Below are 72,089 nucleotides of genomic sequence, written 5' to 3' on the forward strand. Positions count from 1 at the left end.
AGTGCTTTATTGTAGTGTCAAATTTTGCAAGAAATATAAATTGACAATAAATGCCATTGTAACCACAACATATTGGTAAACGGAATTTATTTCAATTAAACGATAAGTGTCAGTTCCTGTCAAATGACAGTGCCAATGCCTGTATTGTTTGTGTATATTGTAAATAACCTTATGCTTTATATGTGTCCATAACGTTTGTGTGTTTGTTTGTTTTTGTTTTTTGTTGTTATTTTATATGTCTATACTTTGTATTGTATTGCATATATTGTTGTATGTGTATATAAACTATACTTCTTTTCACATTTAGAGGATAAACAGAATAAACTAAACTAAACTTTAATAATACAATGTAAATCTCCGAAATAAGCCCAGTAGGAAACTGTTTGATAAAAAATCAAGTTTAAAGGCTAATGAGCAAATGAGACTGAAAGATAGACAGAACACGATCGAAGACAGCACACATATAATTTTGCGTTGAGATAACAGAACAGTTAATGTTGGGGTAACCGCGTTGTAGCAGTCAGTGAAACACGGGTTCACATGGTGCCCGAACAACCACGCAGTTGCCTCTATATCTATCAAAATGCAACCTTTTTCACACCGTTACGCTCTTAATACCGAACGCCAGGCAAGTGAATTTATTTTGTTATTAGTATTACGATGTTATCATTGTAGCATTAAGTGGTCAATTCTAATATTATCTGACTATAAGCTTACTGATCGCTATTCACGTTACGCTCTTTCAGGCAAATCGTTCATTAGTTTCTCTCCATGTGTCATCACTACCACCTACGTGAATGACAGCTTAAGCATTTTACGCCTTATTGACTTGAACCAATCAACTAAGATCAATTTTGCGTTTTCATTTGTTGTAGTAGGTCATAAATGAGATTTGTTTAGTTTTAAAGAACAACAATATATCTACTTAGCAATAAAACACTTGAACAGCTTACTAAAAACATGGAAAACACGACTGAGGGGAAAGAAATAATAATTGTATGTGGTAGTAAGATAGAGGGAGTTAAATAAACAAGATTTTTTACTCAACTGGTCACAATTACTCTCATCGCACTGAGAAACACACAATTTGTTTTGACGTGAATGCAGTTTTCATCTTGTTCAAAGGTCCACGTTGGTGAAAATCTGTTTTGATATTGATGGTTATTTATCCTTCATTACAACTTGCATTACGTGTTTTAAAACAGTCGAAAGCAGACCTTTGATTATTATTTTGGACGATAATTCACACAGTCTTATTAAAGCCTTTGCTCCCTGATGTTAGAAATAGAAAAAACAAAACTTTTTCAATAAATTTTAAAGACGACAAAAGAAGAAGAAGAATGTATCACAAGATATTTCAAACTTAATGTTATACTTGTATGTATATACAAAACGTCATTGGGTAAGCAAAGAGTACGTAAGTTTCACCATAAGTACGCCGTTATTTGTGTTTATCATTATCTAAGAATACCGTTCATCTTAGTATTTTGGTTGCTATACACATGAAACTTCGTAGAAATGTTGGTCACCATACATTATTTCTTTATTTTGATATATATTCACAAAAAGAATACTGCTTAGGTAAAGGCTATGTGTGCTTTACCCAGTATAGCACTTTTCATACAATGGCCCTGACAATGGTAGTCAAAAAAAAGTCTTAATCCGACCCCGTGTCCATTCGAAGTCCACGGCAATGGTAGACAATAAACAGTCTCAGTCAACTCTCGCTTCCATTCAAGACATTGACTATGACAGTCAATAAATAGTATCAGCCAGACGACGTTTACATTAAATGTAATTGACAATTGCAGTCAATGCAGCAATAAACCGTCCCAGTCAATCCTCGTTTCCATTCAAGACATTGAATCTGACAGTCAATAAATAGTCTCAGCCAGGCTTCGTTTACATTGCATGTCATTGACAATTGAGGTCAATGCAGGCAATACTTAGTTTCAGTCAATCTTCGTTTTTTCATTCAATGACATTGATAATGGCAGTCAATAAATAGCCACGCTATGTTAAATCTCTTAATTACAATGTACGTAATGTGTCTGAAACTCCCTGTTGTTAATATGTCATAAACTCCCTATAATTATCCATTTATATAAAAACAACGATGTTATAATCAATGTACGTTGTACAAGTTTTAATAAAATTGTTATGCTCTTTTCTACCTCATAAACATCACGCGATCACAAGTTGGCCTGGAATTGAGCTTTAGCGTGACCATTATACATATACAATATATTGTTTCAAAGAACAATCTTCACTAAATTATTTGTCGATAAGCTATGTATCTACGTCATAAAAGATAGGCGGCTTTTTTACTATTTCTGAAAAAATACTTACGCTTGTTGCTTAATGAGGCACTGAAACAAGTTGATATCAGTAACGAACTATTGATAAAGCAGCTTTTAAAATTAATTTATTCCATGGTATTGAAAATGGTGAAGAACAATTTTAATAATTCGAATAATTTCTGGTTAAGAAGGTCGTAGAGATTACACCCGATGCCCTTTAGCTAACCAATTGGATTGGACTAGCCTATGTACGACATCGATAAGTTCCGGAAGTGCGGCACCAAATTATTATATAATCTTTCAATTGAAACCTAACAAAAATCCTTTAACAAGATTAGTATTTAATTTAAACAGGGTTGCTTTATATCATTGGGCAGTGAATAAATTAATAAAAGATGCATTTTTTTACAATATGTTGTATATGCTATTCGTCCCATTTAAAAAGCTTCTAGAAGAAATTATAAATGTGAATACACATTAAGTTTCTCTATGAAAACTCGGATTGTAATGAAATATGTGTACAGTCTGGGGCTTATATGTATTTATAATTGTGTGATTGGTCCATTTCATGTAACCAATGAAGTGTTGTTTCGCATGTATGTCAAAAATGGTTTGTACATGGTTATATTATAACTAGAACAAGATACGACTTTTAGGCAAACTTGTTGACAGTAAAAAATGAATAGTCTCAAAACGTTGCCATACTTTTGACAGAAAATGCATTTGTATAAAGATAGATTCAAACTCTTAATATATGGCATTTCCTTTTAAGTTGGTTATACATATCTTGAAAGCACTTATCAAGGAATTGTCCCGGACGTAGTTTACCTCAAACATAACGCAATAAATTAAACACACTTAAATAACAATTTTAAACATGTGGGCGCAATGTTTCGTTTGAACTAAATGATTGGAAGCTTTGCTCCGACATAAATTATGTATGTGTAATTTATTGAAACAACAATGCATTAAATAATACGTTGACATATACCTCCTGTTTTTGTTTTCCCTTTAATACTGTTTTAACAATCATTATGTTTGTCTTGAAAATTAATCTTAATTATGTATTAGTGATATGTACTGTCTTTCAATCAACATTGTTGTTAATATACTCTCCTTTTCCTGGAACTGTTGTGTGTGTTTTTTTCTAGGTACTTGCTAATGTCTTTGTCATTTACGCCTTAATAATAGGGTTCGTTATCATAGATTAGTTCCAGCACTCGATTCCAGTGCAAAACAATAAATTACCTGTCACATGTTTTTCACGAATACATAGCGCCGTTTTATTGAACGACTTAATCAGCACAGATAGTAGAGTAAGCTGATTTCTAATTTCATCAATACCTAAGATATCATGACAGGGGGTCGCACATAGGCAATGTAATAATGACATTTATTCGCATAATATACTAAAAAAAACGGTAAATACTTATACTTAGCCATTTCTAAATAAGTTTCCACTAAATTATGTAGCTCTTCTATGTCGACTCTTAAAGAGCTGAAACATTAAAGCTACTTTAAAGAACATATTATGCTCCCTCCTCAAGACAGTTATACATTGAGGTATTTTTTTCTGAATATTTGCTCAATGAATCCCGATCGACGTTCACATTTATCATTATATAAACTAACTTTATTTCCTTTTCAACGATTATGAAATAATTAATTGGTACTTTTGTTGGTACGCGGTAAGGCGAGAGTGTGATCTTGTATTTCTTGTGTGGTCCGTTGTGTTGTTTTGTGCGTTGAGTGCCTGTAGTTAAATGGCTCAGGCCGAAGCCTTTTGCCTTACAACATGTTTACTGTTACATGTTTAGCTCCTGAGCTTGCCCCTGATATTTCCATAGTATTAATAAAAGAAACTAACAAAGAATTCGGCCACAGTCGTACCCATTCATTAACTTTCTTATAAAATAAAGAAACACTGTTAGCTTTCTATAACGCAGTATTTCTAAACTAAAGTGTCGCGACGTTTTGCGAGTTGTTTCATGTCGAGAAGAACACGAAATGACATATAGACATTGAGGTAAGCGTCTATGAGCGCAAATCGACTTACATGTGTGGTACAACTTTTAGACGAGGATCAGAAATTGTTTCTTTAAGTTCACTAGGGATGTCGAACGTTGCGACTAAAGACGTCAAATTTCAAAACTGTTTTGACATACTGATATTCTCTATGCACACGTCGCAACTCGACCGTGGCAATGCCCTCGTGGATAACACATAAACATTTCTTTCAAACTTCTAATCATTTTGTATCTATTTATACATCTTAAGAGTGGTTTTATAAATAATCATGTCAATTCTTAAACGACGAAAGGTTTTGCGTGTCTTCTCGGTCTTTTAAACGAGTGCTGTGTTGTTAGCAGGCTAACTTACAATTACAAGCAGCTGTTTGTATGGCGCAGCTTTTTAAATTTATATATGGAAAAGTGTACTATAAAAAATCTTTAAAATGCTCATTTTACCATAAGAAAGAACTGACAGAATAACGTACTCTATCACTGTGAAGCCAGATAATGTTCAACAAAAATATAATTTGAATAACTTTGGTTCTACTGCATGTAGAATACTCGGCAGAGTGCAGTATTGCGAGTATAATGACCGTCTATATAATTTTATAGGCCATGCTGGACAGTGTTTTCTTTGTATTATTTTTATGTTAAATACCATGCTATTGGAGCGGTAACACGTATATAGAGCTTATTCGTGCAATAAACATCATGCGGATACATTACAATGCTATCCACTTATACGAACGCTGGTCATGGAACAACACGATACAAAACAGACATTTCTCCAACTACCATTCTGAACTAAAGCGTTCATATATAATTTTGATGCCTAGGGGTTTGGATGAAGTATCTTTTACATAAACAATTAATAGATTACATTGTTCCACGAGTAATTATAACAAGACAACATGATACAACACATATAGCATTGATTCTACCGATGTATGTGATTTGATAATTTTAAGATACGATTTCAATTAGACATATTCATACCCACTGCACGTATGCAGTTGTTGTATTGACATTCTTCGAGATCTGAGCTTGTATCCGTACATAACTCTAAATCCTTCTGCGAATCTTCATAACTTGTATATGAAAAAGAACTGTATGAAAATAAATAAATAAATAAATGTAAACTGTACGAACAACAGGGCAATATAAGGTACAAGGACGTATTTTTGTAATAACTCTCGACCTAGAGATCGACATAGGAACCGAATCGATCGAATCGGATAGCTCGACTGGCCAACACTGCAGTCCAAATAACTAGACAGTGAAGTGCATATTATATTGTTACAAACCTGATCTCCCCTTGAAATGAAATAATTAGAATAATTATAATAATTAGAATAATTATTAACGGAAAATACTTTTCATACATTAAAATCAATACTAAGTGTTATATTTACCTGTGTAGAATACATACCCAGTTTAAATTGCCTTATAGAAGTCTGGAACAATATAACAGTGGTATGGAATAAGAGAGCCAAACTTGTTAGACTGATATCCATCCTTTCAGAAGCATGAATCCGCTTTTAGACAGTAAGCCTATCGAAGAGCAAGCACATAACAATTCCCCAACTAATCGTGATTTACAAACATGCTCAGCACTTCATAGCGAATAACAGCTCTAAATGGTTTATTCGGCTTTGAATAACTTTAAAGAATGCTAATTTGGTATTAGGTCAGCACCCCTCCATCTCCAGTGCCAGTTTTGTATCGAACACCATTTTGGTTTCATTAACCACTTACCTTGTACCAATCCCGTGCAAATACCATATTGGTATTACTCTCTAAAGACGAAACCAACTGACTGACATTTATTTAAGTGTTAAAACCAAATCTGGTAACTACCACATACTTCTTGTAGACAAAGTTCCCAAACCAAATCTGGTAAATACCATTCTAACAGTGTTTAATTGTTATGACTAAATTTGGTAAATATAAAACCTACTGTGTTTAAGTATTATAACCAAATCTGGTAACTTCCACATACATCGTCGAGACAAAGTAAAGTTACCAGATCTAGCAAATACCATACTTACAGTGCTAAAGTGTAATGGCCAAATCTGGTAAATGTCATACCAACAGTGTGTTATAACCAAATCTGGTAAATATTATACCTACAATGTTTGAGTGTTATAACCAAATCTGATGAATATCATACCTACAGTGTTTAAGTGTTATAACCAAACTGGTGAATATCATACCTACAGTTTTCAAGTGTTATAACCAAATCTGGTGAATATCATACCTACAATGTTCAATCTACAGTGTTTAAGTGTTATAACCAAATCTGGTGAATATCATACCTACAATGTTTAAGTGTAATGACAACATCTGGTAATTTCAACATACTTCGTGTAGACAAAGAACCCATACAAAAACTGGTAATTGCCATACTACCATTGTTTAAGTGTAATGATCAATTCTGGTAACTTCCACATACCTAGTGTAGACTATGTACCCATACCAAATCTGGTTAATAATGTAAAAATGTAATAACCAAATCGTGTAAATTCCAAACACATCGTGGAGTACTTAAACAATGACAGTGTTTTTCAACGTTATAAGTGCCTGTACAAAACCCGGCAAATGACAACTAAGCCTTATTACCTACAACATAATATTTTGAATTAGTTGCCAACCACCTGTTTTTCCAGATCTGCAGTCTACCACCCTCACTAGATCTGGTGTATTTAAATCATCTATCGTATTTTAACTGCTCTGATATACCACTCCCCAACCGGCCCAATCTACCTTTACTTACCATTGGACAATCAAGGAACAACATACGACAACATCAGCCGGTTAGGCCAGGACGGGTTCTGTTACTACCTATTAAGTCAACCATACGTTGGGCTTACCGACGCAACTTCCCGGACTAAATCGCTTACAAAGACGTTAAATACTTATGAAATATATCTGTTCGTTACAGTTGTATAAAGATGTTATATATGTTTGACTCTTTATCTGAGTCACCGATAATTTATCGAAAGCCAGGTCCAAACGGACCCTGTTACACTAGAAAAACCCCAAACGTCATAACCTGGGTCGTAACAATATAAACATAGACAGTACAAGTGTATATTTATGAAACAACAATATTTTTTCAATATTGTTTTAACATTTTATCATCGTTATTTTTATTTTTTATTTATTTTTATCTTCATTTTTTTTAATAACACCAGTTTTAAAACCTAGTGCCAGTTAGCAGATACATGCACGTGTTTGAAACAAACCATCATGGCCTACATCGATAAACACATCTCAAAACCTTCATAAAAGCTTGTCGAAATTCTTTACTCGTATAGGCGTATATAAACGGATTCAGGGTCGAATTTAGGTATGTCATCCAAAAAAAGAACGTGTACAAATCTCCCGGAACCAACTCTGATGCCCATGCGTACGTATCAAAGACGATGTAAAACGGGAACCAACATATTAGATAGCTACTCATCACGTAAGTCAGAGTTATGAAAATCCTTCGCTCTCGAACATTCCCACCATTCTCCTTCCTGAATGGATTCCTCCGGGAGTCGTAGGTTTTATATGTTTTTGTCAATCTTCCTTTCGAGCCAAATCCAGTTTGGCTTGTAGAGGCTCCGTCCGCAGTACTTCTACCGACACTCAAATACTTGTTTGGGGTTTTATCAGTCATCGTACGATCTCCTCTTGATTCACTATTTTGCAACACGTTAGCCCTGGCAAGATTGACATCAGTTCTTACCGTAGACACGCTACTTCGGGTTTGAAGGCTAATCCCTGTGTTTGCCGCGATTTTTAATGCTTGGCATCGCATAACGTAGAGCACTTTCAAATAAGAGAACACCATCACCAGGCAGGGAATGTAATGCCCCATTATAGCCACAAATATGACAAACTCGCGGTTGTTCGACGGCTCCCAGATACAGAAATGATCCTCATTATGTTGCAGTCGGTCGGCGATAAAGGGTGGTGTCCATACTGCAACTACACAGAACCTGCAAATAATGATCGAAAAAAAGCGTATAAGACAAGTAAAGACTTTGTTTATATATATATATTTGAAACACACCCACTAATTCTGATGCTATGAGGCGTTGACAGAATTAATTTTACCCTTATGTTGCTGTCAATTTTGCAGCCTCATTCAAACCCTGACGATTGTCTTCATATATTCACATATAAGATGTATTTTCCGCTTTCGAGGGATCCCTCTTCCGGAACTAATTACATTTATATCATTTTCATCTGTATTGCACGTTCGCTTTAGTCAATATTTCTGCGCAAAGAACCCCCCCCCCCCCTTGATATTATACGAAATGTAATAAAATGAAATAATATTAAGTAAAGCTTCATACTGGCTTAATTGATCATACAAGTAAATGCATGAGGTGACTACAACGAATCCCTGAAAGCTTCCTAGAAGAAGAGTCTTAAATACCTTATGCAAATATCACCATTAGACTTATAACTTTAATATCATCACGCAAACATTCCAAAGGCGTGTCTTATTACACTTGGCATATTAAATACGTTCTATAAGCATACGTTTGAATAAAATGACAAGGTAATTTGCTGCCAAGGCAACAGTTTCTACCTGCGTATTAAAACAACCCTCTTAGTTTAAAATGAAACTTGATGTTAACTGATTTTTTACACCTTTAATGTACGATATGTTTTTTCAAATAATTGCAATTAAAAGAAATGAATAATTTTGATCTGAAACCAAGTTGCAGCTTATAGAAATCAGGATGTTTTATTAATTATTTGCATGTATATTGTTGCCTTACAAATGATTGCAGCGTCGTTCTTCTTTAACGTTGTATTCAAATCATTCGACCTAAAGATATTAACAGTATGATATCAAAATTATTTCCATGAAATAAGTATAATTATCTTGTTTATTTTGCTAAACAGACACCAATCATTAAACTGGTCGTATTATTTTGATACTTGTACCAACGTTTTTCTTAGCTTAACTTTTACTTAGATCCGGATTAATAGGATATAATTAAAAAAAAAATCCAATGCGTTTCGCTTAATGAAACATTTCTCATCGAAGAATATCCATAGCTAAAACGTAAGGCATTCGATTTAGTTATTTAAAGACCTTTTCTATTTTATTGTTTTTCGTGTCAAAAGATAATCGTTCACTTCCGAGCAGATAAAACGCTCACCTGTAAATGAGGATGTCAAGTGTTATCGCTTGACAGATGGGAAATTATAGCATTCATTAACACCGGCTTGGATGATATCTTCAAGAATAGAAGGAGTCCGAGAATTAAAATGAAATATTCGGAAAATATTCATGGACGTTCAAGTTTGTAAAAACATACGCCAGAAACGAAAATTGCAGTCGGCGTTCATGGCTTTATCATTTGAATATCTTCCCATAGTGACACAAATAATTCATCTGGTAGGAGAATACCATACATTACGTTTACCATTAAACCAATTTCAAACAATATTAAGCTTGACATTTTTATATGAAAACCTTTCGGAAGCAGAATCTTTATCCAACATATGGACTGTGTGAAACATTTCATTTACAGTAATGATATATTTCAACGCTGTTTACTTTACATCGGCTAAAGCGCTTCCTGTTCCTAGGAATCATCAAAAATATGAAATGATATCTGTGACAAACAATCTAAAAAGGAATAGTTATTCCACCGACTCATGTCAGTTGTTCTTGAAGTGTTTCTTGGAATAATTTGCCGCTTTAACTTTTTCCTTTGGCTTCCTGCAACTTGCAATATCAATATTGATTGTAACTCTGAATTATCCAAGTATCAATGAAAGCTTCTGTAATCACTCACAGAGAAGCGGATTATGGCAATTAAATGATATATAATTACAAGGACCTTTTTAAAGCATGACATTATGTGATTCATGCATAAACGACCAGTAATGTTAATGATGGGGTTACTTCACACTCGAAGTATCATTCATGTGTATGTTATGAATATTGAGCACACATGTTTAACCACTCGAAAGAATATCAAAGACTACCAGAACATATATGAATCAATAACACTAATTTTGAAATACACCAATTTATTTATATATGTGCCAATATGTTTAAGGTAGACGTTAAAATTATGGTTAAGTTTACCTATAAAGCTTAAGGAAAGCTATAATGTGTTTCTGGTTAGGTTGTAACCGAATGTCTCTTCAGCGTGAGTCGGATACATCTTCCATTCACTATATACGTCTTGGACGGGAGTGGTCAGTTCTGTCATTAGTCTATATACGTATTTGGCAAAAGGCAGGACACATGTTCCGTTAGTCAATAAACCTCAATGTAGCAGTTTTTAAGGAGTGTTTATTTAAAATAAAGTACTTTTCAAACCGATGCTGAAAAATTACAGTGACAGTTTCTATTTTTTTTATCTCACTGCAAGAGTTTGATGTATACATAAACATATTGAAACTATTACTATGATGTGTTACTCTGAACAAATCAAAACCAATATCGCTACAAACACGATAGCAATACGTGAATACGAACAGATTGACGAATGTATAATGTCATTTTACAATTGACGTATAAGTGTTTGGATATAAAAAGCTAATATAAAGTACGAAATAAAAATATAGGTGGTAACAAGGTGGTAACAAGATTCAATACACTTTCAAAAGCAATCAAATACAAGTATATAAAGGATATTGCATTGATCACTCAGAAACGGGATGTATTAAACGACGTTAACATGATAAAAAATAGCCTTGGTCGTTTTTTAATCACAATCTAGTAAACGAATATACAGAATAGCGTATTGAAAACAAGAAATGTTACAGTATTTTTAAATCTTATGTATATATTTTAATATGTGCTGCACTGAATGCATAAAATGTTGTTATCAACGCGAAAAAATTAAATTGCTACTCATATCATATTACCTATTAGTATATACTATATTGTTGACATGTAGAATTATGTATAAATTGTTTTTTGTTTTATTTTAGGAAAGTTGGAGATAATTTCCTTACCATATAAACATGAGTATCATTACAGTTCGGCAACGGTTGTTATATTTTTTGTAATTGATAGCCCATGTGACGCACCAGAAGCGGTCTACGGAGATAGCGACTAACGTAAACACAGACGCAAATGTCATCGCAAAGTCAAAGTAGATCCACACACCGCACATGATGCGTCCGAACGGCCAGTATCCAAGCAGCGTATCCAACGTATGAAAGGTCATTGCCGTTATGGCAACGAAGAAGTCCCTTACTGCTAGGATTAGTATGTAGAGGTTAAATGGGTGTAATAAACGTCTCTCAATTGCGAACGATAGGAGTACAAGCAGATTTCCAAATATTGTCACTAGGTCCATTAGAGTCTACACCACGGCAAGGATAATGTTTTTAGCCGTAACTTGAAAATCTGGAGGCACAAACTCAGTATTATTGTTTCCAGTATTAACTACTGTGGTGTTTTCAAAATGTGTAGTATTATTAGCAATTCCCGTCATTGTAGAAATGAATTAACTTCTTAAATTACTATTCAGTTCTAATGTATGATATATTATCTTTAAAATCCAGTGACATACATGCAACGTATGAAATATTGTTTAAAGCACTTCACTAGCTGACATGAAGCTCCCAGGAGTATTTCCACTGAAAACCTGGGAAAAACTTATATACAGTGTTAGAAAGTAAAATCGATTAAGCGGCCCAGGTCTAACTTCAGAATGGATAAAGTTATTATATTTTATTTAAGAAAATAATGTGTAGCCTTTCATCCCTATTCTGTAAATTGTTCGACAAGGCCTTTTTTGCGATATTGTCTAAACATATCCAAAGATGTTGCGTTGATCGGAAAATATCCGCAGGAAAATTCTGCATTAAAAGAATGGATTTCATAGTGTAAACATGTACGTTTAGTAAAAATACCCATAACAATTATGTTTACATACTAGCCTTATATTTATAGTACAAGTATTGATATACGTTAGTTTGAGTTTTCCTTAACTTGATTAGGCCACTAATGAATTTATTTGTATTGAGCCTTTCAATGCTGTACCTAAAAATTTACACATCTCTTGCAAAAATGTAAATAGGTCGGTCTCATATTTGTGAAGTGGTCTTTCACAGATCTGTATCAGATTGCGTACTAAACTTACTCTCCTAGTGAGATGTCATTGACGATAACCGAACACTAAAGATAACAAAATGTTGATGTGGTGTATGTATGAGCTGTGTTGATTTTTCGTTGTCCATCATTCGTAAAGTGTCGGTTAAGCCTAAACATTGTGCATCTTAGCAAGGTCTTCGTTGAATCTTCTGGACTTTGACAGAATAACTTCCTTCTGCAGCAGGTATTGACCAACAGTGTTTAGCTAGTCGTTTACATTTCAAAGAAAAAATAACAAATTATCGTCATAGCCGTGGTGATGATGAAGTTGTCGTGATCGTCAACCGCTTCGTTGCAAACAAAGCTTCAATCATAACAAAAAAAAATGACCAGACATAACCAGACAGATATTTTAAAATCCATGTGCGAAAATGAACTCATATTGATAAAAGGCCTTTAAGTTTTGAATATTTAGAAGTTTTCAGGAGAAAAATCTCGCAGAGAAAAATACACAATGAAATAAAATATGCCACTTTCGAAGAACTTGATACAGACTAAGTAAAATTATAACCAATGTGTTTCTCTTTCAAAATTCATACAAAATACTCCATGTTTTGAAATTTCGCAATTGGAAACTTGAGTACATGAATAGAAAAGTTTAATATTTCTTTTTTTTTATAGCCACGATTAACATTTAAATATGAGCAATGCTTTAATGTGTTATATAAAACACCTGTGTTATAAAACATTAAAACATTTACTTTATTTATTTGTTTACATTCAGGGGGCTGGCATCATTTGTTACGCAGAATCTCAAAACGGTTTTATAGGATTTACCACACTGGAGTTTGATCACAATGAATACGTATTCGGTAAGAAATGAGGTGTGGATTACACTCCTATCGGTGAGATCATTGCATTTGAGGAAGTAAAATTTTGACAATGAAAGTTTGTCTAGAAGAAAATAAGGAAGAAAAACACCGCACTTGAGCAAAACATACACTGTTATTTATTCTGTCCGATTTGTGACATAGACACACATTTAAAATTGCATTAATTTTGAGAATGGAGACTAATAAAAGACATGTTTGAAAAATATCCAAAGATATCCAAACAGCTTGATAATTGTACATGGAAAAATACATAAAGTATATCGAGGGACAGTACTCTAATTCATAAGTTGTATCAATATTTTAAGCATTTTACATGCTGCAATCGGTAATTCAATGAAATGCTCATTTAATCACACCATTACAATTTTAGAAGTACAATTATATGTTGTATTGCAAGACAACAGCTCTTTTGATTAATAACTTATAATTATTGTATACTCTATTCACGTACAAATCACTTAAAAGTGTGAATTCAACATCTTTTGCATTTTCAAACACTAGTTTCTGTTTCGTTTTAATTTGAAACTCAAGGTAGAAATGCGTAAATGAAAGAAGTTGTCGTATAGTAATTGGTAAAATTAAGTTTAATCATATTTTAAGATGAATTAAAGAATTACATATTTTGTTTAACGTCGTGATGTTTCAGTTTAATGCAAATTCAAGTAAACACATTCTAAAACAAGCACATTTTTCTTATTCAATTCTAACAATTAAATATATAACATCACAATCAAATTTTGAATCTCAATACACACGAGACAATATCATTAATGAAGAAATTACAACAGATGCTGGGCACCAAATGGGCTGATAATGTATTTAACAAAGAGTATGGGTACATCTGTTTTCAGCATGTTTTATGGATCTAATTATTGAGTCAAACCCCGCAGAAAAAGCTAGTTCACTGACGGCTACAATGTTTTATGTTCAAATTTTATGTCTGGTAACCGAAATCAATTTTGGTATCATTTTGAATATATCAATTTCCAGTTTACTAATATGTAAACTAGATAACCAAAAGTACATCATACAGTTATTACAGTTTATATATTTGCTCTTATTTTCAACTGCTGAACTGGACGCATTTTCCTTTCGTGGATACAAATCATTTTCTAATGATATTTAAACACTACGATGTCACAAGGTATCCAAATTTCACATATGTGTGTCAAAAACCTAAACATGTTGTTTCAGAATACGTGCATTTTTATGCTGCTTGTTCTTTATAATTAATTCTTGTTTGACACCTCTTGCTCTTCAATTGAGTTCCAGAGGATTTTGTTCCGAATCACACAGTATAAAAAGGATGTGCCTCATCCTCAGAGCTATCACTGTCCGCCTCTTCAAAATATCCCAAATACGTTTTTACAGTATGCGTAAGCTCCTTTCCATAGTGTCCAGCAATGTTATGTCTCTGCTTATCTTTGCAAATTCGTTTGAATATTTGTGGAATTGCGCAAATTAATAAAGCCGTTCCAACATGCATAATTATATGAAGTTCCTTGAAACTGTCCGTCTTAATAAGCAGATTGATACACACCAAAAGAATCCCAAGAACAATGACAGTTTTAAGGAATGTAAGAAATACAAGCTTTCGCCTCGGGCATATGGTTTCTACGACAAGTTCAAACAAAGATTCCCGAACTGCTTTTCTACCTTTATACTTACAAATCATCCTCCTTTGCAAACAAGTGTTCCCCCTTTCCAGTGAACTTGCTATTTTAACGATATCACTAAGTAGTTGACGATATTTCATGGAATACTCACTTATACTCTCCGAAATGTAATAAAATACGGTGATTACAAAAATCATGTACCCATATGATGATTTAGGATAGACAACTAACCCAGTAAAGGTAAATATAGCAACACGCGATATAAATAATGTTGCGTCGAGGAAAATATTTCCAAACATGAACAGAAAATATAAAACTGCGAGCACGAGAACTGCTGTCCAAATATAATTTCCAATTAAACCGTTTAAGTACAGGAAAGCGTGTCTTCGAAGAGGTCTACAGTATGCTTTGACGATAATTATTCCGAATGAAATAATCGGAAGGCCATATATAAGCAGCGATAATAGCAGCTCTACTATGCACAGTGCCAAATAAAATGGTAAAAATGGAACATATCCAACTTTCCTTTTAATTTTCCTCCAGCGTAGTAATTGAATTGCGATGGCATGCTTCCAAAACTTAATATTCAAGAGCATGAAAAACTGTGCAATGAAAAGAGTGTATATTTTGTAATACCCGTTTGCCACAGACACATTTTTAGAACCCAATATGCCGATCCTTTTTACTGTGAGTAAAATTGGAGATGATTCAAACTCGGACCTTGATGTTCGATTCACCAATACAGCTTCAGATAGAAGGTTCATCGGTGATGCAGGCATCACAACAAGTAGTTCAGTAATAAGCAAATAGCAGGCTAGAGCAACATAAGGACCACCGATATACGGCAAGAAGTTCTCTTTGCTCTTTGAATAACCTGTTACCATGGAGCGAAACCCAAGGAGTACCCCACTATCGGCGGAGTCGATGACAAAGTCATATAAAAATATGTAATCCAGTAAAAGTTGAAGTCCAATTATGATGAAACTTAGGAATGGAAAAAATAATCGTGCACATCGCCCGAAATAACAACTCACACAATTGCTTTGATCACCGTCATTTCCGTCATGACATTCTTTCATTGGTATAAACAAAGTGTTGACCAAGGTAACATGATTGGTATCTTCAAATATGAATGTGTCCTTGTTTTGAAATCGATGACTGTACTCTACGTCCACATTTGAAAGTCGACGTGGATTACGTCTTCTTTCAATTTCAGATAACTTAATGGTACTCTTTTGCTGCGAAAAACATCTGTACAGTGTGTACATGATGAAAATAGGAGAATATATGAACAGAGTGACAGACACAATGCTAGGAAGAGCCCACCAGATGGTGTCATATTTCAAAGTTTGCTCTCTACACGTCGTCTCCCTTTTTGGAACAAAAGTATTATTGTAGAAGTAATTGCAACATTTGTGTTTCACAGCTTCTATTGGGCATACAATGTGTTTGCAAAGAACGTAAGGTTCTATGTACATTCGCTTCTTGTAACAGACGAAGCTGGGTCCGTACATATCCGCATCGATTGTCATCATTTCATCTACCAAACTCTTTAACGCCTTCGCAATTTTCTTATCATCGTCTTTGTTGCCAACAGTTATGTTAAGGCAGTTACCTGATTTTCGTTGTAGAGGTATATTCAAAGGCTTTCTTATCACCTTTGCATACAGCAATGTCATTGACCAAATGCCGAATTCAGCAGGCCATTTGAGGAATTCAAAAGCACCTTTCTGTCCCCAAAATGTCCATATCCAAATGTTATCTCCAATTATAAGTACGGGATGCTTAAAAACAATACCTGAGTCATGGGCTGGTGTTAGATTTAAGAAAACAAAGTTGCTTTCTGAGCTTGTAACTGCATGCCGAAACCTATTGATTGATCGTGAGTCAATTTTTAAAGTGCATATTTCATTTTCAGCATCAGTTTTACGAATTTTACTTTCTGACGTATTGATCACTGATCGATTTTCGACACTACCTAGACTTTGCTGGTCATGTTGTTTTTCTGGTATCAAATAGCCATTTCCTTTTGTAACCGGCGAAAAGTCACCCCTTTGTACAGGTGTATTTAAACATCCATTCACAAAATATATAATTGTAATTGTAAATAGAACTACTGGTCGTGTGGTTAAGTACATCGTTCTGAAATTAAAACAAAAAAGATTGAGTAATATCATATATTTTTGTGCAAATCATAGGCACTTTTAGTAAATTGAGTAAATTAAAATATTTAGTTTGAATTTGAAAACGATAAAGTATATCTCTATGAAGTGAAGTACATAAGCTGTAGTGAAGTTTCCAAATTTGGCTGTGAAACAATTTATTGAACTGATTTTCTTCCTTAATTTTACACTGCTTGCTTTCTATTTAGCGATTTACAATATGTTTCTTTTAAAGCCAATTATTAAAGGCAAGGTTTGGTAAATCAATCTTCGTGGTTAAACATAAGAGTATTCTGTGGTGTTTGTTCATGTGGCGCTTTCGGTCAACATCGTGTGAGCCTATAGATTCTGCCTTTAAACAGCGTTTTATTTCAATTCATCACTAAAATATAACTTAAAATGAATACATATTTGTGTTACACATGGAAGCTGCCGGACATTTGTGTTTTGCGTCGTTATTTTGTTCATTTGATTGCCGTAAATGGCTCATGCTTAATTGTGATGAATAAAAGTTTGATTTGCGCACGCGTACCCAAATCTGGGAGATGTAGATAACACATTGTCCATTTGATCTGAATGTCGGCTGGATTATTTAAACTTAGTTCTGTATTATTGTAAAATTATTTTGAAGTTGATTTGTTTGAATTCGTATCGTTTAATTTATTGCGAACATGATATTAAACACTAGTAATTGCAAATCAAGACAAGGGGCTTACATGTTTGAAATAATGTTGTCAATGCCAAAGCGAATAGCATGTGTAAAATATGGCATAGAACAAACTGGAGTTACACAACAATACTGGTATAGGTTCTACTAAGACTCCTAATGTGAAGAAATCTTGAGACTTGGCCTACCTGAATATCATTAACTTAAAGGCGGTTTATGGTAACACATTGGTTTAGAAATAAATATATGAAAAAGTTTAAATCATTTATAACGTATTGAAAAATACGTATCGCTTTCATAATATTAAAAAATAATCAAAGAGCCCGCTTTCTTTGCAACATATATTCAATTTCATTATTACTTTGAATATCGTCTGTGCAGAGATATCAATAATACGTATGCATCACGTTACTTTGTAAATCTCTAAAGCTCTTACAAATCAGAACAACAAATGTGTTGCAAACCAAACCTGTTGAATCTCTTCCTTTTGTGTAAAACAGTTTTAATTTACTCATAATCCATGTAGCATTTACAAATGTATACACTGTCTAACACCGTTCTTTCATCTGTTCATACTTGTTCATCTTGAATACTTGTGTTTGTGTATTGCTGCACGTGTTGTTCAGTTCAAGTCACATGCTCTTATAGAGCCTTGATATTAAAATAAATTTTGAAGAACTTCAAACTTAAACAATATTCCACACGAACTCGAACACGAGCAGGAAGAAGGCGTTTCACAACTTCGCAAGTATTGCGATTACTTGAAATTTGAAACAAAAGGTTACCTGAACTCGAACGAAGAAGGAAGTATTTTGAAACTTCTCAAATATTGCATAAGCTACGTACATCATAGGGAAACTATGAATGAACTTCAAGTCATAAATTAGGGAAATAATAGCATTTATGTCATACCTGTTATTTCCGTGTATAAAACTGAATGATTTAAACATAAAATCAAATAGGTACGGGATATCACTTAAGACTAAAAGAAAACTAATGACCTTTTTATTGATTTTACATGTTATAACAAAAGTAAAAGAAACGTTGTTTCGGTCAGACATCTTTAAATACTATCCGTGTATAGCACACGACTTTATTTGTACCAGGTACATATTGACACTCCGGTTTAACAAGCCAAGTAAAAGAAAATTGATCAGTTTTAAACATCATTTTAAGGCGTTACGAGCATATATGCAGACTATAACTATACATATATTCTTGAAGTACTACCCCGAAAATACGTTTCAGCCAATAAAATAACTACTCTAAATGATAAATCAAGCAAAAGTAGATACCCAAGGTATCAAAGTTTCAGGAATGATGACATGTTTTTCTATTTGAATTGAATTGAGCATGTGTAGAGCACACGTGTTGTTAAAAAGGGAAATCAATCAATACACAGTATTAAACCATATTCTTGTAGTTATTTCCCTTATATCGTTCAATTGACTAATGCTCAAAATGCTTTTAAGTAATGTTATTTCTCTTTCAATATAAGATCAGACGCCAAATCATAGTTAATATAGAAAAATATGTACTAGTAATACATAGAAACTTATTATTTCATATTTAAACTTATTCGTTCCACATTTTGACAAATCTTTGACTAATTATTTAAATGAAAATGAAATCCTGTAGCACTAGTAAGAGGAATTGTACAAATGGGACTAAAAAGTACCAATTATAAACGGTTAGCAAGCATTTGAAGCGAGAATGAAAGACGCTTGATACCTTGCTACGAATCGCCAGATGAAAAACACCCTAATAAATGGCTTGTATGCAAACGGAAAAGGAAAGTAAGTTTTGCATAAAATCTTGATCATATGCACAATTGATATATCAGGAACATGCTCTATAACAGAACATAATATCAGTTTTATTCCAAAATATTGTAAGTAGAAACTTCGGTGGAACTGTTTAAGATAAGGTACGATATTTATAAAGGACGCAACTTGCCGTGATACAGATCTGCATGCAGAAATGCTTCCTTTCATAATTTTCCTTTAAATCATTTCAATCTGTTGTACATAACGAACTTCACTGTTGGCTTTCTTCGTGTGGAATCCTCTGCTAGTAGATCAAGATCAGCGTAAATGAGTGCTCCATCCTCGGTCTAAATGGTGAAAAATATGTTGAAAGGTATCAATCACATGTTAAAGAGCAACTGCTACGAATGTTTGTTTAACTCATTATTCAAAGATGGACAAAGAAATGGACATAAGCATGAAACAAACTGATCGAGTGACTAAAAACCAGCATAATAATAATAATTATCGATACTGACCAATCATATTTCGTAGTTGGTCATCAATTCCATACGTTTTGTGATATATAATTTAATATTTTATTAATATTTCAGGGAATTTAGGAGATACAAACTGGGGTGACTAAAGCATTTTCAAAATAGGGAGTAGAAGATATATTATATACAGGGTGTTTTAGCCATATTCACAAAGCGTTAAAGACACATTAACGACACTGATGGAGTTTAAGTCATATTCACGACAAGTCGATTAAAACAAATCAACAAGAAGCAATTTATGACATATTGAGAACAGGGAGTTTTAGCAAACATATTCATAAAATGGAGTTGAAGACATATTCACTACAGGTAGGTTAGGACATATTCACTACAGGGAGGTTAGGACATATTCACTACAGGGAGGTTAGGACATATTCATTACAGGGAGGTTAGGACATATTCACTACAGGGAGGTTAGGACATATTCACTACAGGGAGGTTAGGACATATTCATTACAGGGAGGTTAGGACATATTCACTACAGGGAGGTTAGGACATATTCACTACAGGTAGGTTAGGACATATTCACTACAGGGAGGTCAGGACATATTCACTACAGGGAGGCTAGGAAATATTCACTACGGGGAGGTTAGGACATATTCACTACAGGGAGGTTAGGACATATTCACTACGGGGAGGTTAGAAAATATTCACTACGGGGAGGTTAGGACATATTCACTACAGGTAGGTTAGGACATATTCACTACAGGTAGGTTAGGACATATTTATTGCAAGGAGGTTAGGACATATTCACTACAGGTAGGTTAGGACATATTCACTACAGGTAGGTTAGGACATATTCACTTCAGAGAGGTTAGGACATATTCACTACAGCTAGGTTAGGACATATTCACTACAGGGAGGTTAGGACATATTCACTACAGGTAGGTTCGGACATATTCATTGCAAGAAGGTTAGGACATATTCACTTCAGAGATTCTAGGACATATTCACTACATTGAGGTTAGGACATATTCACTACATTGAGGTTAGAAAATATTCACTACAGGGAGGTCAGGACATATTCACTACAGGTAGGTTAGGACATATTCACTACAGGAAGGTAAGGACATATTCACTACAGGGAGGTAAGGGCATATTCACTACAGGGGGTCAGGATATATTCACTACAGGGAGGTTAGGACATATTCACTTCAGGGAGTTAAGGACATATTCACTTCAGGGATGTTAGAACATATTCACTACGGAGAAGTTAGGACATATTTATTACAGGAGGTGTAAGACATATTCACTACAGGGAGGTTTGGACATATTCACAACAGGGATGTTAGGACATATTCACTACAGGGAGGTTAGGACATATTCACTACAGGGAGGTTAGGACATATTCACTACATAGATGTTAGGACATATTCACTTCAGGGATGTTAGGACATATTTACTACAGGGAGGTTAGGATATATGAACTACAGGGGGGGGGGGGGTTTAGGAGGTGTTTAATATAGGAAAATTAAGACATAACCACTGCAGGAAAACAATTTTACTTCAAGAATATAAGACATATTCACTGATGAGAGTGTAAAACAAATTATCTGCAGTGAGTGTATATAAAATTATCTACAAAAAGTTTTAGCCATTGTCACTATAGTGCTTTTCAAGACTTATCAACATTCGTACCTGAGGTTTGGGAGCCTGTCTCACTGCCCTTTAAACAACACAGGAGTGCTCAACCGGTTCAACAATAGCTTCAGTAGGAGCATCACCGTGATTGGAACCAGCGGGATCGTTGTGATCAGGATCTTGTCAAAAATATGAATATTTACTTCAGTACTTTCTGAATCCATTACTTAATTCATTGGCATTTTAGTTAACTGTTTTGCTTCATAAATTGACACTGAGTGTTTTTTATCAAACCAATACTGTTGTCAGAAATAATACAATTCATTCCAGTAACTTAGTACCTGCAACAGCTATCCCTTTTTGGTAACATGTTACCGAAAAGAAAAAGTTATTAATCAACAAAGCATCATTGACATTACCATCAGATGCAATGCTTATGTTCTTTTCGTACACAAGTTGTTAAATTGTAAAGAAAGCATTCCGAAAGAATGAAGAATGAAAGGTCACATTGGAGAGGCAACAGTTTGCATGCTATTATCTAGCGGATGAAAACTCCTGCAAAAAACATGAAGGTATAAATGATTAGATTTGTGATTAAACAATCATTGTGTCATTATCAAAAACAGTGTTAGTCCCTGACATTAACTGTGTACATTCCTTTATCAGTGAATACATCGTTTGATCCGCGGAAATTTCAGTCATTGATAGTCTTAAGGGTCTCACATACAGAACTGGTGGATGTTTAAACTATGTTGGAATTAAGTAAATATTTATGAAGAGACACAAAACAGCAACTGGCAGATACCACATATTTTAACAGATTTTTTTAAATCGAAGCCGAAAACCATCTAAAGTGTGAGGTTTCCAATAACAGTGAAGAAATTGTTCAAATTTAAAGCTTCTTTTGACGGACAATAATGATGCTGTAATATGCTATCTTTATACATTTCAAAAAATATCAATTTCTTTAATAAATGACACTATAAACGTGATTGGGTAATTTTAAATTGAGAAGAACGTACAGTTTTCGCTCCTGTATATGCATATTATCAGAACGTTCTCTCGTCGAAGTTTCCTTACGTGTTTTCCATACAATCACGCAAATGAATGCTATTATAACGATAAGTACAATCGCCAGACACCCGCAAATAATTCTGATCAGCATGGAGGAAGAGATGACTTTACCAGTGGATCGTGACGTAGGCATTGGAATCGGTTTTGTTGGTTCAGAAGTTTTATCTACAATAAATGAAATTTAATACATGTGTCCTTTATATTGCAACCATAATCTCCAAAAAGCTATCAAGATAATGAAAACATACATAGCAAAAATGATAAAAAGCGTGGACATTACTCATTTTGCAGCTTAATACGGGCGTTTTCATTGAAGTTGCAGAGTTTGTTTTCGGTCTTTTTATAGCCGCTGCTATTAACCCAAACGCCAATCCTACTGTTATTTTACATTAGAATTCCCGAAGAATCTTTGAAATTAATTGGTAAAGAAATGATTTTATTTTTACGCGAATCGTGAAAAAAAACATAAAATCATATCACTCACGTTATAATTTGAAGTTTTGTAAACAGTAAGTATTTGTTTTAGGTTTTAAACTTTTAAAGTTTTCTTTCTTTTTTCGGTTCTATAGCGAAGCACTTAACGAGATTAATTACCGCCTCCAAGTTAACATTCCAGCAGAGTTTCATTAACTTGTAAATACCTTTGACCAAGATGAACACAACACTTTCCTCCAAACCAATCGAGTTACTCGCAATGCACGTGAAGTTATGGCGACCAGTGGATTGAAATTGCATGTTAAGTTCTAGGCTGACATCAGTTCTTTTACCTGAATAAGCAAGTGTTAGGTATACATATATAATATGATGGCATATTTTCATTCAGACTAAATTTCTATCTTTTGACAAGCGAATGGCCATACTGCTTTGTACCTGTATATTATGTTATGCTTTAAAGCAAACAAATCAGACTTAAACAAGTACCTATGTTATTCGGAGAAGTGTTTGACCATTCGATCTTAGCTGCTGGGTTTGCGTCACATTGACATAAAACGCTTATACTGTCACCCACATTGTTCGTTATTGAGGAACTGGGAGAAAAACTAATGAACGGCTTGTCTGAAAGATAACATATTAAACATATGTCTCAAATCTTGATAAACACACTTCACATGTATATCAATTAAACGCCATGTTTAAATAAATTGGTATATTTTTTTATAAATATCAGTGCTTAGTGTATGGCACTAGGTGAATGTGGTCGTGTTCCACTTTGCGTGATATATTATTTCAAATGTATTAACTATTGGTGTAAACTTTTGCATATACAAACCCATCGCAACCCAAAACATTGTTACGTTATGTTAAAACGTCAAACGATATTAAAAGAAATAATTGGGTAACAAACGTTAGAGAAATATTAGTTCAGTATGGCTTTGGTTACAGTTAGATAATGGTTTTGTTTTTAGACAAGTGGTAATACTTATTTTTTATTGTTACAAATTGCTGATTGATTTTAAAATTTGTCTAAAAGTTGTATTAAGCAATGACACCACTGTATTGTAACTTATGACGTATATAAAATTGTATGTCTTTTGTACTGAATATTTACATTCGTACTTTTCTGAACGATAAAACTTGTGTTCATTTTGCATGAACCGGTCGACATTTCCTGACCTTTGTAGGTTTGGGTTTGCAAGAAAGCAACGCTTTGATTGGGCGCTGGTGAATCACCGTACGTAGAGATATCTTACTATGATCTCCTTTTTGCTAAATATAGCACGGATCATGTATACAAACAACTGATAATATGGCACTGTAAATGTGTCGGGTTTTTTTTCTAAAAGTTTTGACACGTAAAATGTCGAATAGCATTTCTTCATCATGATAATGATATAATGGTATTCCTCATATTAAAGAAGAAAATTACAAAAAAAATCATAATAAATTATCAAACAACATTTAAATACGTGAAATGATTGGAACCTGTCAAATTGTCATGTATTTTTTAAGTAAGAACAATCGTCTTAAAGTGTCCACTCGGGACGACTTGCACATCATTAAACTATTAAACTTTATGATGTAAACATTCTCTTTATGGTTTTCACTGCTCATTATTAGTATTTTATTGATACATGATAAACACGCATTGCTCTCTGTTTTGAACATGGGTGAATCAATATTACTATGTATATGTAGTTTTGATCAAACTTGCCATTTAAATATATTTAAAATGAAGAACTTATCTAACTGAAATATACTTACATAAAACATTAATTGTAGAAGTCGAGCATTTCGTTTTCATTTTCCTTGTGTTTTTGTAATACTCTTTAAACTCAACGCAACAATATATACTCAAAGTGTTGTCATATCGGCTGAAAGGTTTTTCTAGGATTGTTTCAGCATTAACTGTTTTTATCGCCTTCAGATTTTGAAAAGCTGTTGCTTGTATTGTAAGATGTTGAATTGTACATGAAGTAGAGTCTTGGCTCTGGTCTGGCATTGAAGGTTTGATATAAAATAGTTGCATTTTTCCCTTCTTTAATTGAGTCCGGCAATGTTATTGTAGGAATCGATGGTTTTCCTATAAGTAAAGATATGCTTGTAAATTTATGTTCGTATTAGTGTGACAATTGCGCTTTTTATCAGTTTTCTCATCTCATAATATTGCATTACCATTTTTGATTTACTGGTATGTCTTTTCAAGTTGTAATAAATACTGTTGATATCGAAATATGCCTCGGTCTTAATCGGTCAAAGGAATCATTTAAACAATTATGACTCTCTACATAATTATAATAACGTCGTATCAAGAAATTTGCCTAAAAGCAGTCTGCCAAGATTCACCGTCACGATTAATTGAAAAATAATATTACAAATGACAATGTCGCCAAATAGTTTTGTCTTTTGAGTAGAAACACTTACTTAAAACTAATGCATTTTGTGATGTTTGTTTGTTTAAAAACTCGTGGCCTTATACCTTTGCTTTCTCTTTTCGATATGAGTTTAAACATCGCTACATTACACTGTTTCTGTTTCTTTGTTTTCCTTATCATATACTGTAACAGTATTTTCTTGTTTTACAATATGATTGATTTAAAACCACTTTCGCAGAACGATAAGAGTGATTGATACTGTTTCAGGGTGTTGGCCATCTCTAGTAGCCTCGCAAGTAACTGTATGATCTGTCTCTTCTTCACTCGGCATGTAGTCATAAACTGCTCGATACCATGGAGAGCCGTCCATGTTACCATTGGGTACCTTTCGACCATTTTGCTTGAGTATCAATTCCATGTCCTTCAACACATTATTATTTAACTCTAATACAGTTTATGGTATCACCAAAAATTCGCAAAGTATTAGTATGGTTCCTTAGGTTTAAATAAATTTTGGTAGAATCGTCTTAACGTATAAACATCAAAATTGTGTTCGCGAATTGCATTCAACTGAAAAAATACACTTATTTATTCAGTGCCATGCGATGGTAACCCTCTATTTATCATGAAGATCGGTTCAGTCTTCTTCATTATATGCAAATTATGCAGATGAAATATATAAATATATATATATATATATATATATTTATTTTCCTAATTTTGCGTTTACTGTTATGGATTTTTGTTTGCAATTCCTTTCAACGATAGTGGCATATCTTTAAAATGCTTTTGAATTAATATAAAAAACGAAAATTGTGTACCGTGTCTTTCTTGCTGATTCCAAACACAAAACATTCCACTTTCATGTAGACGCCAACCGTTCCGACCAGGCATTTTTCACAACCCAACTCTGGGATTGAAACGTTGTCAGGAAATTGGGGAATTGCTGAAAGGACATTTGGCTCTTAAATGTAAAAAAGCGATTACACAATGAATAAATCACAACTTACATTTCAAATAAGTGCATAATTGTTATGTCGCTACACCTTTATCATATCTTGGTCAGAAAGGAAAATTAAAAAAAAAACACATCAAAGTTCTGTTCAGTCAAAAGCAAACATCTTCGCACAGATTCATCCTTTGGGAAAAAAACCCTGTGAAGCTTCATTTTCATTTTCAGATTTGCTCTTTCAAAAAATGAGCAATAACAATGAAAATGTATGATGTAACACATAATGAATTATATCAATTGTAGCTATTTCAGTTCAGTGTCAAACTATCAGATATGGTATTCTTTTCCTTTTCATTATTCTTTAACAATGAAACTTATATTTGCGTTATTAATTTGGAAACTCGCAATGTGTATAGGTTATTTCTTATCTTGAGATATATATGGTAGTTAAACGTTCAAGCCTAGCGTTAATGACACTGTATATAATGGTTGAAAGCATTGTCTTTACTGACAAGGCAAAACCCCATTCAACCGAAAATATTTCGCCCCTACCGCTGTTTGATGCACACGTAAGAACTTGACACAATTGACTACATTTAGTTATTTTTGGCCTTTGTTTGGACACATTGTTTCCGTCTCTGTTTATATTAGTTAAATAAATTGCCGCTGATGTTATTGATAAGTATTAACTCAACCGCAATTAAGAATATGTTGTTAGTCGCTTGTTTTTCAAAGAACTCTTACAAAGGTGTAGTCTCTGATAACTGACAACCACGGTAGTGTTGTAGAATCCATAAAAATGATGTTGAACGTCAATTAAAAACAGTTTCAGACAAGTCACATAACTGAAAAATAATCTTAAGACTAACAATATAAAGTCAATTGTTTTATGATAAGTTGTCAGGCAAAAATAAATGTTGATTTGTTCTTCTTGACTAAGAACGAGTGTTCATGCAAAGCCCTTGCTTTTTTGTGTTTTTGTTGTGACTAATGCATCATCAGTCTAACTCCAAACGACATTAAAACAAACGTGTGATCCAAGGCCACCCGAAAATACATCTGACCCTACCGTGTGTATATTAAATTGTATTTTTTTTTGAAGAATACTGAAAAGAAAATGTAGTTTAAAACCGTTACGGTTTCACGCCAAGATGGAATTTTAAAATCAAATATCAGCTTATATGTTTGTTAAAAACATTTATTAAGTCGTAAAATCGACAGGTTAAACTAAACAATGTATACAAACGACTTACTTTCTTGTTTTAGTAGTTGATAAACAAGGATAAGGTCGCTTAAACAAGTTCATTGATAGCTTGTGTCAATTAGTTAGAAGCATAAAAGAGATACCAAGTCATATATCTAGCTCGTTTCCATGCATTATTTTGAAAGCAAAGTAAAACAGATTCGTTAAAATCCCGCACATTGAATGTCGTATATTTGCCGATTTTATGGAAGCCATAACAAAACAATACTTATACGTTTAGGTAAAGACTTATATTATATATATTTAAGCAAATTTGTGCAGCAAAAGGATTTTTTTAGAGTAAATAACAAACCAACATGAATAAATTTTGAACGAGTTATTTTTTTCCTTTCTGAATTTAACTCTTAAAAATACATTACAAATTTCTCTGAGAACCTGCACTTTGCAAACGTAAAGTGGGTTAACCAAATATAATAATTATTAATTATAATTGCAGTTTCGTTTTGAGGATGATTAAAGTTTGGATTCGAATTACCTTTCACTGAAACTAAAATCATCGGTGGTGAACACTGTATGCTTACTAAAACCGCAGTGTATTCACCGCTATCATCAGTTGTGACGTTATGTATTGTCAATGTGACAGTGGCTTGTTGAACATCAATGTGAAAACGCTTCAAGCTGGTATTGATGCGAATCGGCGTGGTTTTGAGATATTTCCACCAACTGACTAAACTTGTATCATTCATTATATATTTGCTTGACAACTCCAGTCTCACATCGTCTCCTCGATTGATTTGTTCAGTATTCAAGAGCAGCAATGTCCCACATACTTCAAAGCAAATAGACTGAATTTACAAATGCAATAAATATCTTTCAATATGCAATATCATTTACACTTTTAACACGAGCAATGATTACACAGTTAATGTCTAATCAACTGCTTGACTTTAATAAACATTAAACACTAAGCGATGTATCTAAGTTCTTAACAGCGACCTTTGTCTCTGTCTTTAAATAAGCGACGGTATTTTCCCAGGACAAATATACCCCCGTCTACAATACTTGATAAAGACAACGTATATAACAATTCATACATTTGAATGCATGTGTACCCTGTGTGAAATGTTTTAAACCAAGTGTGGCTACCAAAAACATATTTATTTATACCAGTATTTAAAGCAATATGCAGAAATGGATCGTTTTATACCTCGTTTTATACCCCTTTTTGACATTTTTAGTTTAAAGCATCATGCCAAGTGTAAGATAATATTTGACCTTGTGCATTTTACACTGAGATGAGGGCCGCCATTATGTGCTCTTCTTTACATGTCACAATATGCCATTATATTTGTAGTCGATGCAAAGTACTAAGTCATATTTCCCTCTCAGGGCATATAAACGATAATATCCATTCCTGCTTGTTACGTTTCTCATGATTATGATTTCTACAGTTTGATATAAATACAATATGCCGTCGTCAAATATGTCATTTCAAGAACCAAATGATAAATGACGATATAAAATAAACAATCTATTTCCACATTTTATGTTTTTCTTATCATAGAATAAAATGTTTGTCTTACCTTCACAATTAAGACTAGGTAGCAATAATAAAATGTAAACAGTTTCATAAATGGAAAACGTATATCCCATACTTTTAGCTTCGGAATTGACTGAAATAACAATGAAGATACACGAACGCTGGAATCAAGTTGTACAGCCAATAAGAGATTAACCAGGAAGGCCTGATATTTCCTGCTACTTACGACACTTGATATGAAGAGCATGAACGTATATTCGTAATATGAGTTTAACTAATCGAAATATTAATATAAAATTACCGGCTTTGAAATGTTCCCTTTTTTTCTAAGCATGAACCAATGAGCAACAGTTTAATGCACCCTCTTGAAAGCTTTTCATTTCCGTATTCCCTTACAAAAATATATCAACAAATCTGATAGTTTTGTTCTCAAGTATGTTGATTTCAACCAACACAACCCAAACAAACATTCAAATATTGACTTTTTTTTCGATGTTGACAAATTCTTAAAAAATTGAAACTTTTGATTTTGATGTTATAAATACTCACCCAGAGCATCTGTCTATAATGTATTGTATATTGTGCCCGACCTCATACCTGTCTGCGAAATAAATGTTTTTACTTTCATTTATTTATTGTTTTTATTATTTTATTTATAAAAAAATAGTTTTTTGTCTGACCAAATCAACTTCAAATGTAAAACAACATTTTCAGGAAATCATATCAGAACAAAAGCTAACGACGTGCCTTGAATAGTTATATTGTGTACTTTTATTTTTCCTCGCCGCTTAACCGGTAGTTATGGTAGTTATGGAACAACTGTTCAAACTTTAAGCATGGAAATGTAAAGATACTTAACCTTGGTGATGATTCTTGTAAAACAATTTATACTATGATAAATGCTACCCGCCAGAAGAAGCGTTTCTTATAGTACAGCACAACTGAATTCAAGTTATCTAAATTTGACTTCATGTAGCTATATCACGATTGACATGAATGATAACTGCGTTGCAGGTGTTTTTGTTATACAAGAATGATAACTGCAGAGTTTAACTGCAGAGCTTCTGTTCTTTACACCAATATGATAACTGAGGCGCTTGTTATTTGTATACAATAATAATAATTGAGGCGCTCGTGCCTTTTAAAACAAGAATGATAACTGCAGTGCTTGTGTATTTTAAACAAAAACGATTACTGCGTTGCAGGTGTTTTTATACAAAATTGATAACTGCAGTGCTTGTGATTTTATACAAGAATAATAACTGTGCGCTTGTGCTTTTTATACAAGAAAGCTAACTGAGGCGCTTGTACCTTTTATACCAGACTAATAACTGCGTGTTTGTATTTTAATACAATAATGAAAACTGCAGTGTTTGTGATTCTTATACAAGAATGAAAACTGCGTGTGTGTGATTTTTATCAAAGAATAATAGCTGTAGGGCATGTGTTCTTTTATACAAGAATGATAATTGCAGTGCTTGTGTATTTTAAACAAAACTGATAAATGCGTTGCTTATGGGGGTTTTTTTTATACAAAAATGGTTACTGCGTTGCAGGTGTTTTTATACAAAATTGATAACTGCAGTGCTTGTGATTTTATACAAGAATAATAACTGTGCGCTTGTGCTTTTTATACAAGAAAGCTAACTGAGGCGCTTGTACCTTTTATCCAGACTAATAACTGCGTGTTTGTATTTTAATACAATAATGAAAACTGCAGTGCTTGTGATTCTTATACAAGAATGAAAACTGCGTGTGTGTGATTTTTATCAAAGAATAATAGCTGTAGGGCATGTGTTCTTTTATACAAGAATGATAATTGCAGTACTTGTGTATTTTAAACAAAACTGATAACTGCGTTGCTTATGGGTTTTTTTTATACAAGAATGATTACTGCGTTGCAGGTGTTTTTAATACGATAATGATCACTGTGGTGTTTGTGCCTTTTTACAAGAGTAATAACTGCAGTGAGTGTGCTTTTCAACAAGAAAGACTACAGCAGTGCCGTTGATTTTAATACACAATAAACTACAGTGCGTGTTAGGCCAAAACAAGCAAGTAATAATTCGAGCCCTAGATATATTGTTTACACGTCCTCTCAAGATGAAAACCAGGCATGCATGTACAGTTTGCGGCGTAGCGGCCTGGCGGCGTAAAGTAAGCGGCGTAGCGGCGTGAAGTTAGCGGCCTAGCGGCGTGAAGTTAGTGGCTTATAGGTGATCTCTATTTCAAACCAATTGTGCATGCGTGTTCTTGGAAAACAATGATAAATAAATGTGGTTGTGTTTTTTTTATAAATAAACATTCTGAAGCGATCAACAAGTTAGTGACCAAAATTGTTTTCTATTTCGAGGCATAATTATACGCGTGTTCGTCAAAACGCAATAATAATTAATAATTATTATGCACAAATAATCACTTGCAAGCGAGTATCAACAATTTCAAAAAAGTCGATTAAGCAGTCCAACGGCCAGTAAAATGAACAACAAAGCACCTTTTACATCAATAACTCTACAAATTAACTATTTAAGGTATCTACCAAACCTTTTAACGCCTTTGAAAATTTCTTATGATCGTCTTTGTTGCCAACAGTTATGTTAAGGCAGTTACCTGATTTTCGTTGTAGAGGTATATTCAAAGGCTTTCTTATCACCTTTGCATAAAGCAATGCCATTGAACAAATGCAGAACTCAGCAGGCCATTTGAGGAATTCAAAAGCACCTTTCTGTCCCCAAAATGTCCATATCCAAATGGTGTCTTCAATTATAAGTACGGAATGCTTACAAACAATACCTGAGTCATGGTCTGGTGTTAGATTTAAGAAAACAAAGTTGCCTTCTGAGCTGGTAACTGCATGCCGAAACCGATTGATTGATCGTAAGTCAATTTTAAAGTGAATATTTCGTTTTCAGCATCAGTGTTACGAATTTTACTTTCTGACGTTTTGATCCCTGATCGATTGTCGGCACTCCCTAGACTTTGCTGGTCAGCAATGTTTAAGTCTAAACGAAGTGACAATTGCTTGTCCTCAGGTTGTTTTCCTGGTATTAAATAGTCATTTTCTTTTGTAACCGGCAAAAGTCACCCTTTTGTACATTGTATTTAAACATCTATTCACAAAATATATAATTGTAATTGCAAATAGAACTACTGGTCGTGTGGTTTTGTTCATCGTTCTGAAATTAAAAAGAATATTTTTTGAGTATCATAATATATTTTGGTGCAAATCATAGGTGCTTTTAACAAACTGAGTATATAAAAATTACAGTTCAAATTTAAAAACGATATTGAGACGTTTCCTGTGAATTAAACATGAAGTCTATCTCTATGAAGAGGATGTCTAATTACAAAAGCTGTAGTAAAGATTCCAAATTTGTTTGTGAAACAATTTGAACTCATTTACTTTCAAAGCTTTACACTGCTTGCTTTGATTTGTTTTAATTTTTATTGTTTAATTAATTGCGAACATGATGTTAAACACTTGTAATTGCACATCAAGACAAGGGGTTTACATGATTGAAATAAGTTTGTAGCGGCTTGACCTATTAGAATATCATTAACCTAAAGCCGATATATGGTAACACATTGGTTTAGAAATAAATATATTTTCACTTTCTGCATTATTGGATTAGTTTAAGTTTAATTTCGAGAATGTACTAAAAGGAATATGGTTGAAAAATTTGTAACATTTGGATATATAAGCTAATGTGTTGTGTAAATAAAGAAGTTTAAATCATAAATAATGTATTGAAAAATACGTATCGCTTTGTGATTCAATAATATTGAAATATATCGAAGAGCCCTTTTTTGTAATGCATATTCAATTGATGTTTCATTTTTACTTTGAATGTCATATGTGTAGAGATATCATAATTAAATATGCATCACGTTACTTTGTTAATCGCCACAGCTATTTCAAATCAGAACAACAAATGAGTTGCAAACCAAACCTGTTAAAGCTCTTCCTTTTGTGTAAAACAATTTTAATTACTCATAATCCATGAGCATTTACAAATGTATACACTGTCTAATACCGATCCTTCATCTGTTCATACTAATTTTGAAAATTTGTGTTTGTGTATTGCTTGAGTAGTTCAGTTCAAGCCACATGCTCTTACTGAGCCTTCATATTAAAATAAATCTTAAAGAGCTTGAAACTATTGCGATAACTTGACACTTGAAACAAAAGTCCACACGAACTCGAACCAAGAAGGAAGCATATTGTAACTCCTCAAGTATTGCATAATTATTAAACTAAATTTAAGATGCACTCTCACTCCCAAATAAGATTTACCACAATTAATACAATTGTTTTTATATACAAAAAAGAATGAATAAATGTCAAAATCATTGGTTCTTATGAAGAATGCCGAGTTTAATTTGAATGAAATGTGCAGATAACATGATAGTTCTACCTTATAAGACTATAGCAAATCACAGAAAATATTTTAGCTTTCACCAATCTTTTAATAATTTTGTGTTTTCAGCTATTTAATACACGGTTATAATATTGTTAATAGTAATAATTATTATTTTCCATAAGTGCATTATTTAGTAAGTAGTAAAAGGTGTATCACTCAAAATTTATGTTTGTTATACATGGGTATGTATAGATTTTGATTAAGAGTGTCACTTTAAGGGAAACTAAGAATGAACTGCAATTCATAAATAAGGAAAATAATTGAGATAAAGTAACACCGGTTTAATTTCTATGTAAAATAGTGCATGATTTAAACATAAAATAAAATGGACACGGGATATCACTTAAGATTTTATGCAATCTAATGACATTTTAATTGATTTTACATTTAATAAAAAAGTAATAGAAGAGTGGTTTCGGTCAGATATGGATAACATTTCAACACGTGAACAATGAAGCATCGCCACTCATGAAAATAAGGCTATTACTGCTCACTTGATGAAACCAAATAGTCGATATTTTAATGAATCTAAAATTTGTCCTTTTCGATCATATTACATCAATACTACAATTAATATAATTATTAACATATCCAATTTTAGCAAACTGATTCTTTAACAAAGCAACATATTATTATATGTTTGTTGTCCGGTTAGCGCAGTGGTTAGCGCATTCTCTTCTCACCAAGGCGACCCGGGTTCGATTCCCGGCCTGAGCGCATGTGAGTTTGGTTTGTGGTCATCAAGCCTTCAACAAAACAACATATTAGTATATGTTTGGTTGTCCGGTTAGCGCAGTGTTTAGCGCACTAGCTTTTCACCGAGGCGACCCTGGTTCGATTCCCAGCATGGGCGCATGTGAGTTTGGCTAGTGGTCTCCAAGCCGGACAATTGTTTTCTTCGGGTACTCCGGTTTCCCCCACAACACAATACCACACTCTCGCGCAACATCGTGCCAACGAGAATGACTTAGTTTAAGGTATCATATCTTTCTTCACAATCATTGTAAAATATATCATGTTTAAACTAGTATATGTTTTTCTTTGAAACTGAGTTCAGAAGATTCGTTCGTTACAGGACTATTTTCTTCTTAATATTCACGACTTGCTACAGACAAAATGAAACAACAGAACGAGTAAAACACTCAATCGATTTGCATTTCAAAACAACATGCCGAAAATTTGTACACTATAATATAATTATTTTTATCTTTAAATACTTTCCGTGTACAGCACACGACTTCATTTGTACCAGGTACAAAATGATACTTTAGTTTAACAGACCGAGTAAAGAAAAGAATCGTTTTAACTTCCGATACACCAGATCATACAAAACAAAGAAATAATAAATCACTTTCGATTTCTCTGTTTTCCATCAAAGCTACATACATGTCAAGAAGAAGTATTGGTAAAACCTCAACACTGTACTTTACAGCTTTAACTCAACTATTGCAATATGTGAAATGATCAGTTTTAGACAACATTTTAAGGCGTTACGGGCATATATGCAGACTATAAATACCATATATATATATATATATATATATATATATATATATATATATATATATATATATATATATATATAACCATACATATATTCTTTAAGTACGACCCCAAAATTACATTTCAGCCAATGAAAAGGAGGGTTAAGTTATTCCTAAGATTGAAGAAAAATCATCATACATGAATTACAGAATTGCACAGTCCGCCTTGACAGTTCTTCCAAAATGACCTTTAAACTTTAAGGCTGTGATAAATTCTTAAATATCTACTCTCAATGTTAAATCAAGCAAGAGTAGATACCCAAGGTATCAACGTTTCAGGAATTATGACATGTGTTTTCTATTTGAAGTGAATTGAGCATGTGTTAACATATCTATCAGCCGTAAAAACTGAGAAATTTTACATATTGGAAATTCATATGACGTAATGGTGTCGTCATATATTAGACTTTCAATGCGAGGCAGCTCATACACTGATAAACCGTATTGTCGAAATTATATTTTTCGTATGATCCCGTTTTTAGAAGCAATCTCAATATTACATAATCGTCTATATTCCACTACACTTCGGTACAACAGACTTGGTAAAAGTAAACTATTTTGTTTTCCTTTTTATCGCAATATCATAGTTCACAAAGCATAAATTATGTGTTGTTAAAAAGGGAAGTCAACCAATACACAGTATTAAACCATATTCTTGTAGTTATTTTCCTTTTATCTTTCAATAGACCAATGCTCAAAATGCTCTCAAGTGATGTTATTTTTTTAATTAAATTACTATCAGACGCCAAATCATATTTCATATAAAAAATATGTAATTTGTATATTCCTTCCACTCTTAGACAAATCTTTTATTAATTATTGAATGGAAAATAAAACCCTGTAGCACTAGAAAGAGGAAATGTACAAATGGGACTAAACATAACAATTATAAACGGTTAGCAAGCATTATGGGAAACGTCGAGAATGAAAGACGCTATCACTTCTATTGAGACCTAGCTGCCGAGTCGCCAGATGAAAAAAATAAATAAATAAAATAAACGGATTGTCTGCAAACGGAAAAGGAAAATAATGTTTTCATAAAATCTTGATCATATGCACATTTAAAGAAATTAAATTTTAGCAATCGGGACTCAAGGAGGTGGTACCAGGTATGCAAAAGCTCAAAATAGTCACTCATCAGTTTCAAGACACGAAAAATAGTCTATGGTAATGTGTTTCCGGAGGGAAAATAAAACATTTGGTACGCATGGGTGGAAAGCGGTTATACACACGATGTGGGTTTTGATGATACACTAAGTATTAAGGTAAAACAACTTTTTTTATAATTCATATATCAGGAACATGCTCTACAACAGAATATGATATCATTTTTATTCGATAATTTTGTAAGTAGAAACTTGGGTGCAACTGTTTAAGATAAGGTATGATATTTATAAAGGGCGGAAGGCAATTTATTACAAAGGCCAGCTGCGTTATTGACGGATACCTGTTTACACACCTTACTCGACGTGATACAGATCTCCGAAAAAAATTCCCATATAAATCATTTCAATCTGTTTTACACAACGAACTCCTTTAACTAAGGTATACTTACATTAAACATCAATGTCCGAAGTTATACAATTCATTATCATTCTTGGTTATGTTTTTGTCGTACTTTCTAAACTAAGCAATTTAAACTCCTAGTATTGTTATATCTGCAGAAAGTTTTTTCTACAATTTTTTTAGCATCAACTGTGTTATCGCTTTTTTTATTTTGGTAAATCTGTTGCTTACATTGTAAGTTGTTGAATTGTACATGTAGTTGAGTTTTGACTCTTATCCCTCATTTGAAGGCTTTGCAAGACGTATGCGCATGTTTTCATTCTTTAATTGAGACCGTCCGGGAAGGTTATTGTAGAAACCATTCCCTGAATGCAAACAAACTTTGAAGAGACATCGTTCATAACCTTTAAACAGACATTCACGTTGTTGAAGTCTTTGTTTCAGTAAATATTCGGTAAGCATGTGCGGGAGGAGGTTCCATACACGATGTGGGTACTGATGATACCATAAGTATATATCACTGATAAGATAAAGATTCTTAAAAGTTGATACTTTAGAGACAAGCTCTGTTACAAAATATATTACAGTGTTGATGGTGATGACGATGATGATGACAACAACGATGATGATGATGATGATGATGATGATGATGATGATGATGATGATGATGATGATGATGATGATGATGATGATAATGATGATGATGATGATGATGATGATGATGATGATGATGATGATGATGATGATGATGATGATGATGATGATGATGATGATGATGATGATGATGATGATGATGATGATGATGATGATGATGATGATGATGATGATGATGATGATGATGATGATGATGATGATGGTGATGATGATGATGATGATGATGATCATAAAAATGATGATGATGATGATGATGATGATGATGATGATGATGATGATGATGATGATGATGATGATGATGATGATGATGATGATGATGATGGTGATGATGATTATGATGATGATCATAATAATGATGATAATGATGATGATGATGATGATGATGATGATGATGATGATGATGATGATGATGATGATGATGATGATGATGATGATGCATGGGATAAGACCAAAATTCAAAAAGTAACATAATGAAAAAATAGTGTGAACAAATCTTAATGTTAGTATAATAGATGGTCAAATGTATTGAATTCAAATTGCCCAAAAATGTTGTTCACGTGTTTTATTTAAACAGTAATGAACTTGACATTATTCACGTTCTTTTGTCCTTCACACTCATCTTGTTTAAATACTGTATTCCGAGCTGATATTTTAATCTAAATGCATTTTCTTTCGAACGAGAACAATTTTTAACTTAATCCAACTGTGCTTCAGCACTTGTAATAAGAATACGGTTGATTTTCAAGCAGTTTAATAGCTATAACAATGTATGATAACAAGATGCACATTTGCTTCAAATTGGGTAAACAATCGTAAATTGGCTTTCTTATTATTCAGTAAAAACCACAGTATTTAAAATGATTTCAACAGCTGACATTGTTTTCAGGAATTTAAAACAAATCCTACTATATATTTTGTATCATCGGAAAGTTCTATGTTCTGAAAAGTCAGAAGATCGATAAAAATGATTTTTGGTCATTTGTTTTTAATAGTTGTATAATTTTAATATTAATCTGTTAGCTGATATCTATTTTACAAGACAATATAGTGTTTATTATTTAAAAGTTATCCTAATTATATTGGTTTATATTTACAAGTTATCATAATTATATTTGTTTATATTAACAAGTTATCTTAATTATATTTGTTTATATTTACAAATTATCCTGATTATATTTGTTCTTTTGAACGGGATCTTGTTTGATGTGGAAACACTGAAGTTCAGTTAAATACAAACTCGAGTTGAAATAAACGAGCTATCCTATTTTGATTGGGTATTTTAAATTGTACAAAACACCAGTAATATAATCCCGAAGATTCCTTAAAAATGAATCGACAACATATTTCAAATCTCTAAATAAATATCTTATTAAGAAGTCACACAATGTCGAATATAACTTTTTTCATTGAATTAAAAATATCTTTGTTTCTGATTGTACATTGTGTTAAGCGGTCACGAAAACATCAAATATCAGAGTCAACATTTTACTTTAAATAATTTATTAAAACATTATACATGTTAAAGGTCTCGGCAACATAGCATACAAACTAGGTTTAACATAATGTCAAACAAACAGGAGTTAAGCTAGGTACAAGGCCAATGAGGATGCAGCCTTTATAATATGCTATATATCTTAGGCTCAAAACTTAAATGTAAATCAAGACGTAATGATCAAAGATATTTCGGGAAAACCGAAAGGGCTAATAATGTTAATTTTACAAGGTGTTTAAATTTTCATCTTTTCTCATATAACTTCAGTCAATTAAATTTCCACGTATTGACAAGATAACCAAGACGAAAGAAATTGTTCTTAAACGTGCATACTGGCTAATAATCAGATAAAGACTGTGCACAACTATAAATTTGCCTTTAATACATACAGTACATGAATGGCGATAATTTCTACGATATTGTACGTCGATAAATTAAAATTATTTATTCGTGTCATACATGACAAAGTTCGACATAATAGTTTTAACATCAGTACGGCAGTATATTTGAACGAATAAAAACGTTTAACGAATATGGCGTTACTTATATTCAGTGGTGCTTTTAGCAACATAACTTTAACTGAACAATAAATTGTACGGTGTGACACTTTGATCGAATTCTATCGAAATTACTGCCGTTTTGAAAGGTGTCGTTGTTTCGTTTAGAAAATTAAGAGAAGGGATACATTTTGAGATAAAGGCAAATAAGGTATTGCATAAGGATTAACGCAACATAATAAATAAGACGTAAGAAAAGTCACATCGTTTAAGTTCAGCAGTATGGCCATGCAAGGGAATCGGGCGACGACTTTTTCCAACATCAGTCACGGTCCTTTTTCAATACCTTAAGTAATAAGCAAAATAAATACAATTAATTATAACGTTACAGTGTCAGTTCTTATGTATGACTAATGTTCGGACTTGAGTTTATTTGCCGTCGGTCTCAACCTTTAAAAGGGGCAGAACTACGTTGCAAAAATACATATAGAGTTATCCAAATATCAAAACTACTCCACTTGTAATATACTAATCTAACAATATTTCATTAAGTCACAAATAGGTATTTGGTCATCTTTTCACTAATTGTTTAACACAGATCTATTCATATTTTTTGTCTGGGCAAAATCAATTGAAACGTATGTAGTTTCGTCCTCTGATTTTACTGTTGGCTTTCTTCGTGTGGAACCCTCTTTGGGTAGATCAAGATCAGCGTAGATGAGTGCTCCATCCTCGGTCTAAATGGTGAAAAATATGTTGAAAGGTATCATTCAGTGTTAAAGATCAACTGCTACGAATGTTTGTTTTACTGTGTATTATTATTCAAAGATGGACACAGAAATGGACATAATCATGAAACACAATGAACGAGGGAGGCTAAAAACAAGGAATAATTATCGATACTGACCAACCATATTTCGCAGTTGGTCATCAATTCCATACGGTTTGTGATATATATTATAGTTTAATATTAAATTAATATTTTAGGGAATTTAAGAGATATAAACTGGGGAGACTAAAGCATTTCACATATTATCTACAGGGTGGTTTAGCCATATTCACAAAGCGTTAAAGACAAATTAACGACACTGATGGAGTTTAAGCCATATTCACGACAAGGCGATTAATACAAATTAACAAGAAGCATTTTTTGACATATTGAGAACAGGGAGTTCTAGCAAACATATTCATTAAATGGAGTTTAATTCACTACAGGGAAGTTAGGAAATATTCATTACAGGGAGGTTAGGACATATTCACTACAGGTACGTTAGGACATATTTATTACAGTGAGCTTAGGACAAATTTACTACAGGGATGTTAGGACATATTCATTACAGGGAGGTTAGGACATAGTCAATACAGGGAGGCTAGGACATATTTATTACAGGGAGTTTAGGACATATTCACTACAGGGAGGTTAGGACATATTCATTACAGGGAGGTTAGGACATATTCACTACAGGGAGGTTAGGACATATATACAACATTGAGGTTAGGACACATTCACTACAGGTAGGTTAGGACATATTCACTACATGGAGGTTAGGACATATTCACTACAGGTAGGTTAGGACATATTCACTACAGGGAGGTTAGCATATATTCACTACAGGGAGGTTAAGACATATTCACGACAGGCAGGTTAGGACATATTCATTACAGGGAGGTTAGGACATATTCACTACAGGGAGGTTAGGACATATTTACAACATTGAGGTTAGGACACATTCACTACAGGTAGGTTAGGACATATTCACTACATTGAGTTTAGGACATATTCACTACAGGGAGGTTAGGGCATATTCACAACAGGGAGGTTAGCATATATTCACTACAGGGAGGTTAAGACATATTCACTCCATAGAGGTTAGGACATATCCACTACAGGGAGGTTAGGACATATATACTACCGGGTGGTTAGGACATATTTACTACAGGGAGGTTAGGACATATTCACTACAGGGATGTTAGGACATACTCACTACAGGGAGGTTAGGATATATTCACTAGAGGGAGGTTAGGACATATTTAACAGGAAGGTTAGGACATATTCACTCCAGAGAGGTTAGGACATATTCACTACAGGGAGGTTAGAACAAATTCACTACATGGAAGTTAGGACATATTCACTACAGGAAGGTTATGACATATTCACTACAGGGAGTTTAGGATATATTCACTACAGGTAGGTTAGGACATATTCACTACAGGATTTTAGGACATATTTACTACAGAGAGTTTAGGACGTATTCACTACAGGGAGGTTAGGACATATTCCCTACATGGAGTTAAGGGTATATTCACTACAGGGAGGTTATGACATATTCACTATAGGAAGGTTAGGACAAATTAACAACAGGGGGGTTAAAACATATTCACTACAGGGAGGTTTGGACATATTCACTACAGGGAGGTTAGGACATATTCACTACATGATTTTAGGACATATTCACTACAGGGAGGTTAGGACATATTCACTACAGGGAGTTTAGGACATATTCACTACAGGGAGGTAAGGACATATTCACTACAGGGAGGTTAGGACATATTTACTATAGGGAGGTTAGGACATATTCACTACAGGGAGGTAAGGACATATTCACTACAGGGATGTTAGGACATATTTACTATAGGGAGGTTAGGACATATTCACTGCAGAGAGGTTAGGACATATTCACTACAGGGAGGTTAGGACATATTCACTACAGGGAGGTTAGGACATATTGACTACAGTGAGGTTAGGACATATTCACTACAGGGATGTTAGGACATATTTACTACAGGGAGGTTAGGACATATTCACTGCAGAGAGGTTAGGACATATTCACTAAAGGGAGATTAGGACATATGCACTACAGGGGGTTAGGACATATTCACTACAGGAAAGTAAGGACATATGCACTACAGGGGGATTAGGAGATGTTAAATACAAGAAAATTAAGACATAGACTTCCAGAATATAAGACATGTTCACTGATGAGAGTGTTAGAAATATTATCTGCAGTGAGTGTAAATCATATTATCTACAAGGAGTTTTAGCCATAGTCACTATAGAGCATTTAAAGACATATTAACATTCGTACCTGAGGTTTTGGAGCCTGTCTCATTGCCCTTTTAACAACACAGGAGTACTCAACCGGTTCAGCATTAGCTTCAGAAGCAGCATCACCGTGATTGGAACCAGCGGGATCGTCGTGATCAGGATCTTTTGAAAAACAAAAGAATATTTAAGCATTTAGTTTCTTCAGTACTTTCTGAATCCATTTCTTTATTCATTGGCATTTTACGTATATTAGTTAACTGTTTTGCTTCATAAATTGATTTAGTACGTTGAGTTTGTTTTGATCAAACACATACTTTTGTCAGAAAAAATACAATTCATTCCAGTAACTTAGTACCTGTAACAGTTATCGCGTTTTGGTAAAATGTTACCGAAAAGAAAAAGGTACTTAATCAACAAAGCATTATTGACAATACCACTGAAAGCAATGTTTATGTCCTTTTCGTACAGAAGTTGTTAAAATGTAAAGAAAGCATTCCGAAAGAACGAATAATGAAATGTCATATTGGAGATGCACAATGTGCATGCTATTACCTAGCGGATGAAAGCTCCTGCAAAAGACATAAAGGCGGATGATTAGATTTGTGATTAAACATTCATTATATCTTCACCAAAGACTGTGTTTATCCCTGCCATAAACTGTGTACATTTCGTCATCAGTAAATACACCATTTGATCCGCGAACATTTTAGTCATTGATATTCTTAAGGGTATCACGTACTCAATAGTTTGATGTTTTTAAACTTTGTTGAAATTAAGTTTAGATTTATGAAATGACACAAAACAACAACTGGCAGGTACAACCTATTTTAACAGAATTTTGTAAATCGAAGCCAAAAATAATTTAATCTAAAGTTTTCAGTTACAGTTTTGAATACTGTTTAAATTGAAATTATTTGAGGGACAATGATGATGCTGTTGTATGATATATTTACACATTTCAAAGAATATCAATTTATTTGATAAATAACACTGTAAACGTGATCGAGTAATTTTTAATTAAGAAAAACGTACGGTTGTCGCTCCTGAATATGTACACTATTAGAACGTTTCCTCATCGGTGTTCGTGTCTTCAATACAATCACACAAACGAATGCTATTATAACGATAATTACAACCGCCATACAACCGCAAATGATTCCGATCAGCATCGATGAAGAGATGACTTTACCAGTGGATGGTATCGGCTTTGTTTGTTTGGAAGTTTTTTCTACAATTAATGAAAATTGATACATGTTTCATTTATATTGCAAACATAATCCGGAAAAAGCGATTATGGGAAAGACAAAATACATAGCAAAGATGATAAAAAGCGTGGACATTAGTCATTTTGCAGCTCAATACGGGCGTTTTCATTGAAGTGGCAGAGTTTGTTTTGGATATTTGTATAGCCGCTGTTTTTTTCCAAACACCAATCCTACTATAAGAATGCATAAGAATTCCCAGGAAATCTTTGAAGTAAATTGGTTATTATTTTTTCCAACACGTATAGTGAAAAAACATTAAAAAAGGTTTGTTAACAGAAAGTATTTGTTTTAGGTTTTAAACTCTTAAGTTTTCTTTCTTTTTTCGGTTGTTTAGCGAAGAACTCAACGAGATTAATTAACGCCTCCAAGTTAACATTCCAGCAGAATTGCATCCACTTGTAAATACCTTTGACCAAGATGAACACCACATTTTCCGCCGAACCAATCGTGTTTCTCGCAATGCACGTGAAGTTATGGCGACCAGTGGATTGAAATTGCATGTTAAGTTCTAGGCTGACATCAGTTCTTTTACCTGAATAAGCAAGTGTTAGTTATACATATATAATATGATGCCATATTTTCCTTCAGACTAATTTTCTGTATTTTGACAAGCAAATGGTCATATTGCTTTGTACGTGTATATTATGTTATGCTTTCAAGCAAAGAAATCAGACATAAACATCTACCTATGTTATTCGGGGTAGTGTTTGACCATTCGATCTTAGCTGCTGGGTTTGCGTCACATTGACATAAAACGCTTATACTGTCACCCACGTAGGTCGTAACTGAGGAACTGGGAGAAAAACTAATGAACGGTTTGTCTGAAAAAGTAACATTTGATCAACTGTTCAAAATATTAAAAAAAATACCTGACATCATTGTTAACTTTTAAAAGATACCTTTTATATGACGTGAAAATATATTTAAAAAAAACATGTACATATGAAACATTTGTCTCAAATCTTAATAAACACACTGCACATGTATATCCATTAAACGTCATGTATAAATATATGGATCTATTTTTTACCCACCCCCACCCCCAACATTCTTGGTGAAAGAACGTTTGATCGCTTTAATAACAAAGAACTTTTTTAACTGTTTGATTCAATGGAGCGCAGATCTGGGGTTGTAGTTACGCCCCTGAAATCGAGCGAGCTCAAATTGTATTCTGTAAAAACTCACTCGGTCTAAATATCTGTGCTAAGTGTTTGGCACTAGGTGAATGTGGTCGTGTTCCACTTTGCGTGATATATTATTTCAAATGTATAAAAAACAACTGTTGTTAAATTCTGCATATACAAAATCATCGCGACCCAAACATTGTTACGTTATGTTAAACGTCAAGACGATATTCGAAGAATAAATTGGGTAACACAAACTAGAGAAATATTAGTTCAGTATGAACTTGGTTACGTCTGAACAAGACGTAGGCGACAAACTGTATGACTCAGGGGCAGTTTGACATCGTTAATACACTTTCAAGATGTGATCTCTATAAACATGTTAAATCCTTACTCAATCCTGAAAAAATATCTCTCCATAAATTTGTCACATAAATTTGTTCGTGCGCGTGCACGATTTAGATGTCTATGGCACCTACTACGAAGTTGGCCGGCATCTGAACATAGAAAGAAATGACCTAATATCCGTCCTGCTTTATCAACGAGAATAGGCTATTGTTAGAAGATGAAATTTCATGCGTTTTCAAATGCCCGAGAATCTCCACTGTAAGAAATCAGTTTTTATATAGCTGGTACACAGGTCGTTCTGGCCTTCATGCCTTTTACAGACTCCTACAGTCAGAAAATGGTTATGTTATTAGACAAGTGGCAATATTTTTTTATTCATTTTTTACAATCGAGTGATTAATATTAAAATTTGTATAACATTTGTAGTAAGCAATGAAACCCCTGCATTGTAATTAATGATGTAAATATAATTGTATGCATTTTGGGCCGGAAATATTCTGAAGGATAAAACTTGTGCTTATTTTGCCTGAACCGGTCGTCTTTTTCTGACTTTTGTAGGCGGGGGGTTAAGAGAGCAACGCCCTAATTGGGCGCTGGTGAATCACCGTGTGTAGAGATCTTACTGCGATTTACTTTGTGCTAAATATAGAAAGGAACATTCACACAAACAACTGTTTAAATCATTTTGACACGTAAAATGTCGAAATGCATTTACGAACGTTTAAAAGTAGCGCGGTTCATGGATATGCAAAATCGCAGCCGAGCGTTCATACTTTATAAACGCACACAAAAAAAGAATCAATTCTTAAATAAAGTTGAGTTCAGTAAAGCAGTATAAATTTTATGGCTAAAAACGATGAAGTTAACAATGTTCTTATTTTAACGATGTTCTGAAAATCAGGACAAAGTAAGCATAATATCATGCTCAGTCTGGTACAGACGGATATTGCTTAAAGTATGTTTGATCTTATGTCAATCTAAAATGATGAGCTCATCATTATTTTATAATATAATATTAAATTGTTGATAAAACGTGCTCCTTAACTGGTTTTAATCGATATCAACGACAGTTGCACCATAACCAAAACATTTATTCTTGACGTGTAGCCCTGTTTACCACTTAATGAATGTCAGTCCTTATGTCGTGTGCACTCAACTAGGTACAATTTTAGAGTTTGGAAAGCTGAGTTTCTGTTAGACGTCAATCCATATGTTGTTCAACTGAATAATTGCTAGAGCTTTGGAAACCATTATATGTGAATACTTAAACTATGTGCATTGAAATAAAAACATTGTTAGAGCTTTGGAAGCTGAGCGTTCTGGATTTCTGTATTTTATATTTACCATTAAACAAAGATTATCAAATATTGCATTGTTAACTTACAAGTAATGTTGATTTTAAAGGTTTTCATTACTTTGATCTCTGGAAACTCAGGATTGTCTATATAACATGACAGTAGGTCTCCATTGTTTTTTCGTGTAAGGTTGGCAGATAAAATCTGCAAATGGACAAGCAATATCAATTAACTGACCTTGGTTCTGTAGTTCAATACTCAATGTAATTTTATCAAAATATATCGATACACATATCATTATAAACATCCTACCATTTGGAAAAAATATCAAAGCAGTAAACTGAATATGGGAATCAGAAAAATATCTTAAATCTGTTTTCTAAATTAGTTAGATTAATGGTGTCATGCCAAAAATGTTTTACATAAAACACCGCATGAAATACCCATCACATATGAAACTTAACGTCATTGACGGTGCCAATAAAGTAACAGGTAAGGAAATCTTTAACACCCCCCTTATTTAGAATAAGTTTAACTGCTCTTTTCTTCTTGTCGCAGGTTATCCCATAAAACACACATAATTTTGTGTATTAGAAATCATGAGTGTTATTTATTTTATAATCACTTTAAACGATCTGTTAAAAATATATTATTCTAACAATTGATTGAATGTGCCGTGTTTATCTAACCACAAGTTACTTTTTCGTGTACAAAAATATGGAAAAGATACTCAATATGTTACCTCAGTCATTACATGACCAGACAGTTGTTCAACCTTTTCATTTTCCTGGGATGATTCATATTGAAAAGTTGACGTAATGTTCCATCTTATTTTACTAATTGGATTAGATACGTCGCTTTTACACTGCAACATGATACTGGTATGACCTTCTGCATCGTTTGTTCTCTTTTCTTCGAGCTGTAGAAACTTCGCTGGAACTGGGCGAAAAATAAAATTAATATAAGTGACCAGAATTGAATTAATTCCTTTGGTGGCATATACATGCAATTCAGTTATTAAACTACACGCCAACATTGGTGCAAGGGAGGAATGACAAGTATACTTCTAAAAAATATCGCATTCTCAATAAATAGGTACGTATGTCACAGTGTTTTGAACATCTGAAATATGAACATACTGTTCATTCTTTTCACTGAATAATATTATCATTATTGATATATAATATACAAGCATTACTCTCTGTTTTGAATATGGGTGAATCAATATTGCCCTTATTGGTGTAGTTTTGATCAAGCATGTCGTTTAAATAAGTTTTACATAAAGAACTACTTAAACTGAGATATACTTACATAAAACATCAATACCGGCAGAAGTCGAACATTTCGTTTTCATTCTAGATTCATTTATGCCATACTCTTTAAACTCAACGCAACAATTTAAACTCCTAGTGTTGTCATAACGGCTGAAAGGGTTTCCTAGGATTGTTTTAGCATCAACGGTTCCATCGCGTCTCATTTTGGAAAAGCTGTTGTTTGTATTGTAAGTTGTTGAATTGTACATGAAGTAGAGTCTTGGCTCTGGTCTGGCATTTAAGGATTGGCAAGTTATACGTGGATTCTCTCCTTCTTTAACTGAGCCCGATAATAAAATTGTAGGACTCGATGGTTTCCCTGTAAATCAAAATATTAACTTCAATAATTAAGTAATTGTTTATTTTCTCTTTTTTGTTTGACTATGATTATGCCAGGATTTACTGCAAGAATCATGTTCTTTTAAAAGGTTACGTTGTACTGTTTTAATTTCTCTGTTGTTGTTTTATCATACAATGTTAATGAATCTTCATTTTATACAATATGATTAAATTAATAGAACGTACGCAGAATAATAAGAGTGATTGATACTGCAACCGGCTGTTGGCCATCTCCAGTGGCCTCGCAAGTAACGGTATGATCTGTATCTTCTTCACTCGGCATGTATGCATAAAATGCTCGATAAAAGGGGAAAGCTTCCGCAGTCACATTGGGAACATCTAGACCATTTCTCGTCAGCTTTAACTCCATGTTCTTCAACAAGTACATATTAAACTCTAATAAAATTAATGGTAGAGCTAGTTTCTTCAGACTCTTATGCATTTATGTAGCATTTTCTAATTATAAACATTACATTTGCGTATTAACAATGCAATGAAACAAAGTATAGATAACAATAGAAGAAACAGTAAAGAAAAGTGTCATCGAGAGTCAAAATATTATCGGAAGGCGTTCCTGGTCCATGTTGAAAGGTTTAGACTTTGATGGTAGCTGACAGCAAAACATAATAAGAAGGTCAAGTTACCTAATTACTTACTTACCGCCTGAACGGTGTTATTGCTGACAGCTATTTGTTTTACACATGTTAACTGTCTTTTCTTAAACACAATCAACTATATTTAGTTCATTTACGTTCCAATTAGTTTGGATCCGATTTTTAACAGAGCAATATTACATTAAACAACGAAAGCATACTTGATTTAAGAGACACAGTATCAATAAAGTAAGGATTTAATATGATAATTAAACCGATTCTATTCTTTCATACCTTTTTTTGCGCCTATCCTACAATGTGTTTGGAGGACATATGTATGCATTTTCTTTCAAGGCTAGTGGCTTAACATAAACAAGTGATTGAATTAATATTACGAGATTTGAAAGTAGTTACCATATTTTTCCGGCTGATTCCAGACACAATACATTCTACGTTGTTATAGGCGCCAACTGTTCCAACCAGGCAATGTGCACAATCCAACTCTGGGATGGTAACGTTGTCAGGGAATTGGGGAATTATGGTAAGTTTCTTCGACTCTGAAATGTAAATAAGATTTCACAACGTACTAGCCACCAACTTATGCTTCAAGTACATGTATGCTTGTTTTGTTATTACACCTATGGTGGAAAAATGTGGTATCTTGGTCAAAAATGGAACTTTTGCTTTCATTCAGAAAATACTACAGAAGCAGAAATGTGTTTCTCTTCATTTCGAACAGATACGTACCTCCATTGGGCAAAGCTCATGTTAAGCTTAGTATTACTTTTCATAATGTTAAAGACAGGCGCTGCCAAGAAGAAAGCGTTAACTATGATAACGAAATTGTATTAAAGTACACATAATATTGTATATATCAATACAAATGTCAATTGTATTCTTGTCTTCCGCAGCATACTTATACAGTGACAGTTTAATACGTAATGGATATTGTTTATTTGTATTTTTTAAACGTTCAAGCTTACTACAGAATAAAAAATAACAATTAAAATGGTTGAAATGATTTCTGTTTACTGACAAGATCCCAACGAACTTTATTCGCCCTTACCGTTTTAATATGTACGCGTGAGAAACTGAAGCAATATGGACACGAATATTATAATTATTATGTCAGTTTTTGTTTTCTACTTCGTTTATTTTGCTGAAATAAATTGTCACTGAAGTATGTTTTGCATTAAAATTTACTTTACCGAATTTAAGATTATATCGTTTTTCTTTGTTTGTTTTTGTTTTTCTTCAAGAAAATCTTTCATTGTCAGTCATGCAAGACAGCCAATATGGCGTTGTTGTTACGAAAAACAGATGATTGTTAAATAAATAAAGTTACAAATAATTAAAGACTACTCCCATAAATGAGTTCAGAAAAATATGTTTGTATTGTTTTATGATAAGGTTTCAAGCTCTTCGAGTTATATGATGATTCATGAACCGCAGTAAAGGTGAATTGCACAACAAGTCGACTTTTTTATGTCTAAATAAATGTGTGTAACTAATGGCAAATACGCTCTTCATACGGCAATGTCAAAGAATCATGACGTCACAAAAAATCATACACTCTGTTCTGCTTCACGTTTGATGAGAATGGCCAATATATTGGGGATTCATCAAATAATCATAGCACGTTAAACGCTGATCAAAGTGATATTCGAATATTTTGAAAAATACTCCCATCCCAATGTTTCAAAATAATTCAATCATTGTCAACTTATCATTTCAATTTAACCAACTAAGACATTTGTAAAGAACAATTTATAAAGTCGTTTATCTCATTGGATGCCTTTTTATTACATAATATCGACTCAATTACTCATCCACGACTCAAAACTCGAATGAAGGACAACCTGTTTCGTTTCACCAACTAATAAAGAGTAAGTCGCTTAAACGGGGAACGATAGGTTAACCGAATAAACAACAAGAATGAAAAAAACAACACGTCCTAAGAACTAGCTCGTTTAAACGCGTTTTTAATGACTTACCTTTACAGTTTTAGTAATAGTTGTAGACTGTTAGTATGTACTTACAACTGTAACTGGTTTGATGCAACGTTGTCACATATCCATTTATTTAAAGTAATTACAAACTTACAATCTTTAAGTTTTAGTGGTCTACATAATATTGTGTGAACTACCGACTTACTGGGCCAGCAACTGTTTATCATCACCGCTTCACATGATTAAAGTCAATAAAGGCTGACTGACGATTTACTCTCTGCAGGAATACTGCCTTATTATTGGACAAACTATAATGCTGGCCACTAACATACTTAACAGTTGCTAAAAGAAAAAAAGTTCTTTTTAACGGTATATTGTTCAGATGGGTTGTCAAAAGATGGTGTAATCCTGTATGATATCATTGACACCATAATCAATATAAATATTAATGATGCTGTTCTACTGTCCTACTGTCATCTGTCCTTATATATAGAGGACAGTTGTTGATTTCAGTGTCGGATCTTATTATATTTCTTATGAGTCATAGAGTTGTCTTATAACCATAAATTAAATACGATCTTACACTGAAATAAAAACAAGAAATATTTTAAGCTTATTTTCAGAGTTTTAGTGGCACTTTAATATAAATAGTTCAAAATACCCCCTTTTTGAAAAAGTGTTTGCTACGCCGCTACCTGTGGGACGACCCTCACGCAAAGTTTTGATCACAGATGAAGTAGCTGTTATTTCTATTTCCGTTCTCTTTTTCTGTTCTTTAAGAGTTTTTTGTTATAGTTCATTATTTACTGGTGTTAAGTGCAAACATTAAATGAATATTTATCAATGATTTTTTATTAACGCATCCATGTTCTAAATAATTAGTCACTACACGAAAGTGTTTTTAAATTGAACGGCGCGTGAAAACATGATCAAATTACACTGTTCGCCATTACCTGCCTACAAATTAGAAGGGTCGAACGTGGAACGAAAACAAATGTGATATGACATTGGATTTAAAACAGTTTTCCAAGCTTAAGCGTATGTTTCATGGTATTATCGTATTGAATCACCCCTCACTGATTCCCTAGAAGACGGGTCGTTTTCCAGATTATTCTGGAAATCATTAGGCGTGGGCGGAATAAAAAACCCAGTTTATTGTTGTGTGAATTTCAGGGAAGTCGTACAGTAGCTTGATAGATAATGTAACATCGAATTTATGTTCGAACTGTCTTTTCGTCTGTATTTTGTATAGTATGAAAGTAAATGATCGAGTATTTAGCTTACAGTTCGAGAAACCGTTTGAAAAAACAGGATAACAATTGTCCTAATATCTTTATTTTCAATCATATCTTAACGCAACCTTTTTAAATATAACATTTTGGGCAACATTAACTGGTCTAAAAATGATTTGTTTGGTTTTCATGAAGGGGAAGAAACTACATTTAATTTGGAATGTAGATCTTATGGTTGATATCTTAACTTCTTAGTTTGCTGTGGAAATAATATTTCTTTCATTTATAAAACTCCATACTTCATCGAAAAGCATAACATATATCATTTTCTTTACTGATCTTATGGTAGCCTAAACATCATTATACTTATAAGATTAAGAAGAAACATATAATTAAGCAATTCTCATCAGCAAAAAAGATATATGATAATAGGATATGAAATGGCTTAATTTCTTCTTTTAAAGGAAACTTAAGCATAAATTAAACCATGCATTTTCAACGCAGATAATAGGAAAATCAAATGTTATTACAGTTTAGTTTTAGATTACCTTTAACCGTAAGTAAAATTTTGTTCGGTGGTGAGCACTGTGTCTCTTTTAAATTCACTCCATATTCACCGTTATCCCCGACTGTGAAGTTACGTATTGTCAACATGACCCGGTCAGTTTGAACGTCAATAGAGTAACGAGGTAAGGTAGTGTCTATGTTGTTATCATATTTCCACCATCGGACCAAACTTGTGCTATAACTTTGGATAATTGAGAATTCTAGTCTCACATCTTCACCTTGATTGATGTCGTCGGTATCTAAGACCCGTAAGGTGCCACATTCTGCAAAATCAAATTGACCATTGATAACAAATGTATGTTGCAATAATCAAGATAATCTACTCTTCCTAATAATGCTATAAATGGACTTTATTTCAGGATCATTTTTTATAGATTCGTAATAACATAAAACAAATACCACGCACTTTTTATAGTATTTAATATTATGTCAGCATTTTAGCATGGTCACACATAAAGCAATTGGTTATCTGTTACCATCAATCTTCGTATTGTCTTTATACATACAACGGTATCTGTTCTGAGAGAAATATAACACGCCCCTGTCTAAAAACAAATCATATTGCGAATTCATCTTTTTTATGACCTAAAAATTTGCTCGTTTTTTATATTGAGCAAAGAATTATTTTATTTTGTCCAAAAGCACTTGATAAAGATAATGTATGCAATAATGTATACAATTGAATGTACAATCATCAGGGTGTTGCTTTTTTAAATTAAATTGGGCTCTTCTAATAGTCACTTTTAAGCGTCATATCAAGTATGTTGAAAGTATCTATAAGCTTATTATCATATCACGAGATGAACGCCGCTAGTCTTTTTGTATTCGAAGCAAGAAATGACGCAATCGTTTCCTCTGACGTCAGCACTATTATATCCATTCCGGATTGTTGTGGTACTCATGGTAAAGGTTTCTACAGTCTGATATAAATACAATATGCCCTCGTCAAGCGCCTCATGAAGAGGAAAACAATGAAAAAATGCGACCTAAAATGTTCATCCCATTTTTATGTTTGATGTTATTGCTATGTGTAAACGTCATTAAATAAAGTGTCTTACTTTGGCTTTGATGACTTGGTAGACACAATAGAATATAAACAATTTTACAAATGAAAAAAATATAATCCATCTTTTCTGCTATGAATTTGACTGTGATATTAAATCAGGTTATGCATATGTTATCCTCCATTTTTCACAGGCCTTAAGATATAAGGAAGGTTTCTTTTTTCTTGCAACTAAATACACAAATCAGGATACGAATAAGTTATTCCCGAGTTTTCACTGCCATTAAGAAATAAGGAAGGTCTCTTTTTCATGCTTCTAAAGACACTTGAAATGAAAAGGATGAAGAGTGGATTTTAAGTATGAGTTTGATTCATCTACAAATTAAAAGGAAGTTGTCGGCTTTTGATATGATTATATTTAGGAATGAAAAAAATAAACATGTTGATTAATCAATTAATTAAGCTTCTTGAAAGCTTCTCAATCCCATTCTCTCTGATAGTATTAGTATTTCAATAAATATAAAAGTTTGTTCTCATGTTTGTTGAGTTCAACCAAAGCAGCGCTTTTCAATGTTGACAAATTCTCAATGATATCACATCGTTTTTAAGTTCGAGCAGTCGCTTTCGTCTGTAATTTGTTTTAAAGTTGATATTTTCACTCCTAAATTTGCAGTGATAGTATCGAATTGATACTTTTTACTATTGTTATTTACTGATAAAACTCCATTATTTAACGAAAAGCATAATATAATTAGTTTTGCCTTTATTTTCTAATTGTTTTTATCATTTATTTTATAAAAACAAATTTATGTCATAAAAATTGCCTTGATACATTTAACAACATTGTCAGGAAATTACACCAAAACAACAGCTAATGACGTGCGTGCGTTGATATGCAAGGAAGATTACTACAGAGCGTACGTTTTACATACAGGAGATATCTCTGCCGTGCGTGTGTTTTTGTGCAAGAAAGGATATGGCAGTACGTATGCTTTAGATACAAGGTTAATTACTGCAGTCCGTACCCTTTGTCTGGAATTTTTAGTTGATTGACATTTGTTCTAGTGATTTCGGTGCCTGATCTCCACTTAGATTGTGGCGAGGTTGAGCTCAAGCACGCGACAAATGATGAGTGTTTTGGGTGTTATCTTACCCACATGTTTTAAGTGTTGGAAGGTAGTCATTTAATTTCCTTTAAACTATTATTTATGGGATTGTCGGAAAACAAATACTTTATTAACTCTAGCCAGAGGAATATCATCTGCATGTCATATTCAATAGAAACCAGGCCATTATATCACAAACCTATTGAAGTAATTTCTCAATTGCAATCTTAACTCCTTGTTCCGCATATACGCTTGTATAAATCAAAGTTATAAATGTTTTACTGCTTTTTAGAATCAACTTGTCGTATTGCACTAGAGAGTGTAAGTGGATCTCATACATAGAACTTTGTCAACAAAGCCAGACTTAAAGTGATACTCTTATTCAAAATTAATACATACATATGTATAACAAACATACATTTTATGTGATAAACCTCTGACTACTAACTAGTAATAAATTTATGGAAAATATTAATTCCTGATAAGAAGATTGAAACCGTGTGTTTGGAAGCTGATGTCCATGAAAAGGCATTATAAGTTAAACCGTTAAAGCTGAGCGCAAAATAATATGTATGCTTCTTAAATAAATGAAGTGCAGATACTGGTTATACGTGCATTCGTTGTGTATTAATTTTAAACAATACAAAACAAATGTAAATATAATATATTAAATGTTAATACCATTCAAAAATATGAAAAAAAACATTCTTATTGAACACAATACTATTTGATGATGATTAACTGTCGAAGGCATTTAGTGATCTACATTAAATTGTGTAACTTCACAGGTAGTTATATCGTGTAGTACCGGGGTCAGCCACTGTTTATATCAAACGCCTCACAGATAATAGTCAAGAACGGCTAACTGCTGATTTACTGAAAGGAATGTATTGAACAACTTCCTTTTATTGGACAAAATATAATATTGACCGCTTACAATACTAAACAATGGCTTAAACGAAACAAATAGTTTTCAACGGTAGATTTTATAAATTTCATAAATCCTTATCGTTACTGAACATATGATAGCAATAACAATGGTATAATCTCCTCCTTTGAAACGACATTTTGACATCGTTTTTGAACATTTCATTCAATTCATGCAATTTACAAGTCGGGTTTCATTTTTGACGTTGTTTTTAACATTTCAACGTAACTAAAATTTTACTCGGTGGTGAACACTGTATGCTTCCTAAATATGCAGTGTATCCACCGTTATTCTCTGATGTCCCGTAGCTTTGTATCAACGTAACATGGTCTTGTCGAACGTTCCAGACAAACGCTATTTTAAACTTTTAAAATGAAAAATATATAATGAACTTTCCTGCTTAAAAATTGACAGTTACATCGATCAGGATATACCAAACGTGACCATACGCTCTTCACAGCCATTACGACAATTTATCATGAACTAGAAAGCCCTCTTTGGCCTGCTACTTCCGAAACTTAACACAAAGAGTGAAACCATAGTATGACATCCAAGTTTACATTAGACCGCTACATATAAGTGTACTGTGTCACATGAGCCGCAAAAATGAAATGAAAAATAAAACAAATACTTGAAAAACAGAAAGTAAAAAGTATGTAAAATTTAATGGGTTCCAAACAGATTTTCGTTTTTCGTTTATGGCCCAGGTCAATCTTGCGAAAGCCCGTCTACAGAAGTCACAAAAAGTCACCGAATCATGCAAAATGAACGCATATTGTGTCGTGAGGTAATTCAGGTGCGAATGTAAATATATGTTTGACGACGACTTTTATAATTTAAAAAAACGGAAACTATTTTTTACAAACAGTTATTTCAAAACAATAATGTAATTATTTACCCTTGACCCATCACACCTCGCATCACCTCTCTCTTTTCCTCTCTTTTCCAATCGCCATTCTTGTCCTTTCATTTCACCACTGACCTCTCCATAAATTCCTCTTTTTTCACTGCTCTCTCTTTCCCAAATGTTTTTCTGACCCTTTTTATGATCATCAAACTGCCTCAGTCTTTTTCTTCATCTCATCACTGACCTCTACCCTACTCCGCACCTCTTTTTTGCTCATTTTTCACAGCTTTCATATATTCTGCTGCCATTCTTCATCACCCCTTTCCCCTTCTTCACTATATTTTTTTATCTCATTACTGACCTCTCTCCCTATCGCACATTTGTACTTCCCTCTATGTTTTTCCTTCTAAACCCCTTTCCATGTCACCTCTGTCCCACTCTATTTATTCTAATTTTCAATTTGGCTTGAATAAACTTTTTATATTTGGTGTTAATGAGCTGTATTTGTTTTCCATCGTATATTAAAATAAAAATATTTGTTATTGATTAAGCTTAACATAATATCAAATGACAATTGAATGATAGCTTTTGGTATATCTGGTATTTTCAATGTATCCAGGGAATGATAAGGAATACCTTCATTTCTCCCGTAAATAATGTAAGTATTTTTTACTTATAAAGTTATTTTAGGAAACCTCTCCTTATACTGATGTGCTGTTATGTTTCTTTCATTTAAGTCACACTTACATCATTACCCCTTGCTTTTGTTACATATTTTTCTTCAAATATTAGGTGAAAGTATGCGTACTAAGCTGCGTTATTTGCGTTGATGTATATTCGCGCCTGCCTATCATAATGGAAAGCTTCAATGGATTTTACCACGAACAGACTACACCGTCTTTCTTTAAGCTATAAGCAATTGAGCTAGAAAATAGTCCTGTTGTATTATGCAGTGTTAAATATTATTACGAAGATGCACAACAAATTATTTAATAAATGTCTCTTGGTTTTCAAGGTCACACTTGAACTATTTATGTTTCCATTACTTTGATATAACTAACAGTATTTTTACGGTCAAACAGTGGTATCCTAAAGCAAAGTCCAGTAGCCAAATACATAGCAATAAGTGTAGACTCACGGGCACAATGCAGTAATTACAATTGTTTTGTGCATAAACAATATTGTTATTAATAAATATTAAAATACCCCCTTAAAGAAGAGTCAGCAAAACTTAATTGAAACTGCTTCGTTGCACAACTTTGGTCGTATAAGAGTTTGATATTTCGTTTGTTTCGTTTAGTACATTTTAAAATCGTTCAGTTGATGGTGCACTGATATGATCAAGATAATAACTTTTAAATGTAAGCAATCGCTGTACGAATACCAATTGAAAAACGGCCACCATGAAATTGAATAGTATATGAAATTGGGTTATGATAACTGAGCCGTATTTATTATGACCTCTTAAAGCTTTACGAAGGCTATGCACATTAATAAACGTCACTTTTGAAATAAAGGGTTTCTGCTTTCTTTATATGATTGCAGTTTGTATGTGATAAATATTAACGATTTAATCTGACAATTCTTTTAAGTAGGAAGAAAGTGCCTTGAATGATAAGAACGTGTAGATGCCACTTGAACCTATTCAATACATTTGTAAACAGGATGAACCTTCATTATCAAGTGACATTAACGATAGAGCATTTCATCACAAACATCATTTACGCTTTGTGTCAAATAATGAGATTTCATCAGCGTAGTGAAAAAAGGGAAACTCGATCTCAAAATCTTAGTTTTTTATTCTAACATGAATAGCACAATGAGGAGGGGAGCTTTTTAAGGTACTTAAAGTTTTAAATGAATACGGAAGTACTCGTAAATCGTTAAAATATAAAGCCAATCAAACGCTATTGTAAAATCATTGAGTTTATTGAATAAAATTGTTAACCTGTGTAGCAATGTTTGAAGATGTTAAATCACAAAACTGTATCAAATGTCTTTTTGTTATGACACTTACAAGATATGCAATAGTTCCCTAAAAAAAAGATGTCCTGAAATACTTTAGAGACGACACAAAAATAAAAGCAATCAAGAAAAAAACACAGATTAAGCGAAAGTGCACAATACTCAAGCTGCAGTTGGAAATACGTTGTTCCTTGTGGAACATAGGCTTATGCCCCTATCGAAAGGTTGATTGTTAATACCATGATGTGCCACCAAAGCAGTGTCCCAATAAGTTATGTGACGAAACGTTTTCATATATAATGAAACATCATAGATATGGTAAACCATCTTGGAAGAATACCAATGCGTCAGCTTGGTGTTCCAATGAGTGGGAAGTTGCAAAGTGCTTTAGTCCAACCTACGGCTACAGTGATTCGAATTCCGCTGAAAAAAGAAGATTTAAAAGGGGTTCGTAATGTCATACAAAACTGTGAACAGTTCGAGATGTATTTTAACGATAATAAGGTTGATAAGAATTGTTGTGTTGCTTGTATTTGTTACTTAAGAACAACGGTGACGATCTCTTGAAAAGACTTTGTGATTACCTTGAGTAAAAGGGACACATAATGTTTTATTAGAGATGTTTGGTTCTTCTGTGGCTTGTGATGCATAGCGAGCAGAGCACACGATAAACTTTCACGAATAAAAATAAAATACGATCAAATAAAGGATTGCGACCGCATAAGGATTTTAGATGTGCAAAAATCAAGAGACTTAACACTGAACGTATACGAAGAATCGAACGAAAGTAGAGTCGAAAATAACTTTGAAATGTTGGTATCTGACAAACACATGGATTTTCATTAACCAACTGTTCAGGAACACGACTAGGATCAAATCGCTTGCATGCATTGGCACAATGATTTTTTAATTGAAGCTAATCTGATATTGATCTGGCTTTCAAGAACTTTTTTAATACGTTATTGTATGTCTTTATTAATGGAGAGCTCAGCAACAATTTCCAATTTGTGTCACAAAATCTAAATACATTTCGGAGCCTGCACACGTTGGAACTGCGTTTAATACAGTTGACAGAAAGGTTGGATCTTTCCTCATGTAACACACTCAAATCTCTAACAAAAGCCAGAATTAAGCTCTCAGAAGTGTGGTTACATGCACCAACGTTACACTATTGCGTTCTTCGTACTGTAGATGAAATTGATGCTTTATATCACTTGTCATTCTCGAACGATCGTTGAATTCCAATCAATAATGGATTTAAAAAATCCTGTTTGATCCAAATCAGTGTAGAAAGAGAGTGCGATATAGGCGAGTGTCGACACTTGATAGCAATTTGTTTGAGGAATGTTTAAATTTTGTATTCTCTTCTAATTATTGAACTGCTGCTACCTTTCTTTGCAAACATGAAAGGATCAAAGTCACATTACAACTTGGTAAACCGGTTTATGTTAGGTCAAGTTGACCAAATTCTTGTCTTTGATATACGCCATTGTATACTTTAACAAAAACAAACATTAAAGGTAAACATTATGTACAAGCAATAAAGCAAAAGTATGTTGATTTCAGATGTTCTGTTTCTTTACTTCACCTAGCATTTTATAATGCTCTATTGTCATGAGTTAAAATTATCAAAAAGGAAACTGACTTTGCTACCGATTTGTTTAAACTAACACTATTTAATTCCAACGGCAATTTAGTTAACAAATATGAACAGCTCACACAGAATTTGTTCACTTAAACGTTCTTTAACGTACATGTATTTTCAATACTTTTCGCTCACAATCCAATGATTTCTTTCTGCTGTTGTATCACATTGTCTACCGCTTTTGCAAGGTCAACAATAGCGGAATCTGCGTGTCGCTTAAAGTTGAAACAGACAGAAGTTGCATATCAAGAAGGCTCATCATTCTTAGTTGTTTTCCATTCAACCACTCCTTAGGACATCCACGAAAGTGATGCACGGCAATTTCATTGGGGTCTGCAAATTTCCTTAAAAATATCAAAATGAGTATCTTTCAACTTTTTCAAACCGGTCATTTTAATAATTGCTTGACTGACGATTTGGAAAACATATAAAACAACGCCGATTCTTATATATATATATATTAATTATGCATTTAGTTTAAGAAACAAGTATCATTATTATTATGACTAGTGATAGCCTATATAAACGTTATTTCACACTGATCACTCGCTGTCATATATTGTCATGTATTGATTTTACATGTATACAATAGTTATTAGTTTTGTATTTTACGCGATGTCATATATGTTCTGTATATTATAAATATGGCATTGATCACTTGACAACTTAAATATATTTATGTTCTCAAATGTATACACATGGACAGTATGTCTAAATGTATTTCTGAATAAACCAAACCATATATTCATTTTCAACATAATAATACAGAGGACAAATAAGACAAGCTTACTGTTCAAAGCCCGGCTTCGTGTGTAAAGAATGTGACATAATCTTATCAACGATAACCCGACTTGGTAAATATAACTTTTTCGCTCTGTCCACAAACGTCGGTGTTGAATTTAAGAAACGCTTTATCAAAAGGGAACTCGAAGAATTAGATTCCTTCCAAGGGATGTATTTTTGTTTGGAATTTGAAACCAGCCAACTTCGGGTGTATCTTCAGCTGTTTATCTTGAACCAAAAACAAACGATATTTGTCTGTGAATTGTAGTCTGTACATTATATCTTGTACCTCTTACTAATACATATGCAAGGAACGCTATGCTTTTGTTTTGGTTGTCCCTTTACTTAAAACATAAAAGATATAAAGAACCATAGAAACGTTCTTAATTTCTGTAACCGTATGCGTAAGCGATATATAATTATGTAAACAAAACACGCTGATGTCAGTAGCATAGCATGGTTCTGCAACAAATCCGTAGCCAAAGTATATTGTAAACAGTCTATACAATATATATGCTTTAGTCAATGGTCTCAAACATTTAGTCTGCTAAAGTTATATTTACACCTTGGCCAAGACGTCCACAATTTATAACTTTTGTTTAAAATAAACTGTGATCATACAAAACTGTGGAAAAAATGTTAAACACTTTTGCGCACAGTGGTGAGAAATTGACTCATAGAAAGTGATATTTGAACCATGTGCGTAGAAGTGTAAAGGAAAATCGGTATTTATACAATGATTTCATTTAAGACACTCAATGTATAAAGGAATAATGTTATCCTTTATGCCGCCATTAGAATAGAATCAATGATACCCAAGTTTATGTTGTTGTATCCCTTAGGTTTGAGCCATCTTAGTGTAGGTGGCATTTAGAAAATAAAAACGTTAACAACTTGCATATAAATATACTTTCCTGTATAACTGACACCAATTATTCATTTATATCATAATTTAAATGTCATCGTCTTATCATTTAAAGTCCGATATTGAGCGGTATTGCAAGAGAAGTCAGATGTAGAAAATGACCTTTAACTCTTTTCACAATGGGTCATTTTTAGAGTATTTACTAAGACATAATATAAAGAACATGTTTGCCTTTATAGCTCTTTATCTAGGTCTATTTTGAAACTCTATACTCACCATATAAACTTTAATTGCATTTTTTTAAATCAGATGTGTTTGGAATTAGGAACTCGTCAGTATCGAGCAGAGCATGGTATTTATATCCAGCGAGGCGGTTTTGGCTATCAAACAAAGGAATCTGAAAAACAAACACAACTGAATTTTATTCAAGCTTTCTAACCGCTTAAGTATTACGCTATACCATACGCATCACTCATTTTGAATTAATTATTCAAAATAAAATAATAATAATTTTCAAACATCATTAAAATGTTTAACGGAAATTTTCTTTTGAGGTTTTGACTTGATTTGATTTATTTCAAAAGCATGATATGTTAGAATAATCAAATTAATCTACTCTGAAATTATAAATATGTGTTGCCACCCCTGCATTAGGCTGAAATATGCGATCATATTAGGAATTCATACATCATGTTGCAAAAAAAGAAAAACAACAAAAACACTTTCAAGTGTAATTTCAAAAGAAAAAGTTATTAAATTGTTGTTTCCCTATACTTAAATTTTAGGCAATGTAGTTGTATGCCTTCTGCAGAAACACCTAAATTGTAAGTTTTTCAAAAGCCACTTTAAATATTCATAGATAAATACGTTTTTGTTAAACGCAGGATTCGGATTTAAAAAGGGAATTCGGTACACAACCTATTACATAGAAGCCTGTTCTATCACCTGTATTCAGTTGACTGAGTTTGTGATAAGTCATCTGGCCCATGTTCATGTTTAACATTTCAAACAGAAAATGCAAAATATCATTGATGAATGTAACTGAAACGTATATCTCATATATTCAAAGGGATTGAAAAACTTATAAAACTGATAAACACAAGTACTAAGCATAAATTTCCCTGCGGTCTCCTCACTCAAAGGGATTCGACAACTAATAAAGCTAATAAATACTAGTAACATACATTAAGTTCCCTACGGTCATCTCATTTAACTGAATAAATAAATGTTTATAAATAGGGACTTAATTGGAAGAAAGAGGGTATGGTTATGTCCATTATATTGTTCAATACATGTGTACATATTGCCAAATATTTACATTCACACTTCATTCCTCGACAACGATGGTTGTTGTTTATCAATTGCACTTTATTTCTGTTTTCTATTTTTTTTCAATGAAATCGTAGTGAAATTGTTGGCAACATGCAAAACTGTAATCTGCAGTAAAGATGTTAAAACAAAATAAGCAACGATAATTTGATTGATTTTAATGTAGATAATTTCATGATGGATGGAACAGTTGAAGAAACGTTTGTGTTTAAAAATGCTGTTAAATGTCACGAAAATGCAAAAACAGTTAGTTCAAAACAAACTCTTTAACGAGTGCTTGTATGACGTCATGAGTGATGTCATTGAAAAAGTTTTACATTAAGCTCGATTCGGGCTGCAACATAACTCGACAGCTGCATTTTGTTTCGACGCCATTTTTTGCAGTGTTCATTTGTTTTGAAAGTGTTGTTTTTTTCGAAAATTGACTTGATTACTGGGATTATTTACACACAATACCTATTGGGTAATCAACTTATTACCTATACAGTCCTACTTTAACCAGTATTTGTTTTGATAACTAATTTAAGCCTGAAAATTTTGTAAACATGTTCTTGATAAAATGTACAGCATCTTCAGCATCAGAGAAAAAAATATTTGAAATTTCTTTGTTCATTGCATACGACGTAATGGAATCATGTCCATATCAGTCGGATGTTCTGAATAAAATCGACAAAAATAACTAAAGTTCGGAGGAGTTAGTCGTTTTAGACAAAATTTAGTGCTTTTAATAGTCAAAACAACTGCAGAAAAAACTATTTAGTAAACACATCAGCTTGCCAGGAAAAGACAACTCAGCAGAAAATATGTAAGTTATATATGGTTTATTTCATGTTTTGGGATTTGTATGCAGTTACATTATATATTCTAAAATATGTTTTTTTGCAAAAGTTTGCATCGTTGACCAACTTTCGGTCAGAAACCAGGTCGCTCAGCCTTCATTGTTATGATGCGGGCCCTGAAAGCGCATATGTAAAAAATTACTGAATAAAGCACGTTTTCTACCGATAACGCCCGGGTTTTTGCGTTTTAATACACCACGATAACGGACCGAAAACTCACATTTTATGCAATAATACGTATTTATAATATTCTTGACCTTGAAAAAATAGAAAATAAACTTATAGATAAGCAACTATTTTATCTGTGCATTCATTGTCGTATAAAATTAGGTTACGATAGCTGTTCTAATTTACCCACCGTTGAGAATGACGAGAGTAAGAATAAAGAGAAAATGCTATTGAATAATCAATTTATTTTAGCAGAAATGTAGATATAAATAAATGTAAATATAAGTATTAAAATTCGACATATTGCATTTCATTGGGGTATGGTATGCAATAGCGCAGTTCAAAATGTTGGCGGAGTCCTTCGGACTCCACTCATTTTGAACAGCCCCATTGCATACCATACCCCAATGAAATACAACATGTCGAATTTTAATCCTTAAGTAATGTTCCGTTTTCGGATTGAATGCATCATTAAAGTCAAACATGATAATTCATTAAAATAACACCTTTTAGAAACAACCTATACTATATGCCTTTAATAGTCTACGTGTTTAAACAATATTATTCATTTTTGATTTTGAAACGAGTATTACCTGTTCATCAGCAAAACCCTGCGAGATCTTATCACCAGTTGTGCGCTTTATCAATTCTGTAATGATATGTAAATATTGAGTACAGTACGTGTTCAATTAGACATATTTATATATAGAAGAAAGAAATCTTTTTTTCTAATTTGCTTATATAGACTAGTTGTAATTGTTCGAATAGCTGTAATACTCTTTAATCCAGATACTATTAATGGTAGCACAAGTAATGATAAAAAAAGAATAGCATTAATAGTAGTAGTAGTAGTAGTAGTAGTAGTAGTAGTAGTAGTAGTAGTAGTAGTAGTAGTAGTAGTAGTAGTAGTAGTAGTAGTAGTAGAAGTAGTAGCAGCAGCAGTAGTAGTAGTAGTAGTAGTAGTAGTAGTAGTAGTAGTAGTAGTAGTAGTAGTAGTAGTAGTAGTAGTAGTAGTAGTAGTAGTAGTAGTAGTAGTAGTAGTAGTAGTAGTAGTAGTAGTAGTAGTAGTAGTAGTAGTAGTAGTAGTAGTAGTAGTAGTAGTAGTAGTAGTAGTAGTAGTAGTAGTAGTAGTAGTAGTAGTAGTAGAAGTAGTAGTAGAAGTAGTAGTAGTAGTAGTAGTAGTAGTAGTAGTAGTAGTAGAAGTAGTAGTAGCAGCAGCAGTAGCAGTAGCAGTAGCAGTAGCAGTAGTAGTAGTAGTAGTAGTAATTGTAGAAGTAGTAGTGGTAGTAATAGTAGAAGTAGTAGTAGAAGTAGTAGTAAAAGTAGTATTAGTAGTAGTAGTAGAAGTAGAAGTAGAAGTAGTAGTAGTAGTAGTAGTGGAAGCGGTAGTGATAGATGACTTTAGTGGTAATACTATATCTAACATAGGAATGTTAGATCCATAGATAGTTTGCAATTTTTCAGAAGTACTTACCTTTTTCTGGTATATCAAAGCTGAGTATTTGAACGAGCCCTGTCTGCTCATAAAATTTCAATACGGCTAAAGCCTTTTCGTTAAGATTGAAAGTGTAAACAACAATAAGATCCGCTCCTAATAGTTTGTGTATTTCAATCCATTCCAACAAGTGACTGGCATTTAGTTCATTGTAAGCAATCTTTGAGCAAATGGCAAGTTGCGTGTGCGTTTTTGGATCATTTGCTGGTGTTTCTACGTGTATATACTGTTTCTTCTGTACAGGGCAAGCTGTGTTAGGATGTGTTACGGTTATGCCTTTTAAATTCGATGGATTAAAGTGAGTTCGACAATTAAGTCTTGCTGCCCTCAGTTTTGTTTTCCATACAGCTAGGTCTGCCTCTTGTGAAATATTCCATTCACCGCCTCCATTCCTTTTTAGAAAACAACACTTGTAATTGAATGGCCTTTGCAAGATCGTACTGCCAATCCATCCAATTAAAGCAATATTGTTGAAGTAATCGACTGTCGGTTCTGTGATTGTAGTAAGAGTATGGTTTCTTAACTTATTATTGAATAGTATAGAACTATCCGATGCAGTTTTTGGTTGGCATACTTCATCCCTTTCTGTCAAAATAGCTGAATAAATGTGCATATGAAGCAAATACGCTCGGTGAAAAGTTGTACCTCCTTCATTCGTTTTTAGAGCTTCGGTTTGCTGAAGTAAACATAGATGTTGTATAGATAATATAACTAAAAACTGATTTATCATTGCATTTCTACAAATTTCCAACTCCAATATATCAGCATTGTTATATGCTTGCAGATAATTAGGATATTGATACCTTATTAGTCAACTAGTTTTCCAAGTTCATGTTCTTTAAATTGTCATATATATATTATCAGATAACTCTTTTCTATATTTCTCTCAAAAGTTAATTCCTCCTGGTCATTGGACTCTATATGTTGTAGTTTGTACACTAATACCGCTTTACGATAAACTGTACCTGTATTACTGTATCATTTAATTAAATCTTGAAACCCTTTGCCATGTTGACGAACTCATCAGACTGTGAACATTCACATGCTATTAACGGTCTCTTATTGTGGTTTGTTTCGTTTTGGAATAACCTTATTGAAATTCGTTTATAATATAAGCACACATGCATAAAGTTTATGTTTTTATTATACTCGTCCAGGATATATGTTACTAAGCTCGCCAGAGACTCGCTTACTATTATATTTTCTGCACTTGTTGAATAAAATTGTGTATAATATCATATCTTGTGAAAGGTCCTTTATTTACCATAGCCTTTAAGACGTAAATTTAGTCTGCAAGTTATGGGAGCTTTTTGTTTAGTTTTAGTTTGAATATGTCATTCTTTTGCATTGTTTACGTATTTTTACCAGACAGAACACTTTACTTGTAAGCGCCGGGTGTGCCAGGTGTCCCCAAAATGGATGCCCTTTATGATTAAAAATTTTGAAAATGATTTGAGAATTAAATCAAACAAAACTTATTCAATCAAAAAATAAAAAACAGTTATGTAGACTGCCTTCCATAATCGTTTAAGTAAAATATGTTAGTATTAAGACTTACATCGTTCTTGTTGTAAGACACACGTGCAGATAAGATCAAACACATATTTCCGATCACAAGAAATATCCCTAGTACGACTATTGCCTGGAAACATCCAACTTTAAATTTAATAAATGTCTTGCTAAACTGTCGATACACCATTTTTATTTAAAATCCGCAAATTATTATAAATTAAAGAATATATCAAAAATTTGATGGATGTCGTTTTAAATTATTCGCATGGGTTAAGATCGGATATGCATTTAATTTCATACGTACTTGGTTCATGAATAAAATTAAATCCATAAACTGTTGACTGGAACGTATCCATAGCTTTAGTTTATTACGATACAGGTTCATTTTTCGCATGATTACTACTTTCAGTAAAAAACAGTATATAAAGAAAAAAAAGCATTTACTATATAACTTTAAATAACAAGCCACACATACACCAATCTAGCAAAATATAAATAAGTGTAGTAGAAGTAGTAGTTGTCAAAAGAATGAAACAAAAAAATCCATACACATCACAGTCAGTGCCTGTCTGAAATGATATTACTACTACTCCATTTTTCTCTTAAACGTGTGTAAGCTCATAACAACACATATGGGTAGATTTAAACTGTACATTTACAATTGTCCAATGTCCACTACCGCCAGTGCCAGCCTAAGATAGTAGTGTTCAGTGTTCAGCTGATTTGTTAAATGAAAACCAGGCTTTTTAAAAGGGCATTAAAACCTGTTGGTGAACGCTCGATTTATTATGTGAATAAAATTGTGCTTTCTTTTTAATTAAACGAACACTGTTTTTGACTAGCACAACAAAAACTAGTCAAGATATCTTATTTAATCCCGGGCATATATTAATGCAAATACTTAAATTATATTCAACGTGTATTATATGTATATATAGATATATAGATATGTTGAATAAAATATGATTAATTCAAACCCCGGGCACAATGCAAACGACAGGTAACCTACGATTACCACATACACATGAACAAACACACACGCAGCAAAATAGTTTTACCGATAAAAGATTGATTAAACCGTATTTGAAATGGCAGTAATAGTAGTTTCTTTGTGATGTTTAAAATTAAAGCAGGCGGACATTATATTCCTCTTCTTTTCAAAAAGGTTTCCTCATCCAACTTTATTATAAGATGTTTTCCTTCATCTAATATTTAACTGCACACCCTAAAATAATGAATATTCTGCGTCTCCAAACATCACAGTATCCGAAAAATATAAATACAACATTATTTCCGTGTAAGTGAATTCTTTCAAGTAATTACAGCATTAATGTCACTAAGTCCCTATTTCATAACTGCTTGAGGAACGCCTCACATTCAATTCTTTGATCTAGTTTAAATGAACAAGGGGAAGATGCTTATGTCATAAACTGGTTCTCAAGCTGACAAGTTTACCGACATATATCAATGAGTCATAAATGTGCTTTGTTTTAAATACAAGATAATATGTTTACATAGCAATAATACATTTAATCAGTTTGTTTGAAATATGCAAATATACAATTGAGGGGACATAATTCATAATTTGTGTGTGGTTGTGCGAGTATTGGATTTAAAATAACTAGAAATAAACGAGCTACTATACACAACTGATCACTATAACTCCACTCACAAAGAAAGTCATAATTGGTTTGTACTTGAATGCAGTTTTCATCGGCAACTCAGTACTTTATTATGCATCCAATGGATCGCTCGTCCAGAATAGGTGTCGCATTGTTAAACGTAACATATCCATAAATGGTAAATCGTTCGTAGACTTATTACTGAAAACAACACTACTGAATCCAGTGGCTCCCCATGTTAGTCATTTGCGACTGCCTAGCGGTGCTAATCATCGTTATGATTGCTGTCCAGTGTGTGGTTTTATCTGAAAGTCGAAAGAAAGCGCCGGAAAAAGAGGTTTTTAATGCTCACTTTCAGGAGCGACAACCGTCAGTAATCTGCTATATTTATTAGCACATATAATGACAGTTTCGTCGATCAATATCAACAACCATTTCTTGTGAAATTTCATTTCAATACCGAACTTCTTTTAACTGTTGTAGTAGTAAATTAAACCGTTTACGTCCGGGACGAACATAAGTTGTCAAGAATTGTAATTGTATTACCAAATTTGAGCACACACGCATATGTAACGCCAGGGTTTAAGACTGCTTGTTTATTAAAAAAGCTGTCAAATATTAAAATTACCATGTTATTATTCATGTTCATGGAATGCTCTCTTAATACAAAAATTGTTCAAAATTGCAGGAAGTTAGCTAGTTAAATTGAAGTAACCCCAACTTATGATAATAAAAAAAATATTATACAAACATACGTTTATGAACGTGTACGGTTAAATTAGTGGCCAACCATTATATATCTATTCAAAAACTTCATGACGAAGATTTTAGAAGATATTTTAATTACGAATAAACATAGGCTTCTCTAAAGCTATGGGAAGTCATAGTGAAATGAAGTATGTGTACTGCCTGAATGATCATATGTATAAACAATTGTGACCATATTGTGTTTTTATATCGGTTACTTGATTTTATCGTCTAAAATGGGGTCTATCTTACAATAACGATGAATAAGTGTTAAATTTGCCATATTTTGATAATAAAAACTTGTCGACGTGATGAAGAGCAAAACTAGGAGTTTATAAATATACAACATACACATTTACGATATGACAGTATGCAATTAAAGATATATTTAAACAACATACACACTTACGTATTTCATTTGCGAGTACATATATTGGAATTTCACAAAAATGGAATTACCAGGCCTGTGTCTTTTTCGTGTTGCTTTATCAATAGTTACTTAACTGTATAAGTAAACATAACGCACAATTAAGATACCAATTATATATATATATACACACTTGAAGACAATATCCACATTGCATGCACCTTCTAGATACGAAAACGATATATCTAGATAAATGTGTATCGAATGAACATCATATTATTGCTACAGATAACTAATATATATAAACTGTCATAACTATATATCAGTTATGATATGCCAGCGTGTCTGGGTTTATAAAATTGCTCAGAAATCTATACGAACAAGTTGTAAATGAGGTTCACAAGATATGCAGATGTGTTTCTTATGAGGCAGTCAACAGCAAATCCGATCAGTTTGTTGCTCTGTATGAAATGAAACTAGCATAATCTAATAGAGTGTCAGAGTTGGTGGTAACATATCTCTACATCAAATGCCGTTTCGCATCATTAGCACTACAGAAGCAAACTCGATGGACAGCTAAATTGTCTATATGTATCATTTGTTTACAGATGAAACCAATAGTATTACCTTTTTTAAGCCAGCAACCAAAGATATGCTGGTTTATTGTCGCAAAAAAAGTTCCGACATTAACTCTCCAACATCCTCACGTGAGCACAAAGACATCAACTGTCGCCGTTTCTCAACAGGGATTACATGTTCGTTCATTATGGTCTTCCAACATGCTTTTAACGGGAGTGTACCATAGTATCTATATCATCGCTTATATAGTTTATGAGATTATACTTCTGTAAGAGTCTATTTATTTCAGATATGAATCCAAGGCTTTGTTGGTCATAATTAATGAATTTCACCAGCCTAAAACTGTTTAAGCGAGATACGCATTTGGCAAGCGGCATAGCTGTCCAAGGAATTGTTATTTCATTTTGTCAATACAAGTCTCCACTAATGTAATATTAATTGCACATAGTCCGTGCTTACTGTGTGCTCAATAGACTGTATAAATTTAACACAGATCAGAAGAAATCTTATCAGTTTAACGATATCGTTTTTGCATGTTTGTCCTTAACTCACTGCCAAAAAGTCCTTTGGGTATAAACGCTATTGTATACGTTACTATATGGCTTTCTTTGCCGAAGATCCCGCATGGAGTCAACAACTTACCTCGTTATTTATAAGACACAATTTAAAAGCGGACCCGAGGTGTCTTTTATAAGAACTATTTGAGGCTTTGCGTGACTGCTCAGTCGTTTGGAGTTTTTTATGATAGCATGCGAAAAGACAATTATCAATCGGTTTTGCATGGCGTAGGTTATTATTTTCTTTGAATGGAGTGTTGTTGTTTTCAAAAATAATAAAATGAAGATGTTTCTTCTAAATGAATAAACAGCGAGTGATTGTAAAACTCCTATCTCCATTTTATATTTATTCCAGAAAAAAGAAAATGTGATTTTATGTTTGACCTTTTAACTCCTTATGCTAGTTGATTACATTCAGTTATCTATTCAAATTAAGGATGTAATTATAAGAGCAACTGTCTTTATCTCGACCACCTCGCTTATGAAGTTGAATTTTTAAGAACATAATGTATAAAATCAAATGAAAATGTTAATGATTGGTTCGATTTAGATATTCTTTGAATAAGTTTAGAATTCAAATCACCGACTGTAAAACTATGTGTGTGCGCTACCTGTTTAGTTCTTTATCACTCAATATCTTTAAATATAGTTGAAGGACAGTTTTCTGTATTCAGCACAGTATGACACTATATTTTCCGGATAAGTCGATGTTGCTTGAAATTGGCGTCCCATTCTTGTAAGTGATCGGTGCATAATTGGATTTCACTTGGCGCCGGTCGTATAAACATGTACACGTGCGTAATTTCACCGAAATGAACTTGCATCGGAATTGCAGTGTGATATGCAAAAATTAATATTCATGCTCACAATGCACTTTCTATCTGTTAACAAGTTTGTTAAGACCGACATGTTCTGTTATGTAACTTGCATATCAGGGGAGAGGCGAATACTTCGACAGATCCGGTGGCCCTGAAACATTTATAAAAGCAAAAACATCCAACAACAACATTTCAAATACAGATTATTTTTTCTCATGGAAATGGAAATGAAAGCCATTTTTTCATAAAAAGAACACATAAAGTTTCTCACCAATTGAAACAACTTCGAGGTTCAAGACGCACCAATTTATTCAGGTAAACATATGAACTTGTAATCTTAATGATATAATTATGTCGATGCCTACTTAGCACATTTACGCCTGAAATAAAATGACAGGATAACGCCTTATATTACAATTGAATGACAGACATTACATTTCCGATGACGTTATTGCACTTTCTTATACAAATGTTTTAAAATTACCTTTTTGTATCGTCAAATTACATTTTGAACTTTCACAGTTTTGAATAGTACTAAGAATCCC

The 72,089-nt window shown here is 33.1% G+C and overlaps 3 protein-coding genes and 1 pseudogene across 3 annotated transcripts; all 4 read right to left on the reverse strand.

The window, feature by feature from the left end:
- Positions 1-7,559: 7,559 nt before the first annotated feature.
- Positions 7,560-11,778, reverse strand: LOC128235590 (dopamine D2-like receptor; annotated as a pseudogene).
- A 1,624-nt stretch (positions 11,779-13,402) lies between these two features.
- Positions 13,403-18,536, reverse strand: LOC128234982 (uncharacterized). The gene is made up of 2 exons (XM_052949646.1): positions 18,504-18,536; positions 13,403-17,031 (listed from the first exon to the last, which is right to left on the reverse strand). Exon 2 carries the CDS (start codon positions 17,025-17,027, stop codon positions 14,562-14,564), a length of 2,466 nt encoding a protein of 821 aa, XP_052805606.1. The 5' UTR covers positions 17,028-17,031; positions 18,504-18,536; the 3' UTR covers positions 13,403-14,561.
- Positions 18,537-38,080: 19,544 nt separating this feature from the next.
- On the reverse strand, positions 38,081-46,575 carry LOC128234985 (uncharacterized). Its single transcript, XM_052949653.1, has 7 exons — positions 46,466-46,575; positions 44,296-44,430; positions 44,016-44,141; positions 43,377-43,572; positions 42,897-42,913; positions 42,385-42,506; positions 38,081-40,035 (listed from the first exon to the last, which is right to left on the reverse strand). The coding sequence occupies exons 1-7, from the start codon at positions 46,491-46,493 to the stop codon at positions 39,880-39,882; spliced, it is 780 nt and encodes a 259-aa protein (XP_052805613.1). The 5' UTR covers positions 46,494-46,575; the 3' UTR covers positions 38,081-39,879.
- A 531-nt stretch (positions 46,576-47,106) lies between these two features.
- Positions 47,107-53,669, reverse strand: LOC128235591 (uncharacterized). Its single transcript, XM_052950401.1, has 6 exons — positions 53,428-53,669; positions 52,351-52,632; positions 49,036-49,178; positions 48,215-48,401; positions 47,688-48,008; positions 47,107-47,315 (listed from the first exon to the last, which is right to left on the reverse strand). Exons 1-6 carry the CDS (start codon positions 53,495-53,497, stop codon positions 47,107-47,109), a joined length of 1,212 nt encoding a protein of 403 aa, XP_052806361.1. The 5' UTR covers positions 53,498-53,669.
- Between the last annotated feature and the right edge of the window lie 18,420 nt (positions 53,670-72,089).

The sequence above is a fragment of the Mya arenaria genome, chromosome 5 (genome assembly GCF_026914265.1).
Source record: "Mya arenaria isolate MELC-2E11 chromosome 5, ASM2691426v1".
Classification (NCBI taxonomy): Eukaryota; Metazoa; Mollusca; class Bivalvia; order Myida; family Myidae; genus Mya; species Mya arenaria.

Coding starts and splice junctions, on each gene's coding strand:
- LOC128235591 (XM_052950401.1), bottom strand. CDS start 53,497: ATGGATTATATTTTTTTCATTTGTAAAATTGTTTATATTCTATTGTGT. Junction 48,402..49,035: donor GAATCAGCCGGAAAAATATG/GTAACTACTTTC, acceptor TACTTGTTGAAG/AACATGGAGTTAAAGCTGAC. Junction 47,316..47,687: donor TGCCGGTATTGATGTTTTAT/GTAAGTATATCT, acceptor TTTTTCGCCCAG/TTCCAGCGAAGTTTCTACAG.
- LOC128234985 (XM_052949653.1), bottom strand. CDS start 46,493: ATGAAAACCTTTAAAATCAACATTACTT. Junction 44,431..46,465: donor CTTTAAAATCAACATTACTT/GTAAGTTAACAA, acceptor TTACTTTTTCAG/ACAAACCGTTCATTAGTTTT. Junction 44,142..44,295: donor CACTACCCCGAATAACATAG/GTAGATGTTTAT, acceptor TTGCTTATTCAG/GTAAAAGAACTGATGTCAGC.
- LOC128234982 (XM_052949646.1), bottom strand. CDS start 17,027: ATGTACTTAACCACACGACCAGTAGTTCTATTTACAATTACAATTATA.